The sequence below is a fragment of the Elephas maximus genome, chromosome 7 (assembly GCF_024166365.1).
Source record: "Elephas maximus indicus isolate mEleMax1 chromosome 7, mEleMax1 primary haplotype, whole genome shotgun sequence".
Taxonomy (NCBI): domain Eukaryota; kingdom Metazoa; phylum Chordata; class Mammalia; order Proboscidea; family Elephantidae; genus Elephas; species Elephas maximus.
In genome coordinates, this window is record NC_064825.1 from 54,745,686 (window position 1) to 54,817,774 (window position 72,089).

Here is a 72,089-nt window from a genome sequence, read left to right on the forward strand (position 1 = left end):
TTTCTCATGTATCTGTTGGCTGCCTGAATATCTTCTTTAGTGAAATGTGTGTTCATATCCTTTGCCCATTTCTTGATTGGGTTGTTTGTCTTTTTGTGGTTGAGTTTGGACAGAATCATGTAGATTTTAGAGATCAGGCGCTGGTCTGATATGTCATAGCTGAAAATTCTTTCCCAGTCTGTAGGTGGTCTTTTTACTCTTTTGGTGAAGTCTTTAGATGAGCATAGGTGTTTGATTTTTAGGAGCTCCCAGTTATCTGGTTTCTCTTCATCATTTTTGGTAATGTTTTGTATTCTGTTTATGCCTTGTATTAGGGCTCCTAGGGTTGTCCCAATTTTTTCTTCCATGATCTTTATCGTTTTAGTCTTTATGTTTAGGTCTTTGATCCACTTGGAGTTAGTTTTTGTGCATGGTGTGAGGTATGGGTCCTGTTTCATTTTTTTGCAAATGGATATCCAGTTATGCCAGCACCATTTGTTAAAAAGACTATCTTTTCCCCAATTAACTGACACTGGGCCTTTGTTAAATATCACCTGCTCATACGTGGATGGATTTATATCTGGGTTCTCAATTCTGTTCCACTGGTCTATGTGCCTGTTGTTGTACCAGTACCAGGCTGTTTTGACTACTGTGGCTGTATAATCGGTTCTGAAATCAGGTAGAGTGAGGCCTCCCAGTTTCTTCTTCTTTTTCAGTAATGCTTTGCTTATCCGGGGCTTCTTTCCCTTCCATATGAAGTTGGTGATTTGTTTCTCTATCCCCTGAAAATATGACATTGGAATTTGGATCGGAAGTGCGTTACATGTATAGATGGCTTTTGGTAGAATAGACATTTTTACTATGTTAAGTCTTCCTATCCATGAGCAGGGTATGTTTTTCCACTTAAGTATGTCCTTTTGAATTTCTTGTAGTAGAGCTTTGTAGTTTTCTTTGTATAGGTCTTTTACATCCTTGGTAAGATTTATGCCTAAGTATTTTATCTTCTTGGGGGCTACTGTGAATGGTATTGATTTGGTGATTTCCTCTTTGGTGTTCTTTTTGTTGATGTAGAGGAATCCAAGTGATTTTTGTATGTTTATTTTATAACCTGAGACTCTGCCAAACTCTTCTATTAGTTTCAGTAGTTTTCTGGAGGATTCCTTAGGGTTTTCTGTGTATAAGATCATGTCATCTGCAAATAGTGATAACTTTACTTCCTCCTTGCCAATCCGGATACCCTTTATTTCTTTGTCTAGCCCTGGCTAGGACTTCAAGTACGATGTTGAATAAGAGTGGTGATAAAGGGCATCCTTGTCTGGTTCTCGTTCTCAAGGGAAATGCTTTCAGGTTCTCTCCATTTAGAGTGATATTGGCTGTTGGCTTTGCATAGAAGCCCTTTATTATGTTGAGGAATTTTCCTTCAATTCCTATTTTGGTAAGAGTTTTTATCGTAAATGGGTGTTGGACTTTGTCAAATGCCTTTTCTGCATCAATTGATAAGATCATGTGGTTTTTATCTTTTGTTTTATTTATGTGATGGATTACATTAATGGTTTTTCTGATATTAAACCAGCCTTGCATACCTGGTATAAATCGCACTTGATCATGGTGAATTATTTTTTTGATGTGTTGTTGGATTCTATCGGCTAGAATTTTGTTGAGGATTTTTGCATCAATCTTCATGAGGGATATAGGTCTACAATTTTCTTTTTTTGTAATGTCTTTACCTGGTTTTGGTAACAGGGAGATGGTGGCTTCATAGAATGAGTTGGGTAGTATTCCGTCATTTTCTATGCTTTGAAATACCTTCAGTACTAGTGGTGTTAACTCTTCTCTGAAAGTTTGGTATTATTTGTTTTCTTCTGGTGCCTGATGGGTTCTTTTGTTGCTCACTTTCTATTTGTTCAAGTTGTAGGGACAGTTCTCTGCTTTTGGCTCGTTCTTCTTTTTGTATGTGTGCATTTATCGATATAAATTGGCCTCTGAGCACTGCTTTTGTTGTGTCCCAGAGGTTTTGATAGGAAGTATTTTCATTCTCGTTGCATTCTATGAATTTCCTTATTCCCTCCTGGATGTCTTCTATAACCCAGTCTTTTTTCAGCAGGGTATTGTTCAGTTTCCAAGTATTTGATTTCTTTTCCCTAATTTTTCTGTTATTGATTTCCGCTTTTATGGCCTTGTGGTCTGAGAAGATGCTTTGGAATATTTCGATGTTTTGGATTCTGCCAAGGTTTCTTTTATGACCTAATATTTGGTCTATTCTAGAGAATGTTCCATGGGCGCTAGAAAAAAAAGTATATTTTGCAGCAGTTGGGTGGAGAGTTCTGTATAAGTCAATGAGGTCAAGTTGGTTGATTGTTGTAATTAGGTCTTCCGTGTCTCTATTGAGCTTCTTACTGCATGTCCTGTCCTTCTCCGAAAGTGGTGTGTTGAAGTCTCCTACTATAATTGTGGAGGTGTCTATCTCACTTTTCAATTCTGTTAAAATTTGATTTATGTATCTTGCAGCCCTGTCATTGGGTGCATAAATATTTAATATGGTTATGTCTTCCTGATCAATTGTCCCTTTTATCATTATGTAGTGTCCTTCTTTATCCTTTGTGGTGGATTTAAGTCTAAAGTCTATTTTGTCAGAAATTAGTATTGCTACTCCTCTTCTTTTTTGCTTATTGTTTGCTTGATATATTTTTTTCCATCCTTTGAGTTTTAGTTTGTGTCTCTAAGTCTAAGGTGTGTCTCTTGTAGGCAGCATATAGATGGATTGTGTTTCTTTATCCAGTCCGTGACTGTCTGTCTCTTTATCGGTGCATTTAGTCCATTTACATTCAGCGTAATTATAGATAAATAAGTTTTTAGTGCTGTCATTTTGATGCCTTTTCATGTGTGTTGTTGGCCATTTCATTTTTCCACATACTTTTTTGTGCTGAGACGTTTTTCTTAGTAAATTGTGAGATCCTCATTTTCATAGTGTTTGACTTTATGTTAGTTGAGTCGTTACGTTTTTCTTGGCTTTTATCTTGAGTTATAGAGTTGTTATACCTTTTTGTGGTTACCTTATTATTTACCCCTATTTTTCTAAGTAAAAACCTAACTTGTATCGTTCTATATCATCTCGTATCACTCTCCATGTGGCAGTTCAATGCCTCTTGTATTTAGTCCCTCTTTTTGATTATTGTGATCTTTTACATATTGACTTCCATGATTCCCTGTTATGTGTATTATTATTATTTTTTTAATTAATCTTAATTTGTTTTTGTGATTTTCCTATTTGAGTTGATATCAGGACGTTCTGTTTTGTGACCTTGTGTTGTGCTGGTATCTGATATTATTGGTTTTCTGACCAAACAACTTTAGTATTTCTTGTAGCTTTGGTTTCGTTTTTGCAAATTCTCTAAACTTGTGTTTATCTGTAAATATCTTAATTTCGCCTTCATATTTCAGAGAGAGTTTTGCTGGATATATGATCCTTGGTTGGCAGTTTTTCTCCTTCAGTGCTCTGTATATGTCATCCCATTGCCTTCTTGCCTGCATGGTTTCTGCTGAGTAGTCTGAACTTATTCTTATTGATTCTCCCTTGAAGGAAACCTTTCTTTTCTCCCTGGCTGCTTTTAAAATTTTCTGGTTATCTTTGGTTTTGGCGAGTTTGATGATAATATGTCTTGGCGTTTTTCTTTTTGGATCAATCTTAAATGGGGTTCGATGAGCATCTTGGATGGATATCCTTTTGTCTTTCATGATGTCAGGGAAGTTTTGTGTCAGGAGTTCTTCAACTATTCTCTCTGTGTTTTCTGTCCTTCCTCCCTGTTCTGGGACTCCAATCACACGCAAGTTATCCTTCTTGATAGAGTCCCACATGATTCTTAGGGTTTCTTCATTTTTTTAAATTCTTTTATCTGATTTTTTTTCAGCTATGTTGATGTTGATTCCCTGGTCCTCCAGATGTCCCAGTCTGCATTCTAATTGCTCGAGTCTGCTCCTGTGACTTCCTAGTGCGTTGTCTAATTCTGTAATTTTATTGTTAATGTTCTGGATTTCTACATGCTGTCTCTCTATGGATTCTTGCAACTTATTAACTTTTTCACTATGTTCTTGAATAATCTTTTTGAGTTCTTCAACTGTTTTATCAGTGTGTTCCTTGGCTTTTTCTGCAGCTTGCCTTATTTCGTTTGTGATGTCTTGAAGCATTCTGTAAATTAGTTTTTTATATTCTGTATCTGATAACTCCAGGATTGTTTCTTCATTTGGGAAAGATTTTGATTCTTTTGTTTGGGGGGTTGGAGAAGCTGTCATGGTCTGCTTCTTTATGTGGTTTGATATGGACTGCTGTCTCCGAGCCATCACTGGCAAACTAGTTTTTCCAGAAAATCCGCTAAAAAAAAATGCAGTCAGATCCCTATCAGCGTTCTCCCTCTGGCTCAGGCTATTCGGATGTTAATGAAGCCACCTGGGGAGGGTGGGGGAGGGATCAGAGACATAGGAGAGTAGCACCTCAGAATATAGCCAGAGTTGCTTGTCTTGCTTGGAATGACTATTATATCTGAGTTTTCCGTGGGGCGCGTCGCCTATGTGTGCTGGCTCTGTGGAGATTGCCCCCAGGGGTCTGGCCCGCTGGAGTTACAGTCAGATCCTCCGCTGCCAGCCCCACGCCCTACGTCAAGGTTCCCCTACTGGGACGGTGCACTCCCGACGCCAAAATCAGTCACTGCCTCCCGGGGACTCCCCGTCCCGCCAGCCACGTCGCTGCGCCGCCTCCGTGAACCAGCTGGGCCCCCTGCGGGGTCAGCTCAGGTGAGCGCAGCAGCTCCCCGCACCTGCGCCGTGACCACGCGTCCTGACTGGGACGCCGCTCTCCCCGCTCCAAGACCAGTCGCTGCCCCCAGGGTACCTCCCCCACTGGCCGTGTTGCCACGACGCCCGCACGAAGCGGCTGGGCCCCCCCGGGGCTAGTTCAGGGGGGTGGAGCAGCTCTTCGCGCCTATGCCGTGCCTGTGCCCAGTCACAATCCCGGCGGGATGGCTCCCCGGCTGGGAAGCTGCTCTCTCCGCTCTAAGACCAGTCACTGCCTCCCGGGGACTTCTCCCACTGGCTGAGCCGCCACGCCGCCCGCGCGAACTGGCTGGGCCCCCTCCCGGAGTGAGTTCGGGGGCCATGGGTGGGCCCCTTGTTTGTGCCATCTCCCCCCCTGGGCTCTGCCCCAAATCGGGCGCTGAAGTTCACCTGACTGGTACGCTGGCTCCAGGCTCTGAAAACAATCGCTGCCTCCCCATATTTGTTCGTTCTCCGTCTCCAAATCTCTGTTTGTTGTTCAGGGTTCGTAGATTGTTATGTATGTGATCGATTCTCTTGTTTTTCCGAGTCTTTGTTGGAAGAGGGATCCGCGGTAGCATCCACCTAGTCAGCCATCCTGGCCCCGCCTCTCGGCATTCAGATTTTGAGAAATCAGATTATTTATTTATCATTATGATAGTCTCCTCCAACCAGTATAGCAATTGAAGGTCACAAACCATTATTTACATTGGCTAACTTTTTTAACCCCAAAGAGACACAGAGAAGCAGAAAAACTGATGATATTCAAATAGAAATGTATGATGTTGCAACCAGCAGCACCATGTAAACCTAAGTCTAGAACTAAAATCATTATGACTCCAAGAAGATCCTGAGAGGCAGCAGGTAGCAGTGGAAGGTACCCAGGGCAAGACGCAGGGTTCTCACTATCTGCTGAATGACTGGAATGGCTTCACCTACAAGGTCAAAAATTCAGGCTTCCTCCAAAGTCTTGGCCTTCTCTGCTTTCCAGGGAGTATATGCACTTGAAGAGTAGGTTTTCCTGAAAGACTTTTAAGAGAATGAGAGCCTTGCCATGACTCATCTTGCCTGATACAACTAAATTCCTATTAGCATTGACCTGTTCACATGTGCAGGATGCCATAATTCTGGTGGCTACGAAGAGAACTCATTCCTGAGACTTTTCCATGCTTTCAAATGATTATTTCACAAAATTTAACACAATCATTACCAGCTATGGTGTTATATTCTATGGTTCCTTGCAGACTGCCAGCAAACGATATGCCTGAGCCTATGGATTCTTTCTAATATCTTCCCTTATAAGGTACACAAGTCTCTGGGTAATGCGCCATGGTTATTGTTCTATGGGCAATGTGGAGCCACTTATGAGGAGGTGCGTGTCTGTTGGAAAGATAATACTAGATGTAGATGAGAAACGAGGTCTGAATGGGATAGACTGAGGCATAATTCCCTCAGGAAGCCTTTTGGTAAACCCAGAAAGATAGAACAGAGATCTGACCAAAGGCAATGGGTGTAGGGATGAAGAGAAGAAAACAAAACTTAAGTCACAAACAAGGTGGAAACATGTTTTTGGTTGATCCAGATGAGTTTGGACCAAATAGAAGTAGTTTGCATCCTTGGAGGGAATCATATGCAATCTAGGGCAGGAATATTGCTGTTGAAAGCCACTGGGCCTTGACTTTCAGTGACTTCCCTGTCAAGGCCTGCTTGCTGGGATGCTGACACTTCTGCAGAGGCAGAGGTGCCTCAGTTAATGGAAAGAGGCAGGGGCAGTAACTGGGAAGTGTATCAACAGGGAGCAGACAGCAGTGTCCAGAAGAGACCAATGGTCAGTGGACCCCTACTATCCCAGCTTCAGTGGACACAGGGTCGGAGGGGCCGTGTTTCTTCCTATGTCACTGAAACTAGTATTGAAGAAGGGCCGCAGAGGCCCAACAAAGGCACATTCAGAGAAAGTGTAGGTGAGGGAGCCATAGTCAGTGATGGTGTAGAAGGAGACGGTGTGGTTCTCATAGTCCACGAAGATCCCAACTTGGCGAGGAGGCACCTGAAGGTAGAGGGAAGTCTGGGGGGAAGTACAGCCTCATATTTTTTTTTGTTCCACAACCAAATTGTCCAGAAGCCATTCTCAGGGCTGAGCATAAATTGTCCCTTCCTCTTGACAGAGTGTCTACAAACCCCCAGGTCCCAGGCTTCCTTTCCGGTCACGTCTACCTCCCAGTAAAGCTTTCCAGAATAGAAGACCTGGGCACCAAGGACCATGGGATAACTATCAAATCTCTCTTCATTTTCAGGCAAGTCCTGGGAGGTGTCTCCAAGCTTCACTAGTCTCTTATCCTCAGAAAGGATGAGCCACGGACTGGCTGTGTCTGGATCCAGAGTGACGTGTACTGCAAAGAGGGGACCATGGTCAGGCTTGGAGAGTGTGGGGTGGCTGGGGGCAGTGATGGTCAGTGGCCTGTGCATGTGTTAAACTTTGGGATGAGGACAAGGGAGTGACGCTGAGGCTCAGCGTGTGAGGAAATGGCGCCCCAGCCAACTCTGGCCCTTGCCTTGACCTTTGAGGGAACCGCTTTCACTATCTCCATGCTGCCCCACCTACTCGAACCTGCCATCTCTCCTAGATGCTGCTGTTCTCCCCCACCCTGGGCATCGGCTCCACATCCACGCTGTACCCTTCAGCTCCCCATGTGAGCCAGTCCCACAACTCCTAGAGCTTGCCTCACCTCCGTGTGTCCTCAGCATCTTCTTCAGCCCTGGCACACGGAACTCATTCCTCAGGTCTGGGGAGGCAACGCCTAGCTCCTTCAGGTTCCAGGCCTCACTCCTGAGGGAAAGAGAATTTGAGACCTCCATCTCCAATTTCTATCACATCCTTCTGGAACCCTAATGGCATAACCACCCTCATGGATGACTGTGATAATTTAATTCTACCCAAATTTACAAAAATCTTTATTCAGTCCCTGGGGGTTGAGGGGGAGGGATTGAGTTCCTATCCAGGAGTTCCTGATTACATGAGCCTCCACAGCATGCAGATAGTCCCTATCTCCTCTCCAAGCCTGATCACCCTTTAAGCACATTCTACTGCATTTTACAGGCAAGGCCATCTGACATAGGCTGAATCACTTCTGTAAGGAACTCAAGGAGTCTTGTCCATGCTGTGGATCTTACTCATGGCTCTCGGGGGTTTGTAACTGGTTAAATTCCATTTAAAAAAGGAATCCCAGCAGGCTGTTGTCTCAGAGCTTCCCAGAATTCTTCTGCTAGCCACAGCTTCACTTTGTGAAGACAGTATAGTCCAATCACTGTGGGCAACTCACCAACAGGGACGACCATTAATTAGCCTTCTGAGACTAGAAAATATTTTATGGACGATCAGGTCCTTGAGAACAGGGAAGAGGATGGGGAAAACTTTAGCCCATGTTTTTCTAACTCAAGAACCTTTTTCATAGGTGCATATGCTTCTTGTCACCCCCTGCCCTTACAAAGAAAACCTCTCCTTACCTTTCCAGGATACTTTTAGCCTCCTGAGGAGAAAAGAGACAGAGAGTAAGTTGTGGAGTTACTGGTTCACCACTGCGACTTTGGTCCTAAGGGTGATGTGACACAAACCTGTGGTCCTAGGGCACTGCTCTGCCCCATTCTAGGGGCAGAAAGCCATTTCTGACTAGCTTGGAGTGTGGGTGGTTGTGGGGTAACCAGGAATCTAGCATGGGTGTGACCTATAGATACAGGAAAGATCTTCAGTTTAAGGACTCTGAGTCAGAAAATGAATGAGAAAGCCCAGATCCAGGGCGGCAGAGGGAAAACAGTCCTGGCTGAAGCCTAGAGAGAATCACAGGGAGAGAATATCTAAACCAGGATCCCCAGAAACTGCTCTATCTCATTTGTAGGCTTGAGTTGTTTGAGGAAGAAGGGCTGATTGGTTAAAGCTCTATCCTGTGCTGTACTTAATGCTGCCCCTCATTAGGTAAAATCAAATCATCTGAGAATATTCCTGTGCAGGGAGTTTGGGGCCCTCACATGGGAGCTGATAGGCTCCTAGGCTGAGTCAAAACCATACCAGAAAGCTCAGTTCAATGTCCGGCAGAAACAAGATTTGGATAATGGGAAGAGAACGCCTGTCAGGTCAACCAAATCAGATCAACCTTTTTGCACAAGCCAGAAAGAAATGGCTTCATGACCACATCTGACAGAGAGTGAAAAGGTGTGGGAAAAGAAGAACTGTGTACTTACTCCTCACTTACTGAGGATATCGTTATCCAAAATTTTGTATTTACAACAAGAGTAAAAAAATCTACTATTCTACTATTTTACACATTAACGAAGTATGTCTGGCCGTAACAGACACCGAGGTGCAAGAGACAGTAACGCTGGCTGTGATGGTTCAGGTTATGTGTCAGTTTGCCTGGGCCATCATTTTCAGTGGGTTGGCAGTTATGTAATGATCTAATTTGGCAGTTTTGTGACAATGTAGTCATCCTGCATTTTGTGATCTGATGTGGTCATCCTCCATTTTTACATAATGCTGATTTTCACATAATGACCTGGTCTTTGGAACCTAACCATGTTGATAAGTGGGAAGTGGGTGTAGAATGTGAGAGCAGAGGGACTTCTAAGACCATCTGGTTCGTAGTTTCCCAAAGTAAGGTAGACATACGGTGGATGCAAGATGATTTTAAGCAGAATGTTCAATGATGAACTTTTTAAAAATTGTGGTAAAATACATATAAGCAAAATTTGCCATTTTACCCATTTTTAAGTAAATAATTCAGAGACATTAATTATATTCACAATGTTGTACAACCTTCAACACTATTTGTTTCCAAACCTTTTTACCACCCCAAACAGAAACTCTGTACCCATTAAGCATTAAATTCCCATATCCGCATACCCATATTCCCTACCCCAGACCGTGGTATCTACTAATCTACTTTCTATCTCTATGCATTTGCCTATCCTGGGTATTTACTATCAGTGGGATCAGGCACTGACGAATTTTAAAAAAATAGCTATGTACTTATTTTAATCTTAGCTCTATCTCTTACTATTTGGGTGGACTTGGTCAAGTTATTTAGCTTTAGTCTTTCATTAAGACTCTTAATGTCTCTGTGCCTTAGTGTCCTCATCTATGAAATGGGGATAATAGTAGCACCCACCTCACTGCATTCACATAAAGATATGCCTGGCATATAATATGTGCTATTTAAGAGCTTGCAGTTATTATTCTTATTGTTATGAAATAAATTAGAATAAAATATAAGTAACATATCAACAAGGAGCCCTGGTGGTGTAACAGTTAAGCACTTGGCTACTAACCAAAAGCAAACCCACCCAGCAGCTCCATGGGCAGCTCACCTGGCAATCTGATTTCATAAAGATTACAGCCAAGAAGCCCTATGGGGTGGTTCTACATCACTATGAGTCAAAACTGACTCGATGGCACATGACGACACTATATCAACACATAATTTCTTGGCTATTATTGTTTAGGACAAATTTCCTTTTAAACTAAATTTACTCAGACTAAAAAAGGGAGACAATTTAAGGAAAAATACTATGTTAAAATCATTTAGGCAGTTCACAGAAGTAGCAGAAAGTATAAAGGTGATACATTTATGGCTAAAGTTTGGAGTATCCATGTTATTTAGTCCACTTCCCACCCACACTGTTTTACAAATGAAGAATCAGATCCAGGAAAGAAAAATGACTTAAACTGGAGTTATGGAGAGAACTGACAGCAGGGCCAGGGCTGGGCTACTGCCTCTTGATTTTCAGTTCAGTGTTTTTAGTTATATCTCATTTATTAAACCCTCCCCAATGGCCAGACACTCCTCTAAGGACCTTAGTGGATTCTTTCACAAAAATGCTTTGAAATATATAACATAATACTCATTTCACATATGAGAAATCTGATGCTCAGAAAGATTAAAGGATTCTCTCAAAGTGACTCCCCCAGTACATGTCAGGCACTTACAAAAGACGTCCGTTTCTGTTCATTGTTGCACGGAATAAAAACCAAGCTGGCTGTCATCATGTCACTTCTGACTCATAGCAACCCCATGTGTGTCAGAGTAGAACTGGCCTCCATAGGGTTTTCTATGGCTGAGTTTTTTCGGAAGAAGACTGCCAGGCCTTTCTTCTAAGGTGCTTCTCAATGGACTTGAACCTCCACATGTTAATTGTTTGTACCAGCCAGGAACTCTGCCACATGGAATATTCCCTTCTAAGTTTGTACCATTCTATACCTTGAATGAAAACCATCCGTGAATCCTAATTCGGTTTATTTAAGAATATTCCAAGGACCAGGTTTCCATTTGCTCTAATGGTAGACCCAGGGAACTGTTTTTTCTCTAGTTACTCCTTGAATCTCAGAGGTAGCCTCTCCCTGGTCTCACCTGAAGCAGTTCCAGTACTGGGCCCCGACTCCTCCTCTCCAGCTCTGAGATCGGCTCCTGCAGGGCCTGGCTTTCCTGGGCCAGTTGGGCCTCAGTCTCCCCCAGGATTCTGGGCTGATCTCTCTCATCCTTCTCAAGTTTCTGCAGCTGCCTCTCTTCTTCTTTAGCCAGGAAGTTTCTCAGCTGCACAAACTCTGCGTGAATCCTTGATTTTTGTGTCTCAACCTTTGTCTTTAGTGTTAAGGGAAAGAGAGGTATGGTTTTTATCAGAGTAACTCAAGGTTCAATGACGGAGGGTGTGGGTACCTATTTCTATCCTCTGCAGATCCATCACTCTGGTTATGTCTGGGGACATACAAACACAGAATCTTGCTGGGAGACTAGCGGGTAAGGCATCTGGGACTAAGAGGGGATTGCGATTGGTGCGAGCCCACTGAAACTGGCCCAGAATCATACCTGTATCAGGCTACGACACCCACGACTTTTCTCAACCTCTCTTTCAAAAGCCAGTCACCTCTCAAATGTATCCCTTGGCCTTCATTTCTCTCTGACTTGTTAAGAGACTAATACCTGACCCCACCCTCAACAAGCTCCCACAGAGAGGCTCACAATATCATTTCTAAGTCATGGGAAAGGGAAGTTTCTGGAATATTCTTTGCCTGTCCTCTTTTGCTGGTAACTGGAGAGTCACTGCTTGCTATTGCAGCCTGGCTCCTCCCTCCCTCACCTCAAATCTTCCTCTTCTGGGATTTGTTGTCCATGAGCTCTTGGCACTCCTCTTAATCCCTGACCTGCCCCTCCTCCACTAGTGTGAAACTCCTTCACCAGTGTGAAACAAGCTTTAGTTCTCTGTTATACTTTCGACCAGTGATCTGGACATGGTCAAGCAACCACCTGCTGAAACTGGTTTTCGTACTTCAACCCTTAAGCCCATTCCTCACAGCCTTTGCCATTTCCTACAAGGCACAGGGGTTGGGCTTCTCTCTTGGGATACATTTGTCCCAGACACCAAGCACTGGTACTGTCATCTGCTGTGACTGGGCTCGGAGGAGCAGGGAGCTTTAGGGTATGGTTTCTCCCACTCAACCCTCTCTCCTATAGACTCTCAATCTTTGTGTTTGATTGGAAGCTCTCCTTCTAGCCTCCTTCATTCTTATTTCCCTTTATCAGGAGATAAGGAGGATGGCTGGTTCTCAGACAGTGAGATATACCAACCCTATAGCTATTCAGATAGGTATAGCTGAGCCCACGAACTTGAATTCTGCCCAGGCTTCTGATCTAAGATCCCTTTCCGGGTTTGACCCTTGCCTTCCAGGCTCCTCTCTTCTCAGCAGTATCGACTTCCAACTTCTCAGCTAACTCCCGCTCTCTTCTCAGCTTCTGTAATGCCACCGGGAGCTTCTCCTGCAGGGAGAGAAAGCAAGTCAATCCCTAACCAGACTAAGTAGGGTGGGGTGGGGTAACATGGGGTGGGGGAAGGTCATCTTCGTTCTTAGAATAGCCTGGGTGCAGAGAAGGTTGGAGTACTGGAGTCTTGAGTGAGGTTGGAATTGAAGAATGGGAAGACTTCAGAAAAAGTCTGATGTTTTCTTGTAGACTAGACCCACACTGTTGGGGTGGCAGGGGTAGGGGGCGTTCTCACTCCTGATTAACCAGGAAGCCACAAGGCAACATGATCCTTGCTAGCTTTTCCCATAGCATGTTCCCTACTCTCGGGGAATGAGAAGGTTGTGTTTAGTCTGCAACTCTCCACTTAGATTAGACATGGAAGGAGATACTCTTTCTTTCCCCAGTCCTTCAACTCCAGAGGCCACTCTCTCCTATCACAAGCTGTGGAGGACAAAGCACTAATCAGGGCCCATCTCCTTTTTACCGGCTCATGCTTTGTGCTAAGGCCTCACCTGGTGCTCATGTGTAGCTTCCTCAGTAGGGATCCTGGAGTGGTCACGGTGTTTCCGTGACTGGGCACACACCCAGCAAAGTGCTTCTCCATCTTCCTCACAGAACAGGTGAAGTTTCTCTCCATGCACCCTACACTGATCCCCCTTAAATTCCCATATCCGCATACCCATATTCCCTACCCCAGACCGTGGTATCTACTAATCTACTTTCTATCTCTATGCATTTGCCTATCCTGGGTATTTACTATCAGTGGGATCAGGCATTGACGAATTTTTAAAAAATAGCTATGTACTTATTTTAATCTTAGCTCTATCTCTTACTATTTGGGTGGACTTGGTCAAGTTATTTAGCTTTAGTCTTTCATTAAGACTCTTAATGTCTCTGTGCCTTAGTGTCCTCATCTATGAAATGGGGATAATAGTAGCACCCACCTCACTGCATTCACATAAAGATATGCCTGGCATATAATATGTGCTATTTAAGAGCTTGCAGTTATTATTCTTATTGTTATGAAATAAATTAGAATAAAATATAAGTAACATATCAACAAGGAGCCCTGGTGGTGTAACAGTTAAGCACTTGGCTACTAACCAAAAGCAAACCCACCCAGCAGCTCCATGGACAGCTCACCTGGCAATCTGATTTCATAAAGATTACAGCCAAGAAGCCCTATGGGGTGGTTCTACATCACTATGAGTCAAAACTGACTCGATGGCACATGACGACAGTATATCAACACATAATTTCTTGGCTATTATTGTTTAGGACAAATTTCCTTTTAAACTAAACTTACTCAGACTAAAAACGTGAGGCAATTTAAGGAAAAATACTACGTTAAAATCATTTAGGCAGTTCACAGAAGTAGCAGAAAGTATAAAGGTGATACATTTATGGCTAAAGTTTGGAGTACCCATGTTATTTAGTCCACTTCCCACCCACGCTGTTTTACAAATGAAGAAATCAGGTCCAGGAAAGAAAAATGACTTAACCTGGAGTTATGGAGAGAACTGACAGCAGGGCCAGGGCTGGGCTACTGTCTCTTGATTTTCAGTTCAGTGTTTTTAGTTATATCTCATTTATTAAACCCTCCCCAATGGCCAGACACTCCTCTAAGGACCTTAGTGGATTCTTTCACAAAAATGCTTTGAAATATATAACATAATACTCATTTCACATATGAGAAGTCTGATGCTCCGAAAGATTAAAGGATTCTCTCAAAGTCACTCGCCCAGTACATGTCAGGCACTTACAAAAGACGTCCGTTTCTGTTCATTGTTGCATGGAATAAAAACCAAGCTAGCTGTCATCATGTCACTTCTGACTCATAGCAACCCCATGTGTGTCAGAGTAGAACTGGCCTCCACAGGGTTTTCTATGGCTGAGTTTTTTCGGAAGAAGACTGCCAGGCCTTTCTTCTAAGGTGCTTCTCAATGGACTTGAACCTCCACATGTTAATTGTTTGTACCAGCCAGGAACTCTGCCACATGGAATATTCCCTTCTAAGTTTGTACCATTCTATACCTTGAATGAAAACCATCCGTGAATCCTAATTCGGTTTATTTAAGAATATTCCAAGGACCAGGTTTCCATTTGCTCTAATGGTAGACCCAGGGAACTGTTTTTTCTCTAGTTACTCCTTGAATCTCAGAGGTAGGCTCTCCCTGGTCTCACCTGAAGCAGTTCCAGTACTGGGCCCCGACTCCTCCTCTCCAGCTCTGAGATCAGCTCCTGCAGGGCCTGGCTTCTCTGGTCCAGTTGGGCCTCAGTCTCCCCCAGGATTCTGGGCTCATCTGTCTCATCCTTCTCAAGTTTCTGCAGCTGCCTCTCTTCTTCTTCAGTCAGGAAGTTTCTCTGCTGCACAAACTCTGCGTGAATCCTTGATTTTTGTGTCTCAACCTTTGTCTTTAGTGTTAAGGGGAAGAGATGTATGGTTTTTATCAGAGTAACTCAAGATTCAAGGATGGAGGGTGTGGGTACCTATTTCTATCCTCTGCAGATTCATCACTCTGGTCATATCGGGGGACACACAAACACAGAATCTTGCTGGCAGATTAGCGGGTAAGGCACCTGGGACTAATGGTGGGAGCCCACTGAAACTGGCCCACAATCATACCTGTATCAGGCTACGACAGCCAAGAATTTTCTCAACCTCTCTTTCAAAACCCAGTCACCTCTCAAATGTATCCCTTGGCCTTCATTTCTCTCTGACTTGTTTAGAGACTAATACCTGACCCCACCCCCAACAAGCTCCCACAGAGAGGCTCACAATATCATTTCTAAGTCATAGGAAAGGGAAGTTTCTGGAATATTCTTTGCCTGTCCTCTTTTGCTGGTAACTGGAGAGTCACTGCTTGCTATTGCAGCCTGGCTCTTCCCTCCCTCACCTCAAATCTTCCTCTTCTGGGATTTGTTGCCCATGAGCTCTTGGCACTCCTCTTAATCCCTGACCTGCCCCTCCTCCACTAGTGTGAAACTCCTTCACCAGTGTGAAACAAGCTTTAGTTCTCTGTTATACTTTCGACCAGCCATCTGGACATGGTCTAGCAACCACCTGCTGAAACTGGTTTTCCTACTTCAACCCTTAAGCCCATTCCTCACAGCCTTTGCCATTTCCTACAAGGCACAGGGGTTGGGCTTCTCTCTTGGGATACATTTGTCCCAGACACCAAGCACTGGTACTGTCATCTGCTGTGACTGGGCTCGGAGGAGCAGGGAGCTTTAGGGTATGGTTTCTCCCACTCAACCCTCTCTCCTATAGACTCTCAATCTTTGTGTTTGATTGGAAGCTCTCCTTCTAGCCTCCTTCATTCTTATTTCCCTTTATCAGGAGATAAGGAGGATGGCTGGTTCTCAGACAGTGAGATATACCAACCCTATAGCTATTCAGATAGGTATAGCTGAGCCCACGAACTTGAATTCTGCCCAGGCTTCTGATCTAAGATCCCTTTCCAGGGGTGACCCTTGCCTTCCAGGCTGCTCTCTTCTCAGCAGTATCGACTTCCAACTTCTCAGCTAACTCCCGCTCTCTTCTCAGCTTCTGTAATGCCACCGGGAACTTCTCCTGCAGAGAGAGAAAGCAAATCAATCCCTAACCAGACTAAGTAGGGTGGGGTGGGGTAACATGGGGTGGGGGAAGGTCATCTTCGTTCTTAGAATAGCCTGGGTGCAGAGAAGGTTGGAGTACTGGAGTCTTGAGTGAGGTTGGAATTGAAGAATGGGAAGACTTCAGAAAAAGTCTGATGTTTTCTTGTAGACTAGACCCACACTGTTGGGGTGGCAGGGGTAGGGGGCGTTCTCACTCCTGATTAACCAGGAAGCCACAAGGCAACATGATCCTTGCTAGCTTTTCCCATAGCATGTTCCCTACTCTCGGGGAATGAGAAGGTTGTGTTTAGTCTGCAACTCTCCACTTAGATTAGACATGGAAGGAGATACTCTTTCTTTCCCCAGTCCTTCAACTCCAGAGGCCACTCTCTCCTATCACAAGCTGTGGAGGACAAAGCACTAATCAGGGCCCATCTCCTTTTTACCGGCTCATGCTTTGTGCTAAGGCCTCACCTGGTGCTCATGTGTAGCTTCCTCAGTAGGGATCCTGGAGTGGTCACGGTGTTTCCGTGACTGGGCACACACCCAGCAAAGTGCTTCTCCATCTTCCTCACAGAACAGGTGAAGTTTCTCTCCATGCACCCTACACTGATCCCCCTTAAATTCCCATATCCGCATACCCATATTCCCTACCCCAGACCGTGGTATCTACTAATCTACTTTCTATCTCTATGCATTTGCCTATCCTGGGTATTTACTATCAGTGGGATCAGGCATTGACGAATTTTTAAAAAATAGCTATGTACTTATTTTAATCTTAGCTCTATCTCTTACTATTTGGGTGGACTTGGTCAAGTTATTTAGCTTTAGTCTTTCATTAAGACTCTTAATGTCTCTGTGCCTTAGTGTCCTCATCTATGAAATGGGGATAATAGTAGCACCCACCTCACTGCATTCACATAAAGATATGCCTGGCATATAATATGTGCTATTTAAGAGCTTGCAGTTATTATTCTTATTGTTATGAAATAAATTAGAATAAAATATAAGTAACATATCAACAAGGAGCCCTGGTGGTGTAACAGTTAAGCACTTGGCTACTAACCAAAAGCAAACCCACCCAGCAGCTCCATGGACAGCTCACCTGGCAATCTGATTTCATAAAGATTACAGCCAAGAAGCCCTATGGGGTGGTTCTACATCACTATGAGTCAAAACTGACTCGATGGCACATGACGACAGTATATCAACACATAATTTCTTGGCTATTATTGTTTAGGACAAATTTCCTTTTAAACTAAACTTACTCAGACTAAAAACGTGAGGCAATTTAAGGAAAAATACTACGTTAAAATCATTTAGGCAGTTCACAGAAGTAGCAGAAAGTATAAAGGTGATACATTTATGGCTAAAGTTTGGAGTACCCATGTTATTTAGTCCACTTCCCACCCACGCTGTTTTACAAATGAAGAAATCAGGTCCAGGAAAGAAAAATGACTTAACCTGGAGTTATGGAGAGAACTGACAGCAGGGCCAGGGCTGGGCTACTGTCTCTTGATTTTCAGTTCAGTGTTTTTAGTTATATCTCATTTATTAAACCCTCCCCAATGGCCAGACACTCCTCTAAGGACCTTAGTGGATTCTTTCACAAAAATGCTTTGAAATATATAACATAATACTCATTTCACATATGAGAAGTCTGATGCTCCGAAAGATTAAAGGATTCTCTCAAAGTCACTCGCCCAGTACATGTCAGGCACTTACAAAAGACGTCCGTTTCTGTTCATTGTTGCATGGAATAAAAACCAAGCTAGCTGTCATCATGTCACTTCTGACTCATAGCAACCCCATGTGTGTCAGAGTAGAACTGGCCTCCACAGGGTTTTCTATGGCTGAGTTTTTTCGGAAGAAGACTGCCAGGCCTTTCTTCTAAGGTGCTTCTCAATGGACTTGAACCTCCACATGTTAATTGTTTGTACCAGCCAGGAACTCTGCCACATGGAATATTCCCTTCTAAGTTTGTACCATTCTATACCTTGAATGAAAACCATCCGTGAATCCTAATTCGGTTTATTTAAGAATATTCCAAGGACCAGGTTTCCATTTGCTCTAATGGTAGACCCAGGGAACTGTTTTTTCTCTAGTTACTCCTTGAATCTCAGAGGTAGGCTCTCCCTGGTCTCACCTGAAGCAGTTCCAGTACTGGGCCCCGACTCCTCCTCTCCAGCTCTGAGATCAGCTCCTGCAGAGCCTGGCTTTTCTGGTCCAGTTGGGCCTCAGTCTCCCCCAGGATTCTGGGCTCATCTGTCTCATCCTTCTCAAGTTTCTGCAGCTGCCTCTCTTCTTCTTCAGCCAGGAAGTTTCTCTGCTGCACAAACTCTGCGTGAATCCTTGATTTTTGTGTCTCAACCTTTGTCTTTAGTGTTAAGGGGAAGAGATGTATGGTTTTTATCAGAGTAACTCAAGATTCAAGGATGGAGGGTGTGGGTACCTATTTCTATCCTCTGCAGATTCATCACTCTGGTCATGTCGGGGGACACACAAACACAGAATCTTGCTGGCAGATTAGCGGGTAAGGCACCTGGGACTAATGGTGGGAGCCCACTGAAACTGGCCCACAATCATACCTGTATCAGGCTACGACAGCCAAGAATTTTCTCAACCTCTCTTTCAAAACCCAGTCACCTCTCAAATGTATCCCTTGGCCTTCATTTCTCTCTGACTTGTTTAGAGACTAATACCTGACCCCACCCCCAACAAGCTCCCACAGAGAGGCTCACAATATCATTTCTAAGTCATAGGAAAGGGAAGTTTCTGGAATATTCTTTGCCTGTCCTCTTTTGCTGGTAACTGGAGAGTCACTGCTTGCTATTGCAGCCTGGCTCTTCCCTCCCTCACCTCAAATCTTCCTCTTCTGGGATTTGTTGCCCATGAGCTCTTGGCACTCCTCTTAATCCCTGACCTGCCCCTCCTCCACTAGTGTGAAACTCCTTCACCAGTGTGAAACAAGCTTTAGTTCTCTGTTATACTTTCGACCAGTGATCTGGACATGGTCAAGCAACCACCTGCTGAAACTGGTTTTCCTACTTCAACCCTTAAGCCCATTCCTCACAGCCTTTGCCATTTCCTACAAGGCACAGGGGTTGGGCTTCTCTCTTGGGATACATTTGTCCCAGACACCAAGCACTGGTACTGTCATCTGCTGTGACTGGGCTCGGAGGAGCAGGGAGCTTTAGGGTATGGTTTCTCCCACTCAACCCCCTCTCCTATAGACTCTCAATCTTTGTGTTTGATTGGAAGCTCTCCTTCTAGCCTCCTTCATTCTTATTTCCCTTTATCAGGAGATAAGGAGGATGGCTGGTTCTCAGACAGTGAGATATACCAACCCTATAGCTATTCAGATAGGTATAGCTGAGCCCACGAACTTGAATTCTGCCCAGGCTTCTGATCTAAGATCCCTTTGCGGGTGTGACCCTTGCCTTCCAGGCTGCTCTCTTCTCAGCAGTATCGACTTCCAACTTCTCAGCTAACTCCTGCTCTCTTCTCAGCTTCTGTAATGCCACCGGGAGCTTCTCCTGCAGAGAGAGAAAGCAAGTCAATCCCTAACCAGAGTAAGTAGGGTGGGGTGGGGTAACATGGGGTGGGGGAAGGTCATCTTCGTTCTTAGAATAGCCTGGGTGCAGAGAAGGTTGGAGTACTGGAGTCTTGAGTGAGGTTGGAATTGATGAATGGGAAGACTTCAGAAAAAGTCTGATGTTTTCTTGTAGACTAGACCCACACTGTTGGGGTGGCAGGGGTAGGGGGCGTTCTCACTCCTGATTAACCAGGAAGCCACAAGGCAACATGATCCTTGCTAGCTTTTCCCATAGCATGTTCCCTACTCTCGGGGAATGAGAAGGTTGTGTTTAGTCTGCAACTCTCCACTTAGATTAGACGTGGAAGGAGATACTCTTTCTTTCCCCAGTCCTTCAACTCCAGAGGCCACTCTCTCCTATCACAAGCTGTGGAGGACAAAGCACTAATCAGGGCCCATCTCCTTTTTACCGGCTCATGCTTTGTGCTAAGGCCTCACCTGGTGCTCATGTGTAGCTTCCTCAGTAGGGATCCTGGAGTGGTCACGGTGTTTCCGTGACTGGGCACACACCCAGCAAAGTGCTTCTCCATCTTCCTCACAGAACAGGTGAAGTTTCTCTCCATGCACCCTACACTGATCCCCCTTAAATTCCCATATCCGCATACCCATATTCCCTACCCCAGACCGTGGTATCTACTAATCTACTTTCTATCTCTATGCATTTGCCTATCCTGGGTATTTACTATCAGTGGGATCAGGCACTGACGAATTTTTAAAAAATAGCTATGTACTTATTTTAATCTTAGCTCTATCTCTTACTATTTGGGTGGACTTGGTCAAGTTATTTAGCTTTAGTCTTTCATTAAGACTCTTAATGTCTCTGTGCCTTAGTGTCCTCATCTATGAAATGGGGATAATAGTAGCACCCACCTCACTGCATTCACATAAAGATATGCCTGGCATATAATATGTGCTATTTAAGAGCTTGCAGTTATTATTCTTATTGTTATGAAATAAATTAGAATAAAATATAAGTAACATATCAACAAGGAGCCCTGGTGGTGTAACAGTTAAGCACTTGGCTACTAACCAAAAGCAAACCCACCCAGCAGCTCCATGGACAGCTCACCTGGCAATCTGATTTCATAAAGATTACAGCCAAGAAGCCCTATGGGGTGGTTCTACATCACTATGAGTCAAAACTGACTCGATGGCACATGACGACAGTATATCAACACATAATTTCTTGGCTATTATTGTTTAGGACAAATTTCCTTTTAAACTAAACTTACTCAGACTAAAAACGTGAGACAATTTAAGGAAAAATACTATGTTAAAATCATTTAGGCAGTTCACAGAAGTAGCAGAAAGTATAAAGGTGATACATTTATGGCTAAAGTTTGGAGTACCCATGTTATTTAGTCCACTTCCCACCCACGCTGTTTTACAAATGAAGAAATCAGGTCCAGGAAAGAAAAATGACTTAACCTGGTGTTATGGAGAGAACTGACAGCAGGGCCAGGGCTGGGCTACTGCCTCTTGATTTTCAGTTCAGTGTTTTTAGTTATATCTCATTTATTAAACCCTCCCCAATGGCCAGACACTCCTCTAAGGACCTTAGTGGATTCTTTCACAAAAATGCTTTGAAATATATAACATAATACTCATTTCACATATGAGAAGTCTGATGCTCCAAAAGATTAAAGGATTCTCTCAAAGTCACTCGCCCAATACATGTCAGGCACTTACAAAAGACGTCCGTTTCTGTTCATTGTTGCATAGAATAAAAACCAAGCTAGCTGTCATCATGTCACTTCTGACTCATAGCAACCCCATGTGTGTCAGAGTAGAACTGGCCTCCACAGGGTTTTCTATGGCTGAGTTTTTTCGGAAGAAGACTGCCAGGCCTTTCTTCTAAGGTGCTTCTCAATGGACTTGAACCTCCACATGTTAATTGTTTGTACCAGCCAGGAACTCTGCCACATGGAATATTCCCTTCTAAGTTTGTACCATTCTATACCTTGAATGAAAACCATCCGTGAATCCTAATTCGGTTTATTTAAGAATATTCCAAGGACCAGGTTTCCATTTGCTCTAATGGTAGACCCAGGGAACTGTTTTTTCTCTAGTTACTCCTTGAATCTCAGAGGTAGGCTCTCCCTGGTCTCACCTGAAGCAGTTCCAGTACTGGGCCCCGACTCCTCCTCTCCAGCTCTGAGATCAGCTCCTGCAGAGCCTGGCTTTTCTGGTCCAGTTGGGCCTCAGTCTCCCCCAGGATTCTGGGCTCATCTGTCTCATCCTTCTCAAGTTTCTGCAGCTGCCTCTCTTCTTCTTCAGCCAGGAAGTTTCTCTGCTGCACAAACTCTGCGTGAATCCTTGATTTTTGTGTCTCAACCTTTGTCTTTAGTGTTAAGGGGAAGAGATGTATGGTTTTTATCAGAGTAACTCAAGATTCAAGGATGGAGGGTGTGGGTACCTATTTCTATCCTCTGCAGATTCATCACTCTGGTCATGTCGGGGGACACACAAACACAGAATCTTGCTGGCAGATTAGCGGGTAAGGCACCTGGGACTAATGGTGGGAGCCCACTGAAACTGGCCCACAATCATACCTGTATCAGGCTACGACAGCCAAGAATTTTCTCAACCTCTCTTTCAAAACCCAGTCACCTCTCAAATGTATCCCTTGGCCTTCATTTCTCTCTGACTTGTTTAGAGACTAATACCTGACCCCACCCCCAACAAGCTCCCACAGAGAGGCTCACAATATCATTTCTAAGTCATAGGAAAGGGAAGTTTCTGGAATATTCTTTGCCTGTCCTCTTTTGCTGGTAACTGGAGAGTCACTGCTTGCTATTGCAGCCTGGCTCTTCCCTCCCTCACCTCAAATCTTCCTCTTCTGGGATTTGTTGCCCATGAGCTCTTGGCACTCCTCTTAATCCCTGACCTGCCCCTCCTCCACTAGTGTGAAACTCCTTCACCAGTGTGAAACAAGCTTTAGTTCTCTGTTATACTTTCGACCAGTGATCTGGACATGGTCAAGCAACCACCTGCTGAAACTGGTTTTCCTACTTCAACCCTTAAGCCCATTCCTCACAGCCTTTGCCATTTCCTACAAGGCACAGGGGTTGGGCTTCTCTCTTGGGATACATTTGTCCCAGACACCAAGCACTGGTACTGTCATCTGCTGTGACTGGGCTCGGAGGAGCAGGGAGCTTTAGGGTATGGTTTCTCCCACTCAACCCCCTCTCCTATAGACTCTCAATCTTTGTGTTTGATTGGAAGCTCTCCTTCTAGCCTCCTTCATTCTTATTTCCCTTTATCAGGAGATAAGGAGGATGGCTGGTTCTCAGACAGTGAGATATACCAACCCTATAGCTATTCAGATAGGTATAGCTGAGCCCACGAACTTGAATTCTGCCCAGGCTTCTGATCTAAGATCCCTTTGCGGGTGTGACCCTTGCCTTCCAGGCTGCTCTCTTCTCAGCAGTATCGACTTCCAACTTCTCAGCTAACTCCTGCTCTCTTCTCAGCTTCTGTAATGCCACCGGGAACTTCTCCTGCAGAGAGAGAAAGCAAGTCAATCCCTAACCAGACTAAGTAGGGTGGGGTGGGGTAACATGGGGTGGGGGAAGGTCATCTTTGTTCTTAGAATAGCCTGGGTGCAGAGAAGGTTGGAGTACTGGAGTCTTGAGTGAGGTTGGAATTGATGAATGGGAAGACTTCAGAAAAAGTCTGATGTTTTCTTGTAGACTAGACCCACACTGTTGGGGTGGCAGGGGTAGGGGGCGTTCTCACTCCTAATTAACCAGGAAGCCACGAGGAAACATGATCCTTGCTAGCTTTTCCCATAGCATGTTCCCTACTCTCGGGGAATGAGAAGGTTGTGTTTAGTCTGCAACTCTCCACTTAGATTAGACACGGAGGGAGATACTCTTTCTTTCCCCAGTCCTTCAACTCCAGAGGCCACTCTCTCCTATCACAAGCTGTGGAGGACAAAGCACTAATCAGGGCTCATCTCCTTTTTACCGGCTCATGCTTTGTGCTAAGGCCTCACCTGGTGCTCATGTGTAGCTTCCTCAGTAGGGATCATGGAGTGGTCACGGTGTTTCCGTGACTGGGCACACACCCAGCAAAGTGCTTCTCCATCTTCCTCACAGAACAGGTGAAGTTTCTCTCCATGCACCCTACACTGATCCCCCTTCATGTCCTCCTTGGTGCTCTGGTCCATTTGTCTAAGGATGTCCATCATGTTGGCTAGCTGCCAATTGGGGCGGATGTTCCTGAGCAGGAATTTCTGCCGGCACAGAGGGCAACTACTGCCGCCATCTTTTCCGACCGTAGAGATGCATCCTCGGCAGAAACTGTGGCCACATTCAATGATCACAGGCTCCACGAAGGGATCCAGGCAGACACAGCAGGTTACCTCCTCCCACATCATTGCCAGGGGCTTCGCTGGGGCCATAGGGGCAGTGTTCCTGTTAAACAGCACCACGGAGATCTTGTGGGGTACTAGTGGGGAGAGGAGAAAAGGAAAGAAGATGGGAAGGGTTGTGTGAGAAAAATAAAATGATTCAAAGGAGGACATGGGGGTGGTGAACTGGAGGGGATAAAAACAAGAAAAAGAAAGAACATCAGTCTGAATAACAAGGGCTTCTCCTCCATGGTCTGGTCAGATGGAAGGGGAAACTGAGTCTCCAAAAGAGGCAAATATAATTGTCCAGAATCTCAGAGGTAAAACTGTTTACAACTATGCTTTCATCATGTCCACCCCAGCTTAAATCCTTCAAAGGGTCTCCATTACAATCCAAGGGGAAAATAATCCAACTGCCTGGGAGAAATGACAAAACGAAGGAAGGAAGGAAGGGAAGATGGGATGGGAAAAAAAAAAAAAAAAATCCTGTGCCCAGCTAGGGGCTGAGCCCATTCAAATACATCAAGTTGTCTGCTGGGGCAGGCATAGTAGCCAATTTGACAGGAAGGGAGGTCCAGGTGGGAGGTGCTGAGTCAGAGGGCTGGGCCTGAATATGAGGCTATGGGGTTTCCAGCTTTCTCACTAGGACCACTTCCACCAATTGCCACTTTGTGAATCCTTCTGGTGATTTTTTTTTTTTTTAATGAAGATTTCCCTCAGGGCCAAGGCTTTTCCCATCCATCTTCTCCCATCTCATGTAATCAATCACTGATTTTGCTGAAAAGTTAATCATAACAATGAACTAGTTACCTGAATGATAGGGACCTCTTTGTGTCAGAGCAGAACTGTGTTCCACAGGGCTTTCAATGGCTGAGTTTTTCAGTAGATTGCCAGGCCTTCCAAGGTGCCTCTAAAAGACCCAACCTCTGGATAGACTCAAAACACCAACCTTTCAGACTGAGCCTCTTAACACTTTGCGACCACCTAAGGACAATTCATTCTTCTTTACAATAATGGCAGGAGTCAAATGCAGAGATATATATGTATGCATATACACATGCATATATACATATACATGGGTACATCAATAAACAGATGCAATAATTTGCATAAAGTTACATAGACTAAAATGAAAAAGAGGAAGGAACAGGGAAGAGGAGGAAAGCATTTTGGAGGTTTGCTTTTGAGGGGTAGGCCAGTGGGGGAAGGGAGCTGCTTGGGAAGGGAGGCGACACTGTGCGCTCAGAAGTGTGGCCAGCACTCCCTGGGCTCTTCTCTTGACTACCTGGTTCCTGTCTTAATTTCCTCCAGGGCACTGACCAGGTCAGTCTTGGACCAGGATACATCCTAGTCCAACGTCCTGAGCAGCCCTGTCCCTCTCACTTGCAGAGGTGGATTTTTGGAGATAGGATAAAAACCCAGGGTCGTCGAGGGGAGAGAGGAGGGAAGGGAAATTCCGTTTCCAGGATTGCTGCCCGCCCCACACTGGGCTCCCCTGGGCCAACCTCCGGGCTACAATCCCGGTTCTCCAAGGTTCGCGCGCCCCTACTCCCCTGACGGGCGCGGCAACAGGGCGGCCTGGCTCCCGCCGGCTACCTCTGCAGTCGCTTCAGAGCTCAGCCTCCTTCTAGGCAGAGGCGCCCTCGCGGGAAGACCTGCTGGGTCGACCAAGTCCCGCAAGGGAGAAGGGGTGGAAGGGAATCTTCAAATCTGGGTAAGGGGAGGCTGGGATCCCCCAGCCTAGCCAGCTTCACTCACCTCAACAGCGCACTCGAAGGCCGCGGGTGGACTCCTGATTCCACTTTCGATTTCCTCTCAAAGAAGAGTCAAAAAAATGGGAGGAGAGTGGGAGGAGAATTGAAGGGACGGGAGGAGAAATGGGTGTGGAGGGACAGAAGGAATAGCAGCAGGGAAGGAAGAGAAGTGGGAGGGCAAACGGGAAGAGACAAGGAGGAGTTGGGGTGAGAGAGGTATTAGAAGATTCTGAGTCCCTAGACTTGGGCATCTTGGAAGCTGGGGTTGAAGGAAAACTCGGCAGCACTTCGTCCTAGGCTCACGCTCTCCCATTATCAAATGTAATGCCTCTCTCCCATTTCCCCCTCCCTGCTCTGCCCAGCTGAGGCTGAGTCCCCTGTAGTCTCTCCCTCTTAAGTCCTAGACCTGAAATTACTCTCTGTGGTTTATGCGTCCTTTTCAGACCTTCTCCCCTCCGCGGCAGCTGCCCACTCTAGAGGAGTGTGTCATGTCCCGCCCTAATTGCCTGTGGGGACAAAGTCAGCTACTGGGGCCTAAGGAAGGAACCGGGCTCTCAGAAAAACGGGTAATTTCCACTACCTTACCCTCAGTGAGCATCAGGGACACAGAAACTGCGGATCCCTTGGTTAGAGCCTGGGGAATGGGAAGGTGAGTGGGTTCTGTGGAGAGCGGATCCTGTCATTCTGTTTGGCTGTTTCGTGATAAATCTACCAAACCATTACACCTATTTGGCTGCTTGGTAATAAATGTGATAAATCTACCAAACCATTACACCTATTCAGTTGATTCCATTAACATAAACAGTCCCTGAAAGCAGAGTGGAAACAGTGAAAAAAATCAAAGAAAAAAGACACCCTGAAAGTGACTGTTTCACATCAGTGTAGACCCTTTGTTGTTTGTTGCAGGAATTGAGTAAGCCTCAGTTGGAAAGAGAATGGGTATGAAAAGAACATAGGTTTCATAATAAGGCAGACATGGACTCAGTCAGTGCGGACCCTACTATTTATTAGCTGGATGCCCATCTCTCTGAGCTTCAATTTACTCATCTAATTAAGCAGGGGTATTAGTGCATGGATTGGTCATGATAAACAGAGAAAATATTGAAGTTGTTAAAGATTTCATTTTACTTGGATCCACAAATAACACCTATGGAAGCAGCAGTCAAGAAATCAAAGGAGGCATTGCATTGGGCAAATGTGCTGCAAAAGACCTCTTTAAAAGTGTTCAGAAGCATAGATGTCACCTTGAAGACTAAGGTGTGCCTGACCCAAGTCATGGTATTTTTAATCACCTCATATGCATGTGAAAGCTGGACACTGAATAAGGAAGACTTAAGAAGAACTGATGCCTTTGAATTACAGTGTTGGCAAAGAATATTGAATATACTGTAGTCTGCCACAAGAAGGAAAAAATCTATTTTGGAAGAAGTACAGCCAGAATGCTCCTTAGAAGTGAGGATGGCAAGACTTTGTCTCAAGTACTTTGGACATGATATCAGGAGGGACCAGTCCCTTGAGAGGGACATCACGCTTGGTCAAGTAGAGGATCAGTGAAAAAGAGGAAGACCCTCACTGAGATGGATTGACACAGTGGCTGCAACAATGGGCTCAAACATAGCAAGGATTGTGAGGATGGTGCAGGATTGGGCAGTGTTTCACTCTCTTGTACACAGGTTTGCTATAAGTTGGAAGTGACTTGACGGTACATAAGAACAAGAACTTTAATGCATGTAAGGTCCCAATGTGGTGCAATCAGTTTTCACTCAACCGCTAACCAAAAAGCTGGCAGTTCAAACCCACCCAGAGGAACCAGGGAAGAAAGGCTGGCAATTTACTTATGAAAAATCAGCCATTGAAAACTCTATGGAGCACAGTCCTACTCTGACATACATGGTGTCGTCATGAGTCAAAGGCAACTGGTTTATTAATGCATCTACCACAGGATTGTTTTGGTACCTGTCCAGTAATATGCACACAATCATTAACATAACATATGCATAGCTGGCATAGTTCCCGGCTTGGTAATTGGCTACAAGATGAAAGATGCCACTCATTCCAAAGTCTCCTGGCTCACTGCCTGTGCTTCAGTACTTGTCTTGGTTATCTAATGCTGCTATAACAGACATACCACAAGCAGATGGCTTTGACAAAGAGAAATTTCTTTCTTTACAGTAAAGTAGGCTAAAAGTCCAAATTCAGGGTGTCAGCTCCAGGGGACTGCCTTTTCTCTCTGTTGGTTCTGGAGGAAGGTCTTTCTTGTCAGTCTTCTCCTGGACTTGAAACTTCTCTGTGCAGGAACCGGGGGTCTAAAGAACTCACTCTGCTCCCGATGCTTCTTTCTTGGTAGTGTGAGGCCCCCAACTCTCTGCTTGCTTCCCTTTCCTTTTTATCTCTTGAGAGATAAAAGGTGGTGCAGGCCATACCCCAGGAAACTCCCTTTACATTGGATCTGGAATGTGACCTGGGTAAGGGTGTTACAATCCCACCCTCATCTTCTTTAACATAAAATTACAATCATAAAATGGAAGACAACCACACAATAGTAGGTATCAGGGTCCAGCGAAATTGATACACAATTTTTTCAGGAACGTAATTAAGTCCGTGACAGCACTTCAGTATTCTTTAACTGGTAAGATGACCCAAATATTTTTCCTGAAGGATCAGTGTCCTTAATGTTCCTGTCTTCAACACGTTAGCACATATTGCTTTCAACACATCAGCCATTGTTATTGGATAATGAGAACTAGGAATCTCTCCAGTGTATACTTTGGGTTTTAGGCAAAACCCTCCTTGTCTCTGTTGTGTGTCAGCAACCCAAGTTCTGCTAATCGTATAAGTCATTTCAGTTAGTATCAGAACCCTGTTTTCAGTGGCTTAGGAAATCCCAAATAGCCAGGCTATAGTCAGAGATTCCAATTTATTAGGACACTTTTGCTTTCCTTGGTAGAAGGGCTTCTCCATTCTTTGCTAGGCTCTCCAAGCTGGTTAAGCTCTATGTTGTAGGGATGGAAAAAAAAATTCTGTAAAGGAGCTATTACCATGATAGCAATGGGGGTACTTCTCTTTTCCTTGATTCTCTGACCAGTGTGTGTATGCTGGATATGAAAAAAATACTTATATATTGGTTGCTGATTGAAAGCTTGTACAGAATTTATATGCCGACCTCCAAATCTCATATAACGGGGTTTTCAAACTGGTGTGATACATGAGCCTTTAGCTGTTCACCCCACAGTTCTATTGGACCAGGTGCTTCTGGCTTTTGGGGTAGACTATAAGACCCATGCATTCCATAGGGTGAGCCCATTATGAGAATTCTTTGACTGTAAAATCAGTTCCATGGTTGCAAGTGATGTTGTTGGGATACCCCATGGGCTAACTTGATGGAATATGTCTTTTTGGTTGTGCAGGACAACATACGTGGGAAAAGCAGATCTGTTTTTGGAATATGTACGTACTCTATGAGTACAAATTGCTGTTGGTCCAATGTAATTAACCTGCCTCTAGAAGACTGTCTAGACTCTCTGAGAAATAGTGAAAAATCAGACTCACAGTTGACCTTTTATGTACAAGTGCCCATGACAGAATTTACTCATACAATTAGAGGCTCTGCCTGTGCTCAGCAGCGTGGGCTTCATATCACTCAGCCTTATCTATTTACCGCTACTGATATGGATACTTGTACATGATCCTATTGAACAAGCAACAGAGAGCTGATCAACATTCACTGGATGGATATTCCTATCTCCCTGATTATTGAATGCCTTCTCTGCATTGGTTAAGAGCTGGGCTGCTAACCAAAAGGTCAAAAGTTTGAATCCACCAGCTGCTCATGGGAAACCTTATGGGGCGGTTCTACTCTGTCCTATAGGGTTGCTATGAATTGGAATTGACTTGAAGGCAATAGGCTTGGTTATTGGTTTTCTCTGCATTGGATGCCCTCTGGTGGTATTCACATAGGACAAAAGTATTTTTTTTTATCTGCACCATTTCCTAGAAATTCAACAGGTAACCTCTACCCAGAGCCCTGGTGGTACAGTGGTTAAGAGATATAGCTGCTGACCAAAAAGTTAGCAGTGTGAATCCACCAGCTGCTCCTTGGTAAACAATAAGGGGCACTTCTACTCTGTCCTATAGGATTGCTCTTAGTTGGAATCGGAATTGGCTTGATGGCATTCGGTTTGGTTTTTGGTTTTAACCTCCACCCATAACTTTTGGTCATCAATCTTTCAATCATATTTTTTCCAAGCCTCCGACCAAAGGCAAAACTATTGAAAATGGCCAAGATATGAAGATAAATTAGTTTATCTTTTCTTCTAAGCGAAGTGTACAACCCCTTGTTTGATGTTCTTCCCATTGGAAAGATTTTTCTTCACTCTTTTTCAGGATAATATGTATTGGACACCAAAGTCGTGTACCACCTCAGTTTTCTTGACCCCTTCTTTTATTCTCTGTCTTAGTCAGAACCCCAGCAATGCTGGTTCACCACTCCACACACATACTTTGGGATTTGGACGAAACATCACACCCCATGGCATGGGATCCAGATTTCTTAGCTACCACTATGGACCAAATTTATAATCAAAAAATTCAGGGAGTTAGCTCTCCATGGAGCAAACACCACTGACCAATGGGACATGGGAGGCAGGAGAAAGTGGAACAAATAAACCCTCCTCTTTTCTCTTCTGTGTACTACTTCAAGGTGTAGCTCCTCCTTGCAACCCTTCTGATGAGCAAACTCACTGGCTGAGGGATCTCCTGTGTCTCCTTGAAATTCATGATGTATCTTTATCCAGTGTGACAGCACATTGTATCGAATTGTTTTGCATTTCCTCTTGCCTCACTTCCTTTTCCCTTTACACTAATTTCTTCACTTCTCCTCCCCCCTTCCCCCCCCACCACTCCCCACTCTCATTGCCTTCTGAATAAAGGGTCAATTCTTTAATCTTACCTAAAGCTAATCTAGAGGACCTGGTTTAAGACATCACCCTGAGTGGGCTGGTTAATCTCTAGGTAAAGCACCATGAGTAACCCAAAACCCAGTGCCAAAGGAACCCTGATTTTGTGGACTCATTTAAAGCCTACTAGACAATATAGGTTTTAGACTGAGTAGAACGGAGAGCACTCTGTCTGTGAGCAGATAGAATCAGCCTTGTGTTTCACTTTTCCTACTTCCATGTATCTTTTTCTCTCCCATCCAGAATTGAGAGAGAATCTGGCCTTGATCACATTAATAGTTTGAAGGGGAATAAAGGATCCTAGAATGAAGTTCTAGAGAACCGTAAGATTTGATGCTCTCAAATTAAGCTCTCTTGACTTAAGTTAGTATTTTAACAAAACACAGTTAAGAATCCGTTAAAAAAATCACCTCCTTATTTTCAGAGCCTGTAATGTAATAAAAATCTGCAATTTTTTAAACTAAAATTTGAAAATAGGGGTGTGTGATAGATATGGAAAGGCGTATCTTGGGGCCCATGGAGGACAAGACTGGTTTCTGGGCTACAAGAACCACTTGGATGATATCACAAACTGCTAACACCTCAAGCAGATCAAACCTTGAAATTCACTGCTCTGTAATCTGCAGACATACTGGGACCTGGTGTGGAACAAAGAGAAGCCAGACATCTTGCAGTGTAGACTGTCACTTCCAGATGTCCTCCTCTCCATGTTGGAGAGAGAGGAGGAGGGGATGGCTCAAGTTGGTGAATTAAAACCTCTGACAAAATATCTGACCAGTGCTCTTCAAGAATGCCAAGGTCATGAAAAGCAAAGAAAGACTGAGAAACTGCTACAGACCAGAGAAGATGAAAGGGAAATGATGAGTAAATAAAATGCACTGGAACTCGGTATTGGATCTTGGAACAGAAAAAGAACGTCAGTGGAAAAAACTGGCAAAATCCAAATAATGTCTGGAGTGTAGTTAATAGCAGTGAACCAATGTTAATCTCTTAGTTTTAACAAATGTGCCACGAATGTGTAACTAACATTAGAGGAAGCTGTGAAAAGGGTATACAAGAACTCTATACCATCTTTGCGACTTTTCTGTAAATCTAAAATTATTAAAAAAAAAAAGAGCTCTGATCATGTGTGGTGGGGATTCCAGACAAGTTACTGAAGCTAGTTCTCATAATCCTGATTCCATGAAATATCCATTACCTAAAACTTACAAATGACGCATACTAGGCTCAAGGGGGTAAAGTCATATGCTCACTATCCCACAGTTGGTGACAGATCCAGAAATAGATCAGAGTTTTTCTGCTACATCATTCTTGATTTATGATCTCCAAGGAAGAGAGAGAGAGATTGCTTCGTCATTTTGGTTTCACATTCAACCACCCTCACCCCCTAGGTACAGGTATAAAGATGAATGGAAGCTCCTTTTCTCCTCTCTAACGCTTTCGCCATGTCTAAAGCACTCACACATGTCTTTGGCTATGCTGCCTGATTTCTTTTAGCCAGAATATACGGAAAGCCTGTGTTCCTTCTCTCTAAAGCAGAAATTAATTACCATCTCTGCTGCCCCAGAAGGACAGAATGTGTCCCAGGCTCATCCCCTTTAGCCCCACCTGCCTTTTTGTGTCACCAGGCTGGGATTTTGGGAAGAGCAGGTGCTCAGTATGGGGTACCTAAGTATCCTCTTGGTGCTGAATCATCAGGATGTACAGCCTGTAGCTTCCTTTCAAGTCCCAGAGCTGCCTGGCCCAGCACTCAGGGGGTTCAGCAAGTTCAACTATGAAAATCTCTTGGATTTGCACCCAGATCCCAGCAGACCTGTTATTTTCCTACCTCCACCAAAGGTTTACAAAGTCCTGATCTTTACTGATCCAGCAAGAAATGCTTTCTACAAACAGAGAAACAGATGAGAGGAGACAAAAGCTCCGGGGCTTTGGTGAGTGCCAGGGCTAGGGCAAGCCAGCTGGGCTTGGGGTGAGGAGATTGAGCACCAAGGCCTTGCGCCACAGGCCTATGCCAGTGTGTCTGCCTCTGGGCAGCACTGAATAGTCTCTGCCTAGTGCAGGGCAACTTCTCTCCAAATCTTTCCATAACCTGAAAGGTGAGAGTAGCCTCAAGGCCTTTACTGAACCTCCCTCTTATACCATAATGGACTTTGGGTAGGCATCTGTGATGAGCTCTAATCATGGCATTCAGGGACAGATTGCCCAATAAGCAGGGTATGCACGGGCTTGCTTGTGCTTACTTGCTAATCTGTAGTCACAATTTCACCGATTTTTCACTACATCAAAAGATCCTAGTGCAGGCCAAATTTCACAGGTGTCTTACATCCTGTTGTGGGCTGCAGAGTTTGTCCTCTGCCTCAGTTTGGGGTCCAGCTGTTTAGCCTTCCATTCGAAGGCATATTCTGACTAGTTGGAGCAGGAGAGGGGTGAGAATCTTCATCCTAAACTAATCCAAGTCAGGAAGGCTGCCAGCCACGTTAAACTGATCATAGGTAACGCTTATTAAAGGTTAATGATTTCTCCATGAGCTCATTTAACCCTCACCACAACTTAATGAGTGCAGCACTTTTATTATCCCCATTTTACAGGGAAGACCATTAGGATGCGGAAGTGTTCAGGAATTTGCCCACAGTCATGCAGCTTATTAGTAGGAAAGCCAGACTTCAAGCCTAGGCAGTGTGGGTCTATAGCACACGCTTCTAATCCTGTGCTGCCTGTGTATGACACAATCTCAGGACAAGATGTATGTAATATGCTGCCCTGTCCCAACCCCTGGAATGACAACATGAGGAGATACAGGCTTTTCATAGACACAAATTATTTATGCTGTGAAAGACAGTCAAGCAAGTTAAAGAGAAATCATATTGTCAGATATCTCAGACCCCATTAGCAGATATATCTGGGTTGGGAGGGAAGATCAAAGAACGCTGGGTTACAATATATTCACCCGTACCAGTGATTATTAAAAAAGGCCTCTGTTCCAGGTTTATGCTATCTTATATTTGATTCTGGAAACCCTGGTGGTGTAGTGATTAAGAGCTATGGCTGCTAACAAAAAGGTCAGCAGTTTGAATCCACCAGGTGCTCCTTGGAAACTGTACGGGGCAGTTCTACTCTGTCCTACAGGGTCGCTATGAGTACGAATCGACTCAGTGGCAATGGTTTTGTTTTTGGTTTATCTTTGACTCTATCTATCTATCTTTCTCAATTTTATATCATTCAGTACTAGAGATGTTCTGTAACCATTCCAGATCCTGGCATTTCTTCATAAGCAGCCAGGGGTGACCAGTTAAATCTAATCAAGGATTTTGGCTGCTTACCTTCTAAATGAGGCAAGACTTATATAATCAGACTTGAAGCAGGTCTATTGTTTAAAAACTATTTAAAGAGATTATATAAAGGATAGTGTAAAAAAAAAAAAACAACCTGATAGGATCAGATTTATCTAAGAAATCATGATTTTTTTTTCTATGTGGATCCTAAATTGATAAACTCTAACCTTTTAAAAATTCCAGTTTTATTCCTTTAATCAGATCTCTCTGCAATTTCCTTAATAGCTTTCAGAATTAATATTAATAAGTCCAATATTAAAGCAGTATTCTCCAAGTATTTCTTTGTTTGGACGTGGTCTGGGGAGCAAGGGGATATAGAGAATACGACATCTCCCCACGCATACCTGAATTTGTCTCTAGACCCTTATGAGAGCCTCAGACAGCTGGAAAGCAGCAGGAGGTGGGGCTCTGAGTTGTTAAGGGGGAGCTGGAGACCCTGCAGACAAGCATCTGTGACTACCCAGTTGCAGGTGCCCAGCCTAGATGGGTTGGTATTGAGCTCATTTCTAAGCAGAGCAGTTTTAGACGTAATCTTGGCTAAAGCACAATAGCATCAGGGGCTTGGGGCAAACATGGGTCCTTCCCCAGCTCCTGACTATCTTTTTTGGCTAGGGCTGCAGTGTCAGGGCCTATTTCCTATAACTTCCATCTTGACCCCAGGCCTGGGACTTCCTCAGTCCCAGGACTCGGCTGGCAAAATCAGAGGCTTAAAGCCTTATATCCCCTTGTGTGGTGGAAAACAAAGCCTGGTTGGCATAGAAATCTTGGGAGAGGAGGGCCTCTAAATTTCTCTAAGTTGGGTCATTTCCTTAAGCTTGTTGACCATAGCTTAGCCTTCAAGTCAGGAGACATTTGGATAAAGACTTTCCTGATTAGAGAGAAAACAGTCTTTGCCCTGTTCCTTGTCTCCTGGAGCTCTAATAAGATGGCAGAGGGGCAGAGAGTGTAGTTTAATTTTTTTTCTCTGCCTTCTCAGAAGGGTCTGCTTTGCATTGATTGTCTCTCTCTCTCTCTCCATCTCACTATCCCTATCATTTTTCTCCTTCCAGATATGGTTTTTACTAAGTTTCTTCTTTGTTCTCTCAGGAGATTACTGCTTTGAGGAGAAGGCTGTTCTGCATATATGCCTAAACCATGAGTTTGTAATTAAACTCACATAGTATGCAAGACAGGAGTAGACAATAAGCACTTGGGCTGTGTATAGTCTTAGAACTATTCTATGGGACATCTCAAGAGCTGATGCATATAAGCAGTCAGGGAGGAGGCTGGAGTGGTAAATGAGAAGATCCTATTAACCTGTAATCCCATTTTATCTTTTTTTGAGAAAGGAAATTTGCAGCATTAATGGTATTAATGATCATTACAGCTAACAAAAAGAAGCAGCATAACGGTGCTTAAGAATGTGGGCTAAAGTTTGTGGTCTTAGGCAAGTTATCCAAGCACTTGTTGCCTCAGTTTTCTTATGTGCAAAATGGGGATGATAATTGTACCCACCTTATAGGGTAATAATTGTTGTTGTCATTACTGTGTACCGCTGAATTGTTTCGGACTCATAGCGAACCTATAGGACAAAGTAGAACTGCCCCAAAGGGTTTCCAAGGAGGGGCTGGTAGATTCGAACTGCCAACCCTTTGGTTACAAGCCTGAGCTCTTAATGACTTTGCCACCAGGGCTCCAACAGGCATTAGTCATTGTAATTATTCTCAGTGCCTATTATATGCCGGGCACATAAGAAGTGTTTTACAAGTATTCTCATTTAATCCTCACAATAACCTCAAGAGGTAAGATATTAGTTTTAAAGATTTTTATGGGTGAGGAACAGGCAGATGTATGAGCTTGGAGTCAAATGGACTGTGCTTCCGTTTACTTCCAGTGTGGTCATTGACAAGTTTCCTCACCTCCCAGGCTCTGTTTCCTTGTCTACAGAAGGGATAGGATGCTACTCACAAGCTTTGGAAGGAGAGGGATTTCATGGGTAATGGGTGTGAAACCCTAGGGTGGTGTCTGGTTACTATTATGATTTAATAAATTCCTGTTGTTGTTAGTTGCAGTTGAGTCAGCTGAGCCTCATGGTGACTTTATGGAAAACAAAAGGAAACGTTGCAGGGTCCTGCACCATCCCCACAATCACTGGTGTGCTTGAGCTTATTGTTGTATCTATGGTGTCGATCCACCTCCTGGGGAGTTTCTCTCTCCACACCCCGCCCCACCTGCTACTTTATGTGTCCAAAGTATGCAAAGTGAAGTCTCACTATCCTTGCTTCTAAGGAGATAATTTCCCACTAGGTGCTAAATGGTTTATATTCTTTCTTAGGTTTACAGTCACATTGTGAGGTCAGATTCTTGTCCTTTCTTTTTACATGCTGAGGTTGTAACTTTTTGGTAAACTCTCCTTTCACCCTCAAGTGTTAGGGAAACAGGAGGAGAAGGATGCAGCCTCCCTTGCATCAGACACTACTTGATTCTTGGGTGTCGTTAGGTGTGCACAGCTTTAGCACTGCGTCCAGAGGAGCCACAATCTCTGAGGAGAGGTTAGAACAACTGGGAGTATTGGGAAGCAGGGTGGCTCAGCTGGATTGGTCTGATGACTGCTCCTCTTAATCGTGTCCTCGTTCTACCCTCAAACCTCTGCATCTGCTTTAAAGAGAAAAGGGACTGGAGGTAGGGGACAGAAAAGTTGGTCTTTAAATGACCCTGTGGGCAAAGAACCTGATAACCCTGAAGTGCCACGACTCGCAATTGCTCTTTCCCTATTTAAAGCAATTGAGAGAATCATCTGTCTTTAGACAAACTTGGTTTTGGATTCTGGCTCCATCACTTAGTTTCATGACCTTGGGAAAATTATTTAACCTCTTTGAGGCTTGATTTCCTCATCAGAAAATATCCCACAGGGCTAGAGGATTAAATAAGGTAATACGTGTAAAGTATATGTACATAAGATGAATGTTATTTTTTGACTCTTACTATTATTTAGTAAGAAAATATCAGAAAGCATGGTAAATAGGGGAGAAAAACGGGGCAGGCCAGGGCAGCTTTAATCTAGTACAGGGATCTCGGAGTCTGTAGGAACCACAGAGGAAGGAAGCATCCAAGTTACCAAGTGCCTGAGAAGGCAGTTCTCTGGCCTTACTTCAGCTGGGACTGTGGATGCGTGGCTGTGGCTTAACCCTGTGGTGCACAGAAGGTTTTGTCTGTCCTCCCACAGAGGACACTATGCAGAACGGCAGTTGGTGACAACACAGTTGCCATATGGGCCACAAGCCACATTTATTGTGAGAATTTCACATAGGATGTCGGCTTAGCTGCTATTTTGCAGTATGAACCCAGCTGTATGTAGAGCAGAAGCCCTTCCCTTTGGGCTCAGACCTGTCAGATCATGCCTTTCTTGCCTGACAGTTGGAGATTCGGTCTGTAATCCAGCACATGGCCTTGAGAATCAGACAGTCTTGAGCTGAGACCAGTTTGATCCAATTACCAATGTTTGACTTGGGGCAAGTTATTCAGCCCGAGGCTCCGTTCCAAACTGACAGGTAACATCCTTAGCTCCGTGTGTGGCACATGGTCAATAAGTGCTAGCAACTACTCTTTATATTTTCTTTTGGTGAAAATATACACAGCAAGGGATACACCATTTCAACAAATTCTACATGTAGAATTCAGTGACATTGTTTACATTCTTCAAGTTGTGTAACTGTTCTCAATATCCTTTTCCAAATTATTCCACCACCATTAACGTAAACTCGTTGCCCCTTAAGCTTCTCATCTAACCGTCCGAGATGGTGTTGTGAATTTGATCCCACATAGACAAATCTTTTCAACTATTCTTATTATCGTCATTAATAATCATTATCACAAACTAATTGGTATAACTGGGTACACTCAGTGTGGAATAAATGAGTATATTTAGCTTCCATTGCTGTACACCCATTGCCTAACACAATACACAGCAGAAACTCAGTTTAGCGAGTAAGACCGTGCTTGTAAAACACATCAGCTGTTTATTCCTTCACCAAACATTTATTTAGTTCCATTCTGTGCCAGATCCTGTGCTAGGTTCTGGGGGCACGATGGTACTAAAGATAAACATTCTCTAGCTCTATGAAGGAAATATCGTCTCCCCACCCCTGTCCCCTGCCTGCCAGCCAAGTAGTCTCCCCGGCTTCCTTTTGTGAGTGTATCATCATACTCAGTGCTTTCTTCCAAAATATTGTTAGCGTGCATTACTATCTCCTTGCCAGTTCTGAGCTAGCAATCCAATTTCTGGCTCACGATGAGGGCCACCTACTGTGGTCCCACAGGGTGAGAACCACAATTCCAGGGCCTTATTCATACAGATTAAAATGTGAATGGTGCCCCCTACAGTCGTACAGAGTGGTGGTCCTGACGTTGATAGTTGCTCATATTATGTATAATAAGTACGTGATTAGACTGTGGTGGACTCATCCCTGCTGGAGACATGTACGTATTAAACTCAGCCTAGGGAGATTGTATGGAGGGTTGGGATGGATGAAATGACTCCCTCTATGAACCTTTCCTCTACCAGTTCTATCCTTACAATTCACCAAAGAGATACCTCCAAAGAACAGAGGCAGAGGAGGGAATAATGGAATTAGGGTATAGTTCAGGGGCTTATGTTTCTGAACTAATATTACAAAGAAGATTGTGCTGAAAGAGTCTTAGACTTTCATTAATATGGGGAAAGGAACTATGTGAGAAAATACTATGTCTTAGGCGCTTTGCTAGCCATCTAACTTCACAGCGTCAGGCTGATTCATGAACGCAGATATTGCAGGCAGGACCGCTGAGGCTCTGTGAAGTTACTTAACTTCTACAAAACTGCAGTTAGAAAATGGCCAAGGTAGTGAAAAGCACAAAACTGCACAGCAACTATTCAGAATATTTAAAGAACTCCTACAAATCAATAGGAAAAATGTTCAAAAAAGAAAATATTCAAATAGCCAGTAAACATACACAAAGGTACTCATTTTATTAGTAATCAGGGAAATGTGCATTAAAACCACAATGTGATACTGCTGAAAACAAAACAAACAAACAAACAAAAAGCAAATCCCTCAATGACTTTGAGTTAATTCCGACTATAGGACAGGGTGGAAGTGCTCCATAGGGTTTCTAAGGTGTGGCTGGTGGATTTGAACTGCGGACCTTTTGGTTATCAGCCAAGTTCTTAACCACTGTGCCACTAAAGAAAGGTTTAGTTTATTTATTTATTTTTTAGTGGCACTAGGGCTCCCAATATTGCTATAGGCACCCTGAGTGGATATAACTGGAAAGATCAACAAAATCAAATATTGATGGGGATCTAGAACAATGAAACTCCCCTACTCTGCTGGGGTGAGTGTAAATCGGTACAACTACTTTGGAAAGCTGTTTGGAAGAATTTACTAAAGCTGAGTGTATTCACAGCCTTTGATACATAAGGAAACCCTGGTGGTAGAGTGGTTGAGGGCTACAGCTGCTAACCAAAAGGTCAGCAGTTTGAATCCACTAGGGGCTCCTGTGGAGCTTTTGTGGTTTTCATGGACATGCTGTGAGCACAAATACAAATTAGGAGAAAGAAAGAATAAAAAGGGAAAAAGTAAATTTTCCCTGTTGGAAAAAAGGGAAGAGCACCCCGCCCCCATCCTCTCTTTAGAGCATTTCCTTTGAAAGACTTGTAGTTGTAAATTCCTTCTCTGCCTCTTTGAAATATATGTAAATCTTTTGAAAGGCAAAATAAGCCTCTTGCCAATTTTACAACCCAGGAATGTTTCCTCAAGGGCATGGAAGTCATCTTTGTGAAATGTAATCAATCAAGGAAGACAGCATCCCTATCTCCCAGTTTCCTGGGAGGACAGGAGTCTAACTTCAGCTGACACTTGCCTCCAAGTGGCAAACCTGCCTCTGGTCATAAAGGTATGAGAAATGAATTATTTTTCTTTGGATAAAGGCAATTAGCAAACTCAGGTGGCTATCCCAATTACCAGGTGATTTTAGGATGGCAGATGGGGCTGAAGTCTTCTTACTTAAGGAATAATTATGATTTACCTTGAGGACATGCATGTAAGGGGTTGCATCTGCCTGGCTATATAAAAGGATAAAATTCCTTTCTGTCTTACCAATCACTTTAGTAAATTACTTGTGCTGTGCATCACAGTCTGGTTCAATGCTTGTTTAGTGATAAGATTGCTTTCCTTATCTTACTTTTGTAGAGAACTTGTCTGGGTCAACAGGAGATTTTGTTTTTAATTATGGTTCTCCAACAATATGCTTTTTTTTTTAACAATATGCAGGGAGGCGAAGATTGGAATGAAACAATGTGCATTTTTCTAGCTGAGACTGAACAAGGCAAGCGTCTGTCTTCTTGTTTCAGCTCTCATACTGTAAACAAGTGTCCTTTTCACAGTTCATTTAGTGCCATGTTTTTCACATTTTGTAGGTAATTTCACTGCTGAAAATGGCCCGCGAACATTGTGCCGAAGTGCTATCTAATGTTCCTAAGACCAAGGGCACTACAGAGAAGATCTTACAGAAGAAATTCGTGTTAGATGAGCTTCATTCAGGCGTGATTTATAGTGCTGTTGGCTATGAGTTCGACATTAATAAATTAACAATATATATTAAATAATGTGCCTTTAAACAGAAACACACATAAAACAAGGTTATGTATTGATTGGTTGGTGAAAATGTTGTGACCAGAGGCTCACAGAAACTTAACGCTATAATTCCCTTAGAGAAATGGTTCCCGAACCAAAAACCAAACCCATGGCCTTTGAGCCAATTTTGACTCACAGCGACCCTATAGGACAGAGTAGAACTGCCCCATAGGGTTTTCCAAGGCTGTAATTTTTATGAAAGCAGACTGCACCATCTTTCTCCTGAGGAGTGGCTGGTAGGTTGGTAGGTTCAAACCACCAACCTTTCAGTTAGAAGTTGAGCACTTAACTACTGTGCCACCAGGGCTCCTTAGAAAATGGTTCACTAGTCACTAACTCAGTGTTTGTGGAGACTTCATAGACTGTAACTACTGCAAATGGTGAGAATCAACTGTATATACCTGACAGAAATGCATATATTTGCTCACAAAAGACGTGTACTAGAATGTTTATGGCAGCGCCTACTATTCATACTAGCTCCAAACTGGAACCTATTCAAATGTCTACCAACAGTAGCATGGATAAAAATATTGAGGTATAGTCACACAATGGAGAACTATACACCAATGAGAGTAAATGAACTACAACTACATGCAGCAATAAGGATGAATCTCAGAGACATACAGTTGAGCAAAGGAAGCCAGACACATAATGTTCATACTGTATGACTCTAATTATACAAATTTCAAAAATAAGCAAAATGAATTTGTGACACTGGGAGTCAGGATAGTGGTTATCTCCAATGGAAGAAGTGACTGGAAGGGGCCACAAGGTAGTATCTGGGGTGCTGACACCAATATTTTATTTCTTGATTTGGATGCTTGTTACACGAAGCTGCTCACTTAGGAAAGTAAATAAGATAAAGCTTTCCAGATTAGAAAGAAATAAATAAAAGAATCTCCAATCACAGATGATGTGACATTTTATGTAGAAAATCATAAGGAATCCATTAAAAGCTATTAAATTTCAACAGAAATTTACTCTCTTTTCTTCATTATTTACTCTGAGAAGACACTCTGGGGGAGGTAGGTTTTTAGCGATAGCTCTATAGGGTTGCTAAGAGTTGGAATCGAGTCAACGACAGTGGGTTTGGTTTTGGTTTTGTTATGTGGAAAAAGGAGGATGCTTAGACCAAAGAGAATATAGTTACTTAGTAAAGATCTGAGTGACTAATGAAATAACCCTAAGCACTTAGATCAACTCAGAAAAATTACTCAATACCTCTTTACTCAAAGAGAAGGTTAGCCAGAAAATGGAAGGAAATAGAGATTCTAAGAAGAATTAGGTTTCTTTCATGGGTTAAAAAGGCATGGGGCAGATCTTCCTTCAGAGCCTACACATAAAAAACCAAAACAAAACAACAAAACCTTTCAGTTAGCAGCCAAGCACTTTAACAACTGTGCTATGAGGGCCCCTTGGGGTACACTTAGTAGGAACTTTATAAATGATGATCAAATGAATGAATGTCTCTCAACCCTAGGGTGGACAATTTCCTCCTGGAATCGCTATGTTCTTCTGCAACGCCAGCACTTTCGCACACCCTACCTTCCTCCTCACTGGCTTTCCAGGCCTGGAGGCCTTTCACCATTGGGTATCTATCCCCATCAACTTGATCTGTGTGGTTTCCATCCTAGGCAACAGTATCATCCTCTTCCTGATCCACACAGACCCAGCCTTACACGAACCCATGTACATCTTCCTGTTCATGTTGGCAGCATCTGATCTGGGTCTCTGTGCCTCTACCTTCCCCACCATGGTGCGGCTCCTCTGGCTAGGTGCTGGTGAATTGCCCTTTGACTTCTGTGTAGCACAAATGTTCTTCATTCATGCCTTCACCTTGGTGGAATCTGGTGTGCTGCTCGCCATGGCCTTCGATCTCATCATTGCTATCTGGAACCCTCTGCACTATGCCACAATCCTTACCCACTCAGCCATGGTCAAAGTGGGGGCTGCCATTCTAGTGAGGGCTGTTCTGCTCAACCTTCCAGGACCCATCCTCCTGCAGCGTCTGCTCTTTCCCCAGATCAGCATACTCTCACACTGCTACTGCCTGCACTGTGACCTCGTAGCGCTGGCCTGCTCAAACACCCGGGTCAACAGCCTGGTTGGCCTGGTCTCCATCCTCCTCTCACTGGGCCTTGACTCCTCCCTTATCATGCTCTCATATGCACTGATCCTACAGACAGTGCTGGGCATTGCATCACCTGGGGAACAGCTCAAGGCACTCAACACGTGTGTCTCACACCTCTGCATTGTTCTCATCTTTTATTTGCCCAAACTGGGGCTGTCTGTATTGCACCGAGTAGAGAAGCACAGCTATCCTGCTCTAGCAGTGTTCATGGCCAACCTGCACTTTGTGGTCCTGCCTTTCATGAACGCTATTGTCTACTGCATCAAGTCTAAGCAGATCTGCCAGGGCCTCTTAAAGCGTTTCCAACAGAAGAGAGTTGATGTCTCCTAAAATAGCAAAAGGACCAAGGGCACCTTGGAATTCATAGGGGAGTGAGAGTAATGGTGAAGGGTTAATTTCTGAGATTTCTGAATGATCTTACCTTTACTGTTGAGCCCTTTGTGGGGCATTATCAGTCTCTACAGTTTTTAGAGACTGAGACTCCAAACCTCCAAAAAATTATAATTTTAGGAGACTGAGAATTTGAAATACCACCTTGATAATCCTCTCATTGCTCTGTCTGACTAGAGCCCAACTATTTTAGTTTCACATATGCTGTGACATCTCCTTACCTAGGGGACTTAACCACACTAACAGAGGATGTGTGTGTATATCTCTTCTTTCCCTAGTTGATTTTTTGTTTGTTTGTTTTCCCATTTGATTTTTAAGCCTAAAGAAAAGAAGAAATGATAAACTATATTTACCTTTGTACTGGCCTCTCCTCCCAAATTATTATTAATCAGCTCATCTACTAAGAAGTAGAAAAGTGGGAGGGGGAGAGGGAAGGAGAGATACATACAACAACACTGCACATGTTGAATTTATCAAGAACTTATTTGCAGCTAAGTTTTCTTTCTGTGTGTCCCTGCTGTGAACTAAAGTTTGGTCCTGCCAAGGCCAGGAAAGCTGCTCCCTATAAATTTTATATAGCACTTGTTTCTTAAGGACCAATTGTAAGGGTGGAATAGACGCTCATCTCTGAGTGGGAGAAGCAGCCAATCGACTAGGATGCAAACTCCATGAGGGTAGGAATTCAGGGGCTGTTTTGTTCAATGATGTGTCCCAACTTCCAAAAACTGTGCCTACAATATAGTAAGTGTCCAGTGCGTATTGTCGAACAATTGAGTAGGGAGGATGAAGGGACAGAAGTTTCTTGTCAGCTGATACCTCAGAAAGAAAGAGGATTGGGAGATATGAATGTCTGGATATGAGGGTAACAAGCAATTGATTGGCTAGAGGAGGATGAAGTAAAGATGGATGTCAGAGACCTTGGGACAAGGTATGATTCTCCCTGTGCCACATGGTCAAGAAGATGGTTTCTAATGGCAGAGCTCAGAGGGAAGATAAGTTTATTGTGGAGCATTTTCTAAAGTTGCCTCCCAACTTTCAGGAGGAGACTTACCTAGAAACTGAAGGATGTCTCACCCCATCACTGGCTTTGCCTTTGGTCTGCTAAATCCTAAAATGTTCATAATTTTTTTAATGCATTGGAATAGGAATATTCCTGGTGGAAAATTACTACTCAAATTTAATAGAACAAGCCATGCAAAAGCTCTTAAAAAGTGCTTTCCCTATACCTATGCACATCCAGACAATTGGGAATTCAACAACTGTGGTCATTTTTGTGTGTCATTTCCATGAACCGGGACAAGAGAGGATGAGGAACTTGTAGGCAAGAAGGCAGGGTGGGCATGCAGTTTTAATTGGAAAGGTTGTTTTCCCTACCAGATTGTATTTACACAAGCACTGAAGCATGGGATTCAAGGAACTCAGAACCCTGTGCCTGTCAGTAAATAGGAGGCTATTGCCAACCACATGCATCTGAAGATGGCCAGGTCCTGTCCATAGAGTCCAAGAGGCAGGGTAATAAGTCCTGTGTTCAGAAATACCCTTTTGGAACATCATGTCTAGTGGCTGCCAACCAATAGTTTCAGTAAATCCAAAAACTGTTTGATGAGACATTTTGGAAAATGAGGGACTTTCAAAAGATGGTTTTGCTGTCCAAGAAGGTCTCTCATCAGGGTCAGAAAGCTTGGGCTGAACAAGTACCATGTCATCCAGTCCCTTCTGTCTACTCTACCCACCACCCCAATAACAAGAAGATTCTGATCAAGGAACCAGTATATCTCTGAGGCTCTCATCACCCTTGATCAGAAACACCAGGATGAGGTTATAGTATTTGGAACCACAAGCAGCCTTGGGAAGTAAAAAATAAACAAGCAAACAAAAACCAAACAAACATTGTATGTAGAGTCCTAGAGCTGGAAAAGTTCCTATTCTGACAATTAACAGGATAAAGCCTGGATATTAGATACACATTTGAAGACTTCAGGGATCCTTTTGCTTCATTATTATTGCCTTTTCTCAGCAGTTCTGAGCTTGAAGCCTTCTCCCTGCGTGATACCATCACCATAGCCTTGTCATTCTTACTGTTGGCCATTCCTTGGCTGCACTGAAGTCATGCGCTAGAAGGGATCTAGGGATGTATGTCTCTACAACTTTACCATCAGTCAGCAGACATCTCAGCATGTCCCATTATGCCTTCCTATGCTTCACAGGCCAGATAACTACTGAAGTAGCTTAGCCTGCCACAAGTAAGGGTCCTGAGATGGCCTCTAAAAAGCTTTGCTACTAGTTTACCCAGTTAAGGATTATCAAGGAGTGATATACAATGGCTTTTAGAACTTGACATCAGTAGTCCAAAAAAAAAAAAAAAAGTGTGTGTACATCAATCCAAAGCCTCTACTCTTAATCATTATACTAATCAGCCTGTCCCCTACCGATGCAAAACACCTGAGTAAAATCTCAGCTCCAACTCATACCAGCTGTGTGACCTTAAGTTGTTACTTCACCTTTCTGAACCTCCCTTTCCTCATCAGTATAAAGGGAGGATAATACCTACCTCATAAAGATGTCATGAGGATTCAATTAGTCAATGTACATAAAGTACTTAATCCAGCAGCAGAGTACCAGTTTTATGTTTGTGTGGTTATTTTATTAATGCCTGTTCGCCTTATGTATTTCAGGCTCAGTGATGGTGGGAACCACATCTGTGTTTCCTGACTTGTCTAACCCTACCATTTAGCACAAGGCCCAGAGTATTATAGGCCTTTTATGCATTAAATGAATGAGTGAATAAATGAAAGACCAAAATCTTGGCAAATGGGAAAAGCTATTGAACTCAATAGAGTCCCATTTGTTATCATTAATATTGTTATCACTGTCATACAATTTGTATCAGGTAATGGCAAGTGCTGTTCGGCTTGTTGCGAATGCAGAATTTTTATTCAAGTTCACCTTGCTCCATAAAACCTTTGGCTTTATTAATTTATAACTTAGCCTCTCAAGAACACTAGTTCCCAAAGGGGTGATTTAAGTCTGGTCTAAAGAGATCTACGATACATAATGCAGCTACCATGACTTGTTCTGGGTTAACTGGAGAGCATACTCTAAATCTATGATACTCTAGAACTAGGAGGGGTTCTTGGTGACTGGGAATCGGTGACTGACTTACCTCATACATTTTTAGATGAGTAAAAAATTTGTGCACACCTTATGCTAAGCTTGGCTACTAGAAATCAAGGGATTGGTGGGGGATGGTTGCAGACAAAAGGAGAAGGCTTATGGAAACCAGGATATATATCACAAGTCCATCAAAGCCAAGTCTCTCCAAGCTGATTAATCTACATTGTGCATGGACTGGTCATGGGGCAAGTGGTTTCCTAATTGTCCTCTATAAGGCAGAGAGCTGTTTTTGTCCTTTACAAAGAAGGAAAAGAAAGCCTATAGAAGATGATCTAATGAACAATTGCTGTGAATTCACTCAGAGTGATGTGAAGTTATGATTAATGCAAATTTATTTTTGCTGTAATGCTTTGTGAATATAAGCTCATGCCATCCAACTAACTTAACTAACTTAAAGCAAGATGCAAAATGCAGAAGTCCATGGTAGCTTTGAGCGAGACTCTAATTTTCTGCAGCCAGAGAACAGGTTACTTAAAATCAGGCCCAAGATAAAATTGTAAGGGTGGCAGAAATACAAAGAAGGTCCAACTCTTTGCTTTATACAAGCAGTTAACTCAAATATAAAGCCACAAATAGTTTAAATGTAAAAAGATGAAAAAAATACACTGTGCAAAGTTTAAGCAGAATAAAACTAGTGTAGCTATAACAACACCAAAGTTAACTTAAAAATTAGAGTATTACCAGAGATAAAAAGGATTATTTAATAATACTAAACATGTCAAACTGTATCTATCTTTTATCTATATGTGTACATTAATTCTAAGTGTGTATGCACCTAGTAATAGAGCTTGCAAATATACAAAGAAAAAATTGACAGAACTAGAAGTAAAAATAGGCAAATCAACAAGTACAGTTGGAGATTTCAACACCTCTCTCTCTGGCAGTAATTTATAGAAGTAGATAAAATATCTGTAAAAATATGCAAGAGTTGAAGAATATTACCAATCAATTTGACCTACTTGATATTCATGGAATAGTACATCCGAAATTGCAGAAACACATTCATTTAAAGTGTATTTGGAATATTTATCTAGACTATATCAGGGTTATGAAACTAGTTTCAATACATTTTAAAGGATTAAAATAATACAGCAGAGGTGGGGCCAAGATGGCTGACTAGGTAGATGCTACCTCGGATCCATCTTGCAACAAAGACTCGGAAAAACAAGTGAATCGATCAGATACATAACAATCTACGAACCCTGAACAACAAACACAGATTTAAAGAGTTGACCTGAATGACAGAGATGGAGAACGAACAAATACGGGGAAGCAGCGGCTGTTTTTGGGGCCTGGAGCCAGCGTCCCAGTCAGGTAACCTTGGCGCTGGGCTTAGGACTGGGCCCAGGAGAGCTGAACACAAAATCTTGTGATGGCGCAAACAAGGGGCGCAGCCCTACACTCATGAACTGACGTCGGGAGGGGGCCCAGCTGGTCCAGGGGCGGCATGGCAACGCAGCTGGTGGGAGAAGTTGCCAGGAGGCAGTGACTGGTTTTGGAGCCGGGAGTGCAGTGTCCCAGTGGGGGAACCTTGGCGCCGGGCTTTGGACTAGGCACAGGGGAGCTGGACACGGCATCCGCTCACGGCACAAACACCAGGCGCAGCTCTGCTCCCCTAAACTAACCCCGGGAGGGGGCCCAGCTGGTCCACGGGGGTGGCACGGTGACGTGGCTGGTGGGACTAGAAGTCCCCAGGAGGCAGTGACTGGTTTTGGAGCTGGGAGTGCAGCGTCCCAGCAGGGTAACCTTGACACTGGGCTTTGGACTGGCAGCAGATGATCTGACCGCGGCTTTAGCGGGCCAGACCCTCAGGGGCAATCTCCACACAGCCAGCACACATAGGCGACAGATAAAATGGTCATCCCAAGCAAGATAAGCAGCTTTGGCTATATTCCGGGGTGCTACTCTCCTGTTTTTCCGAACCCCCCTCCCCTTCCCAGGCGGCTTCATTAACATTGGAATTTCTTAAGCCAGAGGGAGAACGGCTCCGGCTCCGCTGCGGCTTTGCTTTTCCCTTTTTTGGGGGTCTTTTCCTAACCCATTCTTCCGGCCTGAGAGAAGCAACCACAAAAAACCCAGAGACCAAAAATCCTTCCCTAACTGGACTAAAAACACAGAACCACCTCCAGCCAAGCACATATGATCCAAATCTCAGGTTTTCATCCTTACAGGGAACAAGGTGGCAGTTATATTCCAAAGGCAGTTCTGATAGGGAGCTGACTGCATTTTTTTTAGAGGATTTACTGGAAAAACAAGTTTCCCAGGTCTGATATCTCTGCTTCTTCAACAGAGCCCTAACTGACCCACAACAGGGAATTGAGGGCTGAAGCTCCCCCCAGACCACCTAGCCTCTTGCCTTAGGGGTCTAAGGAGGGTGACACCTACCAATCAGTAGAGGTACTTGCATTGGGGGCCTAAGGTACAGCTGCAGTGCCCTCCCACCCAGGTGCTATAGGAATAGAGACACACCTACCTCACTGACACTTGGGGGAAGCCTGTCAGCATCTGCCCCCCCTGGAGTGTGAACCCCAGCTGCTAATAGAATCTGGTGCACACAACTATCACCACTACTTCTCAAGGTGGATAGGTGTTAGGGTGCAGTACACACTTGATGACCCAAAATCAGATTCTAATCAAGAATAGTGAATAGACTCAGGCATATATATCTGGCAACAGCCCAAACCAGCTGGTAATAGGTCATAAGTAAGTCAAGGGCTACAACAAACAAGACAGCACAATCTAGTAGCCCATCCACGTATATTGAAAGAAAACAAAACAAGATAAGACTCAGTGAGCAAATATAGAATAAACCACTACTATATATATATATTTTTTTTATATCTTAGTGATGGCTCGGAGACAGCAGTCGATATCAAACCACATAAAGAAGCAGACCATGACAGCTTCTACAACCCCCCAAATAAAAGAATCAAAATCTTTCCCAAATGAAGATACAATCCTGGAATTATCAGATACAGAATATAAAAAACTAATTTACACAATGCTTCAAGACATCAGGGATGACCTCAGAAATGAAACAAGGCAAACTGCAGAAAAAGCCAAGGAACACACTGATAAAACAGTTGAAGAACTCAAAAAGATTATTCAAGAACATAGTGGAAAAATTAATAAGTTGCAAGAATCCATAGAGAGCATGTAGAAATCCAAAAGATTAACAATAAAATTACAGAATTAGACAACGCAATAGGAAGTCAGAGGGGCAGACTCGAGCAATTAGAATGCAGACTGGGACATCTGGACTACCAGGGAATTAACACCAACATAGCTGAAAAAAAATCAGATAAAAGAATTAAAAAAAATGAAGAAACCCTAAGAATCATGTGGGACTCTATCAAGAAGGATAACTTGCGGGTGATTGGAGTCCCAGAACAGGGAGGGAGGACAGAAAACACAGAAAAAATAGTTGAAGAACTCCTGACAGAAAACTTCCCTGACATCATGAAAGACGAAAGGATATCTATCCAAGATGCTCATGGAACCCCATTTAAGACTGATCCAAAAAGAAAAACACCAAGACATATTATCATCAAACTTGCCAAAACCAACGATAAAGAGAAAATTTTAAAAGCAGCCAGGGAGAAAAGAAAGGTCTCTCCTACAAGGGAGAATCAATAAGAATAAGTTCAGACTACTCAGCAGAAACCATGCAGGCAAGAAGGGAATGGGATGACATATACAGAGCACTGAAGGAGAAAAACTGCCAGCCAAGGTTCATATATCCAGCAAAACTCTCTCTGAAATATGAAGGCAAAATTAAGATATTTACAGATAAACACAAGTTTAGAGAATTTGCAAAAACCAAACCAAAGCTACAAGAAATACTAAAGGAAATTGTTTGGTCAGAAAACCAATAATATCAGATACGAGCACAACACAAGGTCACAGAACAGAACATCCTGATATCAACTCAAATAGGGAAATCACAAAAACAAATTAAGACTAATTAAAAGAAAAATGCTCATAACAGGGAGTCATTGAAGTTAATATGTAAAAGATCACAATAATCAAAAAGAGGGACTAAATACAGGTGGCATAGAACCGCCATATGGAGAGTGATACAAGATGATATAGGACAATACAAGTTAGGTTTTTACTTAGAAAAATAGGGGTAAATATTAAGGTAACCACAAAGAGGTATAACAACTCCATAACTCATAATAAAAGCCAAGAAAAACTTAACGACTCAACAAATATAAAGTCAAATACTATGAAAATGAGGATCTCACAATTTACAAAGAAAAATGTCTCAGCACAAAAAAGTAAGTGGAAAAATGAAATTGTCAACAACTCACACAAAAAGGCATCAAAATGACAACACTAAACACTTATTTATCTATAATTACGCTGAATGTAAATGGACTAAATGCACCAATAAAGAGACAGAGAGTCTCGGACTGCATAAAGAAACACGATCCGTCTATATGCTGCCTACAAGAGACACACCTGAGACTTAGAGACACAAAGAAACTAAAACTCAAAGGATGGAAAAAAATATATCAAGCAAACAATAAGCAAAAAAGAAGAGGAATGGCAATATTAATTCCTGACAAAATAGACTTTAGACTTAAATCCACCACAAAGGATAAAGAAGGACACTACATAACGATAAAAGAGACAATTGATCAGGAAGATATAACCATATTAAATATTTATGGACCCAATGACAGGGCTGCAAGATACATAAATCAAATTTTAACAGATCTGAAAAGTGAGATAGACACCTCCACAGTTATAGTAGGAGACTTCAACACACCACTTTCGGAGAAGGACAGGACATCCAGTAAGAAGCTCAATAGAGACACGGAAGCCCTAATTACAACAATCAACCAACTTGACCTCATTGACTTATACAGAACTCTCCACCCAACTGCTGTAAAGTATACTTTTTTTTCTAGCGCACATGGAACATTCTCTAGAATAGACCACATATTAGGTCATAAAACAAATCTTTGCAGAGTCCAAAACATCGAAATATTACAAAGCATCTTCTCAGACCACAAGGCAATAAAACTAGAAATCAATAACAGAAAAACTAGGGAAAAGAAATCAAATACTTGGAAAATGAACAATACCCTCCTGAAAAAAGACTGGGTTATAGAAGACATCACGGAGGGAATAAGGAAATTCATAGAATGCAATGAGAATGAAAATACTTCCTATCAAAACCTCTGGGACACAGCAAAAGCAGCGCTCAGAGGCCAATTTATATCGATAAATGCACACATACAAAAAGAAGAAAGAGCCAAAATCAGAGAACTGTCCCTACAACTTGAACAAATAGAAAGTGAGCAACAAAAGAATCCATCAGGCACCAGAAGAAAACAAATAATAAAAATTAGAGCTGAACTAAATGAATTAGAGAACAGAAAAACAATTGAAAGAATTAACAAAGCCAAAAGCTGGTTCTTTGAAAAAATTAACAAAATTGGTAAACCATTGGCTAGACTGACTAAAGAAATACAGGAAAGGAAACAACCCGAATAAGAAACGAGAAAGGCCACATCACAACAGACCCAACTGAAATTAAAAGAATCATATCAGATTATTACGAAAAATTGTACTCTAACAAATTTGCAAACCTAGAAGAAATGGATGAATTCCTGGAAAAACACTACCCACCTAAACTAACACATTCAGAAGTAGAACAACTAAATAGACCCATAACAAAAAAAGAGATTGAAACGGTAATCAAAAAACTCCCAAGAACAACAACAAAAAAAAAACCCTGGCCCGGACGGCTTCACTGCACAGTTCTACCAAACTTTCAGAGAAGAGTTAACACCACTACTACTACAGGTACTTCAAAGCATAGAAAACGACGGAATACTACCCAACTCATTCTATGAAGCCACCATCTCCCTGATACCAAAAGCAGGTAAAGACATCACAAAAAAAGAAAATTACAGACCTATATCCCTCATGAACATAGATGCAAAAATCCTCAACAAAATTGTAGCCAATAGAATTCAACAACATATCAAAAAAATAATTCACCGAAACCAAGTGGGATTTATACCAGGTATGCAAGGCTGGTTTAATATTAGAAAAACCATTAATGTAATACACCATACAAATAAAATAGAAGACAAAAACCACATGATCTTATCAATTGATGCAGAAAAGGCATTTGACAAAGTCCAACACCCATTTATGATAAAAACTCTCACCAAAATAGGAATTGAAGGAAAATTCCTCAACATAATAAAGGGCATCCATCTATGCAAAGCCAACAGCCAACATCACTCTAAATGGAGAGAACCTGAAAGCATTTCCCTTGAGAACGGGAACCAGACAAGGACGCCCTTTATCACCGCTCTTATTCAACATTGTGCTAGAAGTCCTAGCCAGGGCAATTAGGCTAGACAAAGAAATAAAGGGCATCCGGATTGGCAAAGAGGAAGTAAAATTATCTCTATTTGCAGATGACATGATCTTACACACAGAAAACCCAATGAAACCTCCAGAAAACTACTGAAACTAATAGAAGAGTTTGGCAGAGTCTCAGGTTATAAGATAAACATACAAAAATGACTTGGATTCCTCTACATCAACAAAAAGAACATCAAAGAGGAAATAATCAAATCAATACCATTCACAGTAGCCCCCAAGAAGATAAAATACTTAGGAATAAATCTTACGAAGGATGTAAAAGACCTATACAAAGAAAACTACAAAGCTCTACTACAAGAAATTCAAAAGGACATACTTAAGTGGAAAAACATACCTTGCTCATGGATAGGAAGACTTAACATAGTAAAAATGTCTATTCTACCAAAAGCCATCTATACATACAATGCACTTCCGATCCAAATTCCAGTGTCATTTTTTAAGATGATAGAGAAACAAATCACTAACTTCATATGGAAGGGAATGAAGCCTCGGATAAGCAAAGCATTACTGAAAAAGAAGAAGAAAGTGGGAGGCCTCACTCTACCTGATTTTAGAACCTATAATACAGCCACAGTAGTCAAAACAGCCTGGTACCGGTACAACAGCAGACACATAGACCAGTGGAACAGAATTGAGAACCCAGATATAAATCCATCCACATACGAGCAGCTGATATTTGACAAAGGCCCAGTGTCAGTTAATTGGGGAAAAGATAGTCTTTTTAACAAATGGTGCTAGCATAACTGGATATCCATTTGCAAAAGAATGAAACAGGACCCATACCTCACACCAAGCACAAAAACTAACTCCAAGTGGATCCTAAACATAAAGACTAAAACGATAAAGATCATGGAAGAAAAAATAGGGACAACCCTAGGAGCCCTAATACAAGGCATAAAGAGAATACAAAACATTACCAAAAATGACGAAGAGAAACCAGATAACTGGGAGCTCCTAAAAATCAAACACCTATGCTCATCTAAAGACTTCACCAAAAGAGTAAAAAGACCACCTACAGACTGGGAAAGAATTTTCAGCTATGACATCTCCGACCAGCACCTGATCTCTAAAATCTATATGATTCTGTTAAAAAATCAACCACGAAAAGACAAACAACCCAGTCAAGAAGTGGGCAAAGGATATGAACACACACTTCACTAAAGAAGATATTCAGACAGCTAACAGACACATGAGAAAATGCTCTCGATCATTAGCCATTAGAGAAATGCAAATTAAAACCACGATGAGATTCCATCTCACTCCAACAAGGCTGGCATTAATCCAAAAAACACAAAATAATAAATGTTGGAGAGGCTGCAGAGAGATTGGAACTCTTATACACTGCTGGTGGGAATGTAAAATGGTACAACCACTTTGGAAATCTCTCTGGCATTATCTTAAACAGTTAGAAATAGAACTACCATACAACCCAGAAATCCCACTCCTCGGAATATACCCTAGAGAAATAAGAGCCTTCACACCAACAGATACATGCACACCCATGTTTATTGCAGCTCTGTTTACAATAGCAAAAAGCTGGAAGCAACCAAGGTGTCCATCAACGGATGAATGGGTAAATAAATTGTGGTATATTCGCACAATGGAATACTACGCATCGATAAAGAACAGTGACGAATCTGTGAAACATTTCATAACATGGCGGAACCTGGAAGGCATTATGCTGAGCGAAATGAGTCAGAGGCAAAAGGACAAATATTGTATAAGACCACTATTATAAGATTTTGAGAAATAGTATAAACTGAGAAGAACACATACTTTTGTGGTTACAAGGAGGGGAGGGAGGGAGGGTGGGAGAGAGTTTTTTACTGATTAGTTAGTAGGTAAGAACTACTTTAGGTGAAGGGAAGGACAATACTCCATACAAGGTCAGCTCAACTGGACTGGACCAAAAGCAAAGAAGTTTCCGGGATAAACTGAATGCTTCAAAGGTCAGTGAAGCAAGGGCGGGGGTTTGGGGACTATGGCTTAAGGGGACTTCTAAGTCAATTGGCAAAATAATACTATTATGAAAACATTCTGCATCCTACTTTGAAATGTGGCGTCTGGGGTCTTAAATGCTAACAAGCAGCCATCTAAGATGCATCAATTGGTCTCAACCCACCTGGATGAAAGGAGAATGAAGAACACCAAGGTCACACAACAACTATGAGCCCAAGAGACAGAAAGGACCACATGAACCAGAGACTTACATCATCCTGAGACCAGAAGAACTAGATGGTGTCCGGCCATGACTAATGACTGCCCTGACAGGAAGCACAACAGAGAACCCCTGAGGGAGCAGGAGATCAGTGGGATGCAGACCCCAAATTCTCATAAAAAGACCATACTTAATGGTCTGACTGAGACTAGAGGAATCCCAGTGGTCATGGTCCCCAAACCTTCTGTTGGCCCAGGACAGGAACCATTCCCGAAGACAACTCATCAGACATGGAAGGGACTGGACAGTGGGTAGGAGAGAGATGCTGATGAAGAGAGAGCTAATTATATCAGGTGGACACTTGAGACTGTGTTGGCATCTCCTGTCTGGAGGGGAGATGGGAGGGTAGAGAGGGTTAGAAACTGGCAAAATTGTTACGAAAGGAGAGACCGGAAGGGCTGACTCATTAGAGGGAGAGTAAGTGGGAGTATGGAGTAAGGTGTATATAAGCTTATACGTGACAGACTGACTTGATTTGTAAACGTTCACTTAAAGCTTAATAAAAATTATTAAAAAAAATAATACAGCATGTTTTCCAACAACAATGGATTCAAAATAAATAGTAATAAGATACATAGAAAATCTCCAAACAATTGAAAATTAATACATTTCTAAATAACTCATGAGTCACAAAGAATTCATAAAGTCAACTAGAAAGCAGTTCAAAATATTTTAGCACAGTATATGAAAATTTGTGGGATACAGACAAAGCAATGAGTAGAAGGAAATTTGTGTATTTAAGTTCTATTTTAATAACTTGTTTTTGTTGCTAAGAATATACACTAATTCAACAATTTCTACATGTACAATTAAGTGATACTGATTACATTTTTTGAGTTATGCAACCCTTCTTTTCCAAGTTGTTCCTCCCTCATTAACATAAACTCACTCCCCCTAAGGTTTCTGTCTACTCTTTTGAGTTGCTGTTATCAATTTAACCCCATACAGACAGTTCTTAAAAGAGCATAATACTCAAGGCAGACATTTTTTACTAGTTAAGCTAAACTATTTGTTGGTTTTAAAAGGAATTCAAGGGATATTTTTGGTTTATGATATAAAGGTTATCTCATAGTTTTAGGGGCTCATCTATCATCCATGGCTCTAGAAAGTCTGGATCCCATGAGAATTTGAAATTCTGTTCTACATTTTTCCCCTTTTGATCGGGACTCTTCTATAGACTCTTTGATCAAAAGGTTCAGTAATGGTAGCCAGATATGTATAAATTCTTATATTAGGAAAAAAAAAAGAAAAATTTAAAATAAACAATTTGAGTTTATACCTTAAGAAGCTAGAAACAGAAGGACACAGTATAAAGTAAATAGAAGAAAGGAAATTGAAAGATATGAACAAAATCAATGAAAGAACAAATAAAAAACAAACTAGAGAAAACTCGACAAAGCCAAAATTTGTACCTTTTAAAAATTAATTAAATTAAACCCCTCTACCCAGCATGACGGAACAGGACAAAGAGAGAGAAGACATGCAAATACCAATATCACAAATAAAAGAGATGATATCACTACAGATCCTACAGACTTGAAAGGATAAGAAGTAGGACATTTTGAACAACTTTATGCCTGTAATTTTGATAATTTAGAGGAAATGGTAAGATTGTTAGAAAACACAAAATCTGAATGGAACTATACCCATTAACAGCTGACTTTGAAATAAAAAACACAAAGTAAATTTCAAGCTCAGATGTGTTTCCTGGGGAATTCTATCAAATTCTTAAGGAATAAACGAAACAAATTTTACATGAGCACTTTCAGAAAATGCAGTAGAAGGGAATACTTCCCCGTATACTTTATGAGGCAAGCAAAATACTAATATACAAAATTGATAAGGAAATTGCAAGAAAAAAATCACAAGACCAATATATTTCATGAAGATATACATATATGCTTATCAAAATATTAGCAAAGTGAACCCAACAATATATAAATATGATAATATATAATGACTAAGTGGTATTGTGTTAATGAGGAACCTGTATGTAGACCAAGAGGCAATCATTCGAACATAACAAAGGGGTGCTGTGTAGTTTAAAGTCAGGAAAGGCGTGCATCAGGTTTGCACATATTTCACCATATTTATTCAATCTGTATGCTGAGCAAATAACCTGAGAAGCTGGTCTGTATGAAGAAGAATGGGGCATCAGGATCGGAGGAAGATGCATTAACAACCTGTGATATGCAGATGACACAACTTTGCTTGCTAAAATGAAGAGGACTTGAAACATTTACTGAGGAAGATCAAAGACTATATCCTTCTGTATGGTTTACACCTCAACATAAAGAAAACAAAAATCCTCACAAGTGGACCAATAAGCAACATCATGATAAGCAGAGAAAAGATTGAAGATGTCAAGGATTTCATTTGTCAACGCTCATGGAAGCAGCTGTCAAGAAATCAAAAGCGCGTTGCATTGGGAAAATCTGCTGCCAAAGACCTCTTTAAAGTGTTAAAAAACAAAGATGTCACTTTAAGGACTAAGGTGTACCTGACCCAAGCCATGGTATTTTCAATCATCTCATATGTGTGTGAAAGCTGGACAATGAATAAGGAAGACCAAAGAAGAACAGATGCCTTTAATTATGGTGTTGGTGAAGAATATCGAATATATCATGGGCTGCCAGAACAATGAACAAATTTGTGTTGGAAGAAATACAGCCAGAATGCTCCTTAGAAGCGAGGAAGGAGAGACTGTCTCATGTACTTTGGACATGTTATCAGGAAGGACCAGTTCCCGGAGAAGGACATCATGCTTGGTAAAGTAGAAGGTCAGCGAAAAAGAGGAAGACCCTCAAGGAGATGGACTTACACAGTGGCTGCAACAATGGGCTCAGGCATAATGATCGTGAGGATGGTATACAACTGGGCAGTGTTTCATTCTGTTGTACATAGGCTCACTATGAATCGGAACCGACTCAACGACACCTAAAAGCAACAACAACAAGAAGTGGTATTTATACCAGGAATGCAAGGGAGTTTAACTTTTAAAATTTACCAAAAAACCAAAAACCAAACCAAGTGCCGTCGAGTCGATTCCGACTCATAACGACCCTATAGGACAGAGTAGAGCTGCCCCATAGAGTTTCCAAGGAGAGCCTGGAGGATTCGAACTGCTGACGCTTTGGTTAGCAGCTGTAGCACTTAACCACTACACCACCAGGGTTTCCATTTAAAAGTTAGGTCAATATAATTCATAGAATTAATGAATAAAGGAGAAAAATCATATGATTACCTAAGTATAGTTAGAAAAATTATTTGACTAAATTCAACAGCATTTTGGATAGAAACTTTCCATAACTAGAAATAGAAGGGTACATTGTCAACCTGAAAAGGGACATCTATGAAAAACATACAGTTAAATAATACTTGATGATCAAAGACTGAATGCTTTCCTTGTAAGATGAGGTACAAATTCAAGGATGTCTGTCTTACTACTTCTCTTCAACATTGTGTTGGAGGTCCCAGCCAGTGGAATAAGACAAGAAAAAGAAACCAAAAATCATACCTCAAAATCTATTTTTATTTTTTAGGAATTAGCACATTGAATCTAAAATTTATATGGGAATGTAAAGAGCCTAGGATAGCCCTAACCATTGCGGCAAGTACAGTGTTGGCAGACTTACAATACTTCATTTTGAGACTTTCTATAAAACTATAATTATCAAGACAATGTACTATTGACATAAAATAAACAAATCGATTAATGAAACGAAACAGAATTCAGGAGTACATCCACACATAAAGAGTTGATGATTATTGACAACATTGTCAAAGCAATTTAATTCAGAAAAGAATGGCTTTTAAACAAAACAATACTTGAACAACTGCACACCTATATGAGAAGGAACCTTGATCTCTGCTCATGCCATACAAAATTATCATTTGTGTTGGGTCATAGGCTTGAAATTATGACCTGTATTTATAAAGTACTAATTATAAACAAAATCAATAATTTGGACCTAAAACTAAAAATTTCTTTTTATCAAACAATACTAGTAAGAAAATCAAAATGCAAGCTAAAAATCAGATAGAATATTTTCACTACATATATCTAGCAAATAAGTTGTATTCAGACTATATAAACAGCTACTACAAGTCATCAAAAATCAGAAAACAATAAAAATGAGCAGAAGAATTGAACAAATGTTTCATAGAAGAGGCTATATGCACAGTCAGTAAACATATGAGAAGTAGCTCAATGTCATTAACCATCAGAAAAATGCAAATTAAAAGCACAATGAATAACTTTATGCTTACTAAAATGATTAAAATGAACAAATAATGCCAACATCAAGGGTTGGCCAAGATATTGGACAACCTGGGAGTAGTCATCCATCACTGGTGAGAGTACAGAGTGGTACTTTGGAAAACCATCTGGCAGAGTCCATTAAAGTCAAGCATACATCTATCCTGTGATCCAGTAATTCTAATTCTAGGTTAAAAAAATATTCATAGCAGCTTTATTCTGAGTAGACAAAAGTGGGAAACAGCCAAGATGTCCAAAAGGTAAGTGGTTTAACAAACTTTGGTATATTCATACAATCTAATGGAACACTACTCAGAGAGAGATAAAAAGGAAATGCATTTTTTTTTTTTTTTTTGAAATTTTACTGATACGCACAACGTGAATGAATCTCAAAAACATTATGTTGGGCCACAGAAGCTGGACACAGGAGAATACATTCCACATCATTTCATTATATGAACTTCTAGAACAGCAAATTGAATCCAAGGTGATCGAAATCAAACAGCGGGGGAGCAGAAGTATCGCATGGAAAGGGGCACAGGGAAGTTTCTGAGGTTATGAAGATATTCTGCATCTTGACTGTGGTGCTGGTTATACTGCTGTATACATGTGCCAGAGGTATTCAGTCTGTACACTTAATGTTGTTCTTCTGTGCTGTTACATTAATGACAACTTATAGAGACCCTACAGGACAAGTATAACTGTCCCATAGGGTTTCCTAGGATGTAATCTTTATAGGAGCAGATGGCTAGGACTTTCCTAGCTCCTGGTGGGTTTGAACCTTTTGGTCAGCACTGCTCTACCAGGGCCCCTCGTACACTTAATAGATACTTAATATATGTGCATTTTATTTCATATACCTCACTAAAAAAAGTGGTTTAGGAAAAAATTAAAGCCATAGCAAATATAGTCTCAAATAGGATGTAGCCAGTTTTCCTGACTTCTTCTACAGTTTGGGTTAACTATCTTGGGGAGTAGACTTTATTTGCCGATCTGTGGCCTTGGATTGTCTGGCAACCTGAGAAAATTGAGTCTACTAATCTTATGTGCACTGAGCCCTGGAGTGAAGGAAGAATCACTTCGATGACTTCAGGTTAGGTAATCTCGGAGAAGGTGGCTTTTCATACCCTTACAAAGGGGGGACAGGGCAAGGTGGGCCCTGGGACCTCATTTCTCCTGAACAAGTTAGGTGTCTTTATACCCACAGTTCCTGTGCTTACCCTAATCATAGTAATTTAATTCCGTTTGGCCAGTGTGTCCTTACATGTTTGTTTTCTCTAACAGTGAGTGGTCAATTTGAGAGGAGGACTTTTGGCCTCATCAAATCCATACACCTAGATTTTAGCAAAATATCTGACCCACAGTACATGCTCAGTGAATACATCAAAATTCATCTTCCAGAGAACCTTCCCAGAGTGACACTACACTTTGTTTCTTATTCCTTTGCACAGTTTGCCGTAATTCTTCTTCATTTCTTGTTGTCTCTATGGCCCATAACTTAGTGTTCTGTCTCTGTCTGTCTTATTTTGTGTGTGAATCCTAGTCAGACTCTGAGCTCACTGAGGAAGGTATCCATGTATCCCTATAAGAGTGGGAATACCTGCCTATGGATGAGAGGTTATTTTGTCAGACCAGTAGCTATATTTTTCTCATTTTACTAAAGTCTCCTGGAAGGTGGGAGACACATCAGAACAGCAGGGTAGGATTCTCTGGGGGGCTACCATCAAGCTGGTGGCCATACTATCCCTTAGACAGAGGTTCCTTGAGTGTTACACCCATATCTACCTCACAAGTAGGAATCACTTGGTGGTTTTTTCCCCCATCTGACTTGTGCTATGTCTCCACTGAAGGTGGGTTTCTGTCTTCTAGTCATGCAGGGAACCACAGGTCTCTCAAACATTGTCCAAGGCTGAGGGAAGGAGAGAGTAGAGTCCCAGGGCTGGGTTGAAGACTTTATGACTGAGCAGGGGCCCATTTCAGCAGTCGGATGGTTCCCTCCCGGATCTGCTTGGTCTTCATGCCATAGATGACGGGGTTAAGCATGGGTGGCACGACAAGGTAGAGGTCAGCCAGGAGGATGTGGATGTGCCGGGGCACATGCTGGCCAAAACGTTGTGTGTAGAATGAGAATAGCCCTGGTGTGTAGAAGAGTAGGATGACACCCAGGTGGGAACCACAAGTGCCAAAGGTCTTGGCCCTTGCCTCCTTGGAGGAGAGGCCTAACACAGCCCGCAGGATGAGTGTGTAGGAGACAGCGATGCAGATGGAGTCAGTGCCCACCACTAGTGTGGCAGCTGTGATGCCATAGATATTGTTCAGCTTTGTGTCCCCACAAGCCAGCTTTACCACTGCCATATGCTCACAGTAGGAGTGGGCTACCACTCGGCTACAGTAGCTCAACCGTGCCAGTAAGCAGGTGAGTGGGGTCATGAGCCCCAGGCCACGAAACACAGCAGCGGCCCCCAGCTTGCTTGCAGTCTCTGGGGGCAATAATGATCCATAGTGCAAAGGTCAGCAGATGGTCAAGTAGCGGTCAAAGGACTTGCTAGCAGGATGCCAGATTCTACAGCTGAGAAGCCATGGATAAAGAACATCTGGGCAGCACAAGCCCCAAAGGCGATCTCGGCAGCATTTGCCCAAAAGAGTGCTAGGAGCTTGGGCATGGTGGAGGTGCAGAGCACCAGGTCAATGGTGGACAGCATGCATAGGAACAGGTACATGGGCTGGTGCAGGGCAGGCTCTGAGCGTACCACCAGCAGCACTGCCATGTTGCTAAGTACTGCCAGAGCATACATGGCACAGAAGGGAAATGCAATCCAAAAGTGGGGTGACTCCAGGCCAGGAATTCCCATGAGCAGGAAGGAGGCTGAGTTCGGATGGCTGTGGTTTGTGTGTTTCAAGCAAGTGGACAGAGAAGACCTTACTGCCTTGCTCTGAGCCCTGGGAGGCCCTGAGAGATGAAATAACTGGGATTTATCCTCATGATTTGACTGAAACTAAAATGGCAGAAGGAAATATTTGAGTTAGACCTCATGAAAAACATTCAGAATGAGAAGATTGTAGGACATTGGCAAATGATGCAAGGCACGATGTGGGTTTACCATCACACAGGTTCAAAGGAGCCCTTGCCAATTCTATTTCAGTGATCTCTAGATTGTCAGGCAGCGTGTATGTGTGATGGCCGTGGAATCTGCTCCATGGAGAAGGTAAGGGGCTAGACACCTTTGCAGCTTTTTTCTTTCTGCCTGTAAACTCTAGTATTATTTTCTCCTGATTCATATATCTTTGTGACAATATGATAAGGTAATGATCAAAGTCAGGCATGCTGGGTGTCAGGCTCCAATGTGGAGAGATCAAAACTGAGGGGAAGAAAGAAAATCTTGGAAGAATTTTTCATGCCATTGCCAGAACCTGGGTTCTGACTAGGAAGAGCCAAGTACATGGTGAGGGACTGAGTCTCTTGCAGTCTGCCACAATCATAAGACTGCTTGGCTTATATTTAGTACCAGGATTCTGTGTTTGCCTCAGGTGTCCTATATTGATAGGTAGAAGCAGGTAGAATCGTGCATACCTGGTCAAGTAGTGAGGGGTCAGACTGATCTGGTCATGTTATCTGATAAAAATGATTGAGAGATGATTGTGTACAAAGGTCTGTCAAAAAGGGGATGAAAGGGAATTTTAGTCACTGGGAACACAGAATTATTTCCTGTAAGCAAATACAGAGACCAAGACTGGTCAAATGATAGTACTGAGCATATCTCTACCCCATCTCTTCTGTCCATTACCCACACAGTCTATCTCCCCGGATCTTCCCCTCACGCATGTGTTCCTTCTCATCTGTCTGTTGTCCAGTAAAAAAAACTTGCTGCCATCAAGTCGATTCTGAATCATAGTGACCCTACAGGATACAGTAGAACTGTCCCATAGGGTTTCCAATGAGCGCCTGGTGGATTTGAACTGCTAACCTTTTGGTTAGCAGCCAAGCTCTTTACCACTGTGCCACCAGTCCAGTAGCCAGTCAGTAATTGAGGATTTGAGAGAGAAGGGAAGAGTAAACAAAAAAAAGTGGAAATGGAAAGGCGACAAAGATAAAAAGGAAAGATGAGAACAAGAATCAGAAACACATAGAAGAGGGTAGAAAAGTAAAGAGAAAGAGAGAAAAGAACATTTCCTCCAAGGGCTTCTAATGGGATGTGACTGGGTTCTGGTTGCCAACTAAAACAGAGATTGTGGAACCAATTGGACCCTATGAAGACAGAGTATTTCTATTCCTTATCTTAAGCTTCAATACTCCTTGTAATGCCTAGCATCAGGTGCCCATACCTGGAGATCACAGGAAACCGTCTTGGGGACAGAAGCAGGAAAGGAAAGAGTAAGGACTGTAATGTGATGTGGGGAAGGAACTCCGGATCAGGATGTCTGGCTGGGTGTCTACTATAGCTATCACTGGGATATTGAAACAAATCATTTCACCACTTCCTGTCTCATCATCCCCTCTGCCACGTGTTTCCTGTTTTTCCTTCTGTGCTAGGCTCCTCCCTGAGTTTCTACCACCCAGCCTGGGTTCAAAGCTCCCCATAGGGGAGGTGAGCATTGTTTTTGGAGTCATGATTTTGGAAGCATGGGCTTCTAGGTGCCCTTCCTTTGGCGTAGAGAATTGAGAGCTGAATAATGCAGTCATTCCTGGGACAACCATGCGTTGTTTCCCTTCCTTTCTCTTCCTCTACCTCTGTATTTCCATAATTGAATCAGGTTTCCTGAGCTCCTGCTGCCACTCAAGGAACTTATATTCCCTCCTTGATCTGGGAGCCATAAACTCCCTTTGCCCTAGCCCCATTTGTACGGATGGGAAAACAGAAGTTGGAAGAGCACATGTTGAGCAGGATATGCCCAGGATCCAGAAAAGAAGTTGAAGTGAGGACTTTGAGGTTCTGACTTTCTCACCTATACCTATACAAACTCTAGAGATCAGACAAGGAAAATCTTCCAGACTTCTACAGATTACTCTCACAGAACAATTCTACTTCACATCCTGGCATTTGGTATAGGAAAGATCTTAGCTAAAATGTATAATAATAGGAGCTGAAATACCAGGAACAAGGCTGCCTCATAAGGAAATGAACAAGTTCTTCATCACTTTCCCATATGTGTTCATGAACACCCAGAAAAACACCTGCCAAGAAGTCAGCATTTATTAATGGAAGACCAAGGGTAAACCAATTCAAATCCCAGCTCTATCACTCTCCAGCTGTGTGATCTTGATCAATTCGCTCAACCTCTCTCGACCCAATTTATTACTTGTGATCTGGAGAGGTTTATTCTTACTTCATAGGCTATCAAGGAACTTCCGTAGGAAGATTATCATGGAAGATGCTCATCTGAAGAGCCAATCACATTACATGGGACACAGCAGTGGTAAAAAGTATAATTTACCTGTTAAATTCCCTTTATCTGAAGGGGAGACTACCTCAGTGAGAAAATTATCTTAGTGGTGGTCAGGTCTTCGATCTGCTCACAGTGTGCCTATTGTAGCATTGAGCACACAGACAGACAAACTTACTATATCTAGGACCAGGGAGTAGTAGTGGAGTCTCAGGTCCTGCAGGGTTTAGAGTGGGAGTGAGTAAAAAAGCTGGAGTATTTATCCTGTTATTCAGGCCCCAGTTGAGAGTGGGGATTCCCTTGGGACACTGAAAAAAGACCTCTGGGATGCTGGAAAGAGTTAGCAAAGTGAGGCCAGGAACTTTGGGCCTTGATGGGGGAGGGAATGATAAGATAGCAAAGAAGATCTTTGAAAGTTTAGTGCAGGTAGGAAGGGGGTAGGCAGATAGATCCCTAAGCACAAATAATCTAAAAGGCTTTTTAGCATAGGAACAAATTTGGGGATATTTTCCTAATTTGGGATATTTTGCTAATTCTCTCCACCCCAAATATTTGCTTCCCTGTGTTTCTTTTGGGCAAACTACTCAATTTCTCTGAACATTAGCTCTTCATCTGTGAAATGGGAAGGTGATAAAGATAAGATGATATATGCAAAGCATGTACCATTTCGCCTTGTGTATGCCAAGCAATCAATAAAAAGTTTGAATTATTTTATTATTTTATCCAACCCAGCGATCATTCTACTATATGCAAAGAACTATACTAGATGTTAGAGCAAGGAGATGAAGGATTGTGTCTCTGTCTAAAGAAATCACAGTTGGGCTTGGAGAAATGGGCAGACATATAAAAACTAATTACAATTGAATGAGCTATATGTAGACATATGAAAGACAAAGAGGCTCATTTGTCTGAGGAAGAGTTAAGTCTGTCAGAGAGAGTTAAGGATTTAGAATTTAGAAGTATAAGGTGGACTTGGTGGGAGGGGCACACCAGAGAGAGGAGATAGCATGTGCAAGGCAAGAGACAATGGGAATGTTCTGGGAACCAATGGAGTCCAGTTCAAAGTCAAAATATTCACAAATCTTTCCTAATACTCTGAGCCCCAATGGCTATCCTTTTTCTCCTCTCGCCCACACCACATCTTATCAAATGCTGTTGTGCTACAGTCCACTTTAAATTTTGCTGATGTAATGATGGTGTGTAAGTTAAGTAATAGCTCTTAGTCTCTTGTTCCTCATGTGTAAAAATGGGGCATTTATTACCTACCTTGTGGGGTTGTTGAGAGATATCATATGAGAGATTACATAAAAGGCATTTAGCATACTGCCTAGCACATAGTAAGTCCTCAGATAAAACAAAAATTGCTTTTGAGTCAATTCTGACTCATGGCAATCCCATGTGTGTCAGAGTAGAACTGTGCTCCACAGGACTTTCAATGACTGAGTTTTCAGAAGCATATCACTAGGCCAGACTCAAACCACCAACCTTTAGGTTAACAGCTGAGCATGTTAACCATTTGCACCACCCAGGGACTTCAGGTCTTCAGTAGATTGTTATTATTATTATATTTGAGTTGGCTTCCTACACAATGGAACTTGTGAAGGAAGAGATGAATTAATTTTTCTCCGATAATGCTTAGAAGATGATCATCATGATACTAGGAATTGGGGGAAGAATGCTGAATGAATTGATGGAATTCTAATCAAATGTAGGCCAGGAAGCTTGATGTAAGACAATCAGAAATCAATAAATATATATTGGTGACTTACTATGTACCTGACATTGTCCTGGAGATAAAGGTATTTGAAAAGATTCTTGGTTTTAAGGAGCATTAAATAGAGATGGTGAGAGAAGACCTAGTGGGGGCTGGCATGGACCAGATGATAAAGAAGAAGGAAAGGGCTTTGTTCTCTGAGCATTTAGCTTCCCTGGTGACCTCACAGAGGACTTCTACTTCAGGAATTAAAAGTTTCAGGAATCCTGGGTTATGGCCCCCTCCCCATTTAGTTCCTCCAGGGACACAACTGGTTCTAATAGACGAAATTTAAGGGTAAGTGGCAATCACAGATCAACGAGACGACTCAAGTTTTCTAGCAGCCCCACAGTGCTCAGAGCCAAACCTAGATTATCCAATATTCTGATGGGACTCAGAAACAGACATGGCTGCTCAGTGTTAACCTGGGGTACCACTGGATAGATTTTATGCAGCCAACAACATAAATTCTACAGATAATTTTTGATCACCTATTATGTGCCAGGAAACACTGGTGGCATAGTGGTTAAATGCTAAGGCTGCTAACCAAAAGATGAGCAGTTTGAATCCACCAGGTGCTCCTTGGAAATTCTATGGGGCAGTTCTACTCTGTCCTATAGGTCACCATGAGTTGGAATAAACTCGACGGCAACAGGTTTTTTTTTTTTTTAAATTATGTTCCAGCATTTAAGTATTGGAAATGTGGCAAAGAACAAAGAAGACAAAATCCATATTCTCACAGAAATTCTATGCTGGTAAGACAGACTTTCATTAAAAATTAATATATAACATAAAACAGGTATTGGAAAGTGCCATGGAGGAAAAAAAAAAAAAAAAAAAAAAGCAGGATAGGAAGTAGAAAATGTTGGGAAGCACAATTTTAGGCAGGGTGGTCATAGTAGGCCTTTCTGAGAAGGTGACATTTGATCAGGCATCTGGATGAAGTGAGCAAGCAAATCATGCAGCTATATGAAGGACTATTCTCCAGGCAGAGGGAAGAGCAGATGCCAAAGACCTTAAGACCTGGAATATATTTGGTAAATGTGAGAGACCATCAGCCCGTTGCTGAAGTGGAGTGATTGAGAGGAGAGGGTAGGACATGAATTTGAAGGGGTAGCCAAGGTCTAAATTTTGAAGGGTGTTGTAAACATGATTTAGACAGGATTTTATTTGAAGTGTGATGAAAAGCTACTGAAAGATTTTGAACAGGGTTCTGTCATGCTGTGATTTAAGTTTTAAAATATTCACTCTGGGTTCTCGATAGGGATGTAGGGGGATAAGGGAGAGTGGGAAGCTAGTTGGAAAGTTATTGTGACAGTCAAAGAGTGAAACGATGGTGGTTTGGAGTGGCAACAGTGGAAGCAATGAGAAGTGATTACATTTGGAATATGATTTGAAGGTGCAGCAGACAGGATTTTCTGACAAAATGATTGAAATGTGGGGTTATGAGAATATTATATGATTCAAGGAAGGCTTCGTTTTGAGCAAATGAGTGAGTAGAAGAGCTTTACTGCATGGGAAACCCTTAGGGAAGTGTAGATTTATAAGGATGGAAGGATAGGGGAATCAGAGTTTTGTTTTGGACATGTAATTTTGGAAATGTATGTTAGATAAGCAAGAGTAGATGTCTGGTCAGCAATTTATATTTACCAAGCTGAAGTTCAGAGTAGATGTCTGAACTGATAATTTGTGAGTCACCAAATAAGAGATAAAGTCATGAAAAATGAGATAATCTAAAGAATGAATATAGAGAAGAGACTCTGACATCAGAGGTTGGGAACAGATGAAGTAGTCAGAAAAGGATATTCGGAAGAAGAATCTAGTAAAGTAGAAAGAAAGCCTACATAGAATGTTGTTCAGGAAGCTAGGAAATAGTGAGTACTCCACTCTGCCAAGTACTGCCACAGGGTTGACTAAGATGAAATTTAAGAATTGATTACTGGGTGTGTTAACACTGTGGTCATCGGAAACCTTGGTGCTGCAGTTATTTGTAGTGATGATATCTGTAGCATGACAGTGGCAGTAGGTGGTTGAGGTAAGGTAGAAGATAATTGGATATGAAGAACTTGAGAGACTGAGAGACCAGAGATCGCCTACACGGATACTGAAATCACTGAGAAGGATGACAGAGTAGAAGTGGAAGGCAGAAGTAGAAGCGAGTCTGTTGTTAAAATCTTCAATGGATGAAGAAGAGTGATCAGAGATATGGAATGGTAATAAGGTTAAGTTTTTAAAGCAAGTTTTTCTGAGAAGGGGAACAGAATCAAGGAGTGTTGCAGAGGAATAAATAAAACTAAGGAATGAAGGATTGTACTGATGTTAATCAAGATGAACTTTTTAAAATAAGCCACAGATTTGCATGGGAGGAGGGAGATGGTAAAACCTAATAACATTTGTAAAATGCTTTACAGTTTGCTAAGTCTTTCTCATATATGACCCATCTTTTTTCACTACAACTCCATAAGATGGGCATGGGAGATATGGTTATTGCTTTCATTTACAGGTGTGGAAGCTACAACTTTACACATATAAGTGATTCACATCAGTTTCTACAAGTACAGAGATGGCACAATCTTGAACCCAAGGCTTCAATTCTAAAATATTTCCCTACACCAGGATAATTAGTCTGAGTTTTATTTCTTCTAAATTGAGCATGCTGGACATGATGAAGACAGTAGGGTGTCCTGATTTACGAAATTGAATTTGAAGGGAGGAAACTAGAGTTTCCAGGCTGTTTTCCTAGGCACCTTTAAGTAGGTTTAAACCACCAACTTTTTAACTGGTTTTCCTGCACTTAACCATTTGTGCCACCACCCAGGCACCCACAGTGAATTTTCCGGATAAGAATTTAACTTAAGCAGTGATCTACATCTTTTAAAAAGCTTCCCTGGGTGACATGAAGACCACAGAAATCTCTCTTTCCACTGTATACTCCCTAAAGGCTTGCTGTATTGGCAATTAATATCCTGATCACCCAATTACTTTATAAGTGCCTTGCAGGCAAACAACAGGTATTATGTTTCTCTGTGTATGTTCTTCAGGCAGAAATAAAATTATGTGGATCAAAACATGGAAATGCAGGAAGAAATGAGGAACACTGGAAAGGGTAAATATGTGAATACATATAAATGCATATTGACTTTACAAAAGATAAGTAGAATTAAATAGAGCTGAAGTGCTTTAACATTCTAGCAGTTAACGCCAACATGGTTATTTAAGACCCGATCACTCACAATCTCATGTGCTTTTCATCACTGCCCCCATGACTTTATACCCTCAGACTGGAGTCAGGGAACGAGTGAGGTGCTGTTTCCCCTCCACTGACTGCTTTATCTGACCCTTGTCTGGATACTTTGACTCTAATCTATACGCACTTAATGTAGTGTATATCACTTTAGCCTTCCCTGACCATGACCCTAGATCCCTGTTTCCTACAAGCAAGATCTGGCAATTTAGCCAGTATATCCTCTGTTCTATTACATAATGTTCAACCATGAGATTCTCCTGACCCCAAGCCTGTTTTTTCTTTGTATTGCCTCTGCCCTGATGCCAACTTTTAAAAAATATTATTTTATTATGTTTTTGGTGAAAGTTTACACAGCAAATTAGGTTCCCATTTAACAATTACTACATGAATCCTTCTGCTGTAAAAGCTCTTTTTAAAGTGTTAACAAGCAGAGACGTCACTTTGAGGACTAATGTGCGCCCAACTGAAGCCATGGTATTTTCAATTGCCTCATAATACCTGTGAAAGTTGGACAATGAATAAGAAAGACCAAAGAAGAATTGATGCCTTTGAATTATGGTGTTGGTGAAGAATAGTGAATATACCATGGGCTGCCAGAGAATGAACAAACCTGTCTTGGACGAAGTACAGCCAGAATGCTCCTTAGAAGTTAGGATGGGGTGATTTTGTCTCACATACTTTGGACATGTTATCGAGAGGGAACCAGTCCCTGGATAACGACATCATGCTTGGTAAAGCAGAAGGTCAGTGAAAAAGGAAGATCGTCAAGGAAACAGATTGCAACAGTGGCTGCAACATAATGGGCTCAAACATAGCAACAATTGTGAGGACGGTGCAGGACCAGGCAACATTTCATTCTGTTGTACATAGGTTCGCTGTGAGTTGGACTGACTTGACACCTAGCAACAGCAACAGTACAAATTGTTCGGTAACATTGGTTACATTTTCCACAATGTGTTAACATTCTCGTTCATTCCAGTCTGGATATTTCATTTCCAGTAATCTGGTTTCCCTGCCCCCCATACTCCTTCATCTGTGCTTTAGAATAAGTGTTGACCATTTGGTCTCATATAGATTTTTTTTTTTTTTTAAAGTGCACGGTACTCACTGGTAATATTCTTCATTTTATGAGCCAATCTGTTATTTAGCTGAAAGGTGACTTCAAGGGGTAGTTCTGGTTCAAGGTTTATGGAGTACCTCAGGGCAATAGTCTCAGGAAGTCCTTTAGCCTCAACAGGTCCAGTAAGTGTGGACTTTGCAGGAATTCGAGTTCTGTTCCACATTTTTCTCCCCTTCTATCAGGATCCATCTATTTTGGTCCCGATGAGAACAGTCGTTAGTGGTAGCTGGGCACCATCTAGTTCTTCTGGTCTCTGGGTAGTTCTGGTCTCTGACTGTGGTTTGTATAAACTGTTAGCTTCTTCTCTGAGTCTTTGGCTTCCTTTTTTCTTTTTTGATCTGGACAAGAAGAAATTGATAGTTGTATCTTAGATGCAGCTCACAAATGCTTAAGACCCCAGACACTACTTACCAAACTAGAATGTAGAACACAAACTTTGTGAATGGTATATGCCAATTGACCAAGTTGTCCCAAGAGACTATGGTCCTAAGGTTTCAAACCCATAATACCAATCCTGCGAGATGCTTGGTTATGTCTAAGAAGCATCTGTAACTGTGCGCCCTATGTGCTATATGAATATACGTGCATGCACACACGTATATATACATATAAAAACATACATTTATGTATGCACACATATATACACATAAACAAACCTATACACATATATGCATACATACACACATATGTAACTACACATATATTTTTGGTTGTTATTGCAAAGCGTTTACCAAAAACATTCTTTTGTGTGTGTGTGTGTATGTGTGTGTACTTCTGAATGACATCATTTACTTTGGTAAGCTGTGTGTGCATTTCCCACATTCAGTGGTACATTTCCAAAATAACAAGTGCCTACTAACAAGTGTCTGTCTACTATCTAAAGAGTGATTTCCCCTCTCCCCACTCACCCATTCCTACTAACCACCAAGGAACACTGGTTTCTGTATGTATACCTATTTTTGTCTTTTTTATAAACGTGAGATCATACAATATTTGTCCTCTTGGGATTGACTTATTTCACTCAGCATAATGTCTTCCAGATTCATGCACATTATGAGACTCATCATTATTCTTTATGGTAGTGTAGTATTCCATTGTATGTACCACATTTTGTTTATCCAGTCACCAGCTGATGGGCACTTAGGTTGTTTCCATCTTTCTGTTATTGTGAATAGTGCTACGATGAACATAGG

The 72,089-nt window shown here is 42.2% G+C and overlaps 2 protein-coding genes and 1 pseudogene across 2 annotated transcripts; 1 reads left to right on the plus strand and 2 right to left on the minus strand.

Annotated features, from left to right (window-relative positions):
• Nucleotides 1-6,583: 6,583 nt before the first annotated feature.
• LOC126079097 (E3 ubiquitin-protein ligase TRIM21-like) lies at nucleotides 6,584-25,162 on the minus strand. Its single transcript, XM_049890026.1, has 13 exons — nucleotides 24,929-25,162; nucleotides 23,762-24,216; nucleotides 23,169-23,264; nucleotides 21,875-22,105; nucleotides 19,610-19,705; nucleotides 18,316-18,546; nucleotides 16,051-16,146; nucleotides 14,757-14,987; nucleotides 12,492-12,587; nucleotides 11,184-11,414; nucleotides 8,290-8,312; nucleotides 7,512-7,612; nucleotides 6,584-7,175 (listed from the first exon to the last, which is right to left on the minus strand). Exons 2-13 carry the CDS (start codon nucleotides 24,167-24,169, stop codon nucleotides 6,676-6,678), a joined length of 2,340 nt encoding a protein of 779 aa, XP_049745983.1. The 5' UTR covers nucleotides 24,170-24,216; nucleotides 24,929-25,162; the 3' UTR covers nucleotides 6,584-6,675.
• Nucleotides 25,163-25,247: 85 nt separating this feature from the next.
• On the plus strand, nucleotides 25,248-43,273 carry LOC126079924 (olfactory receptor 51L1-like). Its single transcript, XM_049891279.1, has 5 exons — nucleotides 25,248-25,441; nucleotides 25,652-25,832; nucleotides 26,316-26,438; nucleotides 40,596-40,721; nucleotides 42,293-43,273. Exons 1-5 carry the CDS (start codon nucleotides 25,248-25,250, stop codon nucleotides 43,271-43,273), a joined length of 1,605 nt encoding a protein of 534 aa, XP_049747236.1.
• An 18,074-nt stretch (nucleotides 43,274-61,347) lies between these two features.
• LOC126079173 (olfactory receptor 52P1-like) lies at nucleotides 61,348-62,288 on the minus strand (annotated as a pseudogene).
• Between the last annotated feature and the right edge of the window lie 9,801 nt (nucleotides 62,289-72,089).

Coding starts and splice junctions, on each gene's coding strand:
- LOC126079097 (XM_049890026.1), bottom strand. CDS start 24,169: ATGGCCCCAGCGAAGCCCCTGGCAATGATGTGGGAGGAGGTAACCTGC. Junction 16,147..18,315: donor CAGTACTGGAACTGCTTCAG/GTGAGACCAGGG, acceptor CTCTCTCTGCAG/GAGAAGTTCCCGGTGGCATT. Junction 14,988..16,050: donor AGAAGAGAGCAGCCTGGAAG/GCAAGGGTCACC, acceptor TTAACACTAAAG/ACAAAGGTTGAGACACAAAA.
- LOC126079924 (XM_049891279.1), top strand. CDS start 25,248: ATGAAAAAGAGGAAGGAACAGGGAAGAGGAGGAAAGCATTTTGGAGGT. Junction 26,439..40,595: donor CCGGGCTCTCAGAAAAACGG/GTAATTTCCACT, acceptor CACATTTTGTAG/GTAATTTCACTGCTGAAAAT. Junction 40,722..42,292: donor TAGATGAGCTTCATTCAGGC/GTGATTTATAGT, acceptor TCTCAACCCTAG/GGTGGACAATTTCCTCCTGG.